This window comes from Grampus griseus, assembly GCF_964374135.1.
Source record: "Grampus griseus genome assembly, chromosome: 13".
Classification (NCBI taxonomy): Eukaryota; Metazoa; Chordata; class Mammalia; order Artiodactyla; family Delphinidae; genus Grampus; species Grampus griseus.
In genome coordinates, this window is record NC_139007.1 from 22,084,642 (window position 1) to 22,150,835 (window position 66,194).

General features: G+C 43.3%; 1 protein-coding gene and 2 pseudogenes across 3 annotated transcripts; 2 read left to right on the top strand and 1 right to left on the bottom strand.

The window, feature by feature from the left end:
* The first annotated feature begins 7,107 nt into the window (after positions 1 to 7,107).
* Positions 7,108 to 7,917, top strand: LOC309831554 (ferritin heavy chain-like; annotated as a pseudogene). Its single transcript has one exon. The product of its transcript is annotated as a ferritin heavy chain-like (transcript).
* Positions 7,918 to 10,092: 2,175 nt separating this feature from the next.
* LOC309831555 (ferritin light chain-like) lies at positions 10,093 to 10,757 on the top strand (annotated as a pseudogene). The gene is made up of 2 exons: positions 10,093 to 10,128; positions 10,235 to 10,757. The product of its transcript is annotated as a ferritin light chain-like (transcript).
* Positions 10,758 to 13,637: 2,880 nt separating this feature from the next.
* On the bottom strand, positions 13,638 to 51,989 carry RRAGD (Ras related GTP binding D). The gene is made up of 7 exons (XM_082668851.1): positions 51,617 to 51,989; positions 37,698 to 37,993; positions 32,085 to 32,284; positions 31,118 to 31,232; positions 30,178 to 30,320; positions 22,908 to 23,056; positions 13,638 to 16,564 (listed from the first exon to the last, which is right to left on the bottom strand). The coding sequence occupies exons 1-7, from the start codon at positions 51,750 to 51,752 to the stop codon at positions 16,413 to 16,415; spliced, it is 1,191 nt and encodes a 396-aa protein (XP_082524977.1). The 5' UTR covers positions 51,753 to 51,989; the 3' UTR covers positions 13,638 to 16,412.
* Between the last annotated feature and the right edge of the window lie 14,205 nt (positions 51,990 to 66,194).

Genomic DNA, 66,194 nt, shown 5'->3' on the forward strand with positions numbered 1-66,194 from the left:
TTAAAAGTGTTTTTATTTTTTTTTAATGATTTTTTTCTTGAGCATAAAAGTAATACATGATTGTTGTTTAATATTTAGAATATGAACAAAATACAAATCTCCTATAGTTCTACTGCTCAGAAATGGCCATGATTAACATTTTAGTGTATTTACCTTTAGCCTTTGTTTAGAAAGCATAGGTATGTTATTAGGGTTGAAATTCTATTGTTTATACTTTTTTTATACTAAAAATATCTGCCATAAGCTAACTGGATTACTTGTTTTGCAAGCCACAGAGCTATTAATGACTTGTTTCTTGTTTGTTTGTTTGTTTGTTTTGCCACACCACAAGACATGTGGGATCTTAGTTCCCTGACCAGGGATCAAACCCGTGCCGCCTGCAGTAGAAGCACAGAATCTTAACCACTGGACCACCGGGGAAGTCCCTGACTTATGTTGTTAAAAAGGAAATGACAGGCCCAAAATGGAGTCACTTGTGTTAAGCCCCATGTCAGCAAATCAAGACTCAATACCCAATCTAACTGTAGTTACGACCTCTTCCAGGAATGCATTCTGCACTGGTCAGTCGAATTTTCTGGTCAGCACCAATGAGGTAATCTTCCACATAGCCCCCTGCCATCCCAGTAGGTAGGTTATCTAAAACTGAAATAACCCACTCTTTTCCCCTTTCTGCCTATAAAAGCCTTCCATCTTGTACAACTCCTTGGAACTCCTTTTTATTTGTTAGATAGGATGCTGCCTGGTTCATGAATCCTTCAATAAAGTCAATTAGATCTTTAACTCAGTTGAATTCTGTTTTTTTAACAGTTTGAATTGATAAATTTTATATCAGTGTCTTCCTAGAGTAAAACACCTCGGAAAGCCATGTATTGACTTTATTGTAAACATTTTATTAATTACTTAGAATATTTCATGAGGTTTTGATTTTTCATTAAAAAAAAACAAAAATAATGCTGGCATAGTTTTTCCTACTATTTTTTTCCCCCCAAGATTTCCCCTTTGTAATGGTTAATAAGAAAAATGGTACTAATTTGCTGGCTGGTATTAACGTTAGGAAATGTTGGTTATTATCAGGGGCACAAGTTTAAACTCTCGTTACCTAAACAAAAATGTCCGCCAGGAAGGAGTTCTTTGTTTTTTTCATGCCTCGCCTTACTGCATTGCAGGTCTAATAGCTTTGCTTTTGTCTACCATCTGGTGGCCAGCTGAGAGATCCAGGAGAGAAACGCCTCTTCATTTTTTCTTTCTCAATTTCTGCTACAGTCGAGATAATGTCTTCCCTGCTCATTCTATCTGAACAATTTCTAATACTATATTCCAGAAGAAAATATTATGGGGAGACATCAAGTGAGTATACTTGAAACCAGTGGCGTGCTTACAATACTAGTGCAGTAGATTTCTTCCACCAGATGACCCCGTACCTCATTTTAAAAGATTTTCCCCATTAATAAGCAGAGAAGCATTTTCTAAACACAGTACTTAATAGTTGTTTGCAACATTATTAAAATGATTTTTATTGTGGCTTTCTTAAAAATGATGTCTTTTCTTGGAAACCTAATTTGCTACCATAGCTTTGAATTATCTGACATCTCCCAAATTACAGCTCTTGGTAGTAGGGATGAGGAAAAGGAAACCTGCTTAGTATTGTGCTTTTGCTTTATTTGCGTGGATTGCATTTCTTTGTTTTTTTTTTTCCAAAATAAAGGTGCTTTTAAAATTAGCAACAAAAATGACAATACTCATATTATATTCCTTAGTTCTGATGAACCAATGAGTTTGACACGAGATCTTTCATTTGCTAAACTTAGCTCTAAAGGAAACACCTGCAACTAAGATAAAACTGGTGTTCATGAGTGAAAGAAAGGTACTTCATGATGCGCCAGCAGAGAGTCCTACACAGCTGCGTCTTCTCTCTCGCACCGAGTCCTCTCCTAATAGCTCTTCAGGCACTGTCCCTCTGCCACTCTGTCTGTGCCTTTTTTTCTTGTGTCCCCATATCCTGACACCCCGATTTGTCACTCTCTGGACCCCTTTTAGCCACTTGCTGATGGATGACACTCGGTCAGCTACAAACCAGCCAGAATAGCTTAGAACTCTGCTCCCTACCTTCACAGAAGTTTTGGTTTCCATTTATTGGGAAATTGCAAAACAACAAAAAATACTATGAGTTCAATACTTTTAAACAAACTTGTATTTTATTTACCACTATAGCATCCACAAACTTTCAAAAAATAATAGTTCATAGATGTGCAAAACACACACGATGCTCAGGGTGCACAGGAATTATGGGACTCAGAGTAATTCTGCAGCCACAGAGCATTTAGACAATATTATTAACGTCTTTAGAACAAACAACCCTACCTGCTTCCCATTAAAATTCACGTTACGATTATAGGCAAATTTTGAAAAATAACTAAATCATCCACTTCTAAAAAGTGGTCCTGGACTTCCCCACAATGAATTCTTTTAGCACAAAATAACCAAAAAATTGCAGGTATGCCATACTCCGTCTGCCTTATAGCCTCTTGTGAAAAAAGAGCTGGGCCAGTCTGACTTCCCCAGAAGTTGAACTGGGTTTTAGGTGCAGATGTTCTTGAATGGAAGTATACACCATACATGCCAGGATAGAAAGCAAATTTTTCCCCAAAATATTGTTCTTCAGAAAAGAGAGTTGCCTTATATTTTTTTCTTTACTGTGTCCTTTTTGAGCAAAGTACTCTTCAGGAAGACACCATCTCTTGAAAGGACCTCAAGGGATGGCAGTTTTCTATCTTATGAAGGTCAGCTAGCAAAATCAGGGGGAAACGGTGAAAACATATGTATTAATTATTCCTGAGGTTATGACCACGGAGAACAAGCATTGGAGATCATAATTAGTAAGCTTCTTACAAAGGTATTAGAAAAAGGAATACAAGACCTATTCGCGGAGATGGTGAATACGCAAGGGAAAAAAAACACTTGTCCCAATGTTTAACAAATGGTTCCTGAGATGCAGTAAAATCTCCACTGTCAGCATCCTACTCAATTCAAAACCTGTTCTAGGGCTTCCCTGGTGGCGCAGTGGTTGAGAGTCCGCCTGCCGATGCAGGGGACACGGGTTCGTGCCCCGGTCCGGGAAGATCCCACATGCCGCGGAGCGGCTGGGCCCGTGAGCCATGGCCGCTGAGCCTGCGCGTCCGGAGCCTGTGCTCCGCAACGGGAGAGGCCACAACAGTGAGAGGGCCGCGTACCGCAAAAAAAAACACAAAAAAACAAAAAAACAAAAAACCTGTTCTATCTTAAATAACTAGAAGGGAACTGTTAGATGACTCAAAATGTTGTTCCAGTGATGAGAGAGACCCTGCTGTAGCAGATCCCTGTGAAGAATTTGACTAAAATTATTTGAGTGAAGAAAAAGTAACTTTTCTAAATTAATACCATTTTGTATAATTTTTGATATTAAATGCAAGTATTTAAATATCTAAATGAATAGATGGTTTAAATAAACTTTTAAATTGTTTCATTTACATCCATAAAAGTTCTACATTCAAGCTGCAGATTAACTAATGTAGACTTTGAAATAAATCAAGTTGGAAAAGGACACCAATGCTTGAGATATATGTGTGTGTGTACATATGTGTCCGTGTGTGTGTACGTTTATGGAGGAGTGACAAAAGCTCTTCTAGGTGATTCCAATCCTAGTGCTTCACCATTTCTCTTCCTATCCCTTTTTTTTTTTTTGACTTAAAATTTTTTTTAAATTTTGGAACTATTATAAATGCACAGGAAACAACAAAAGAATATACAGGGAGGTCCCAAACATCCTTCGTGAAGCCTCCCCCGTGTTAAGATCTTACATATATATAATACAATGTCAAAATCAGGAAACTGACATTGGTACAATGCACAGAACTTACTCAGACTTCACCAGTTATACAAGTACTGATTTGTGTTTGTGTGTTTGTAGTTCTATACAATTATAGCACATGTGTAGCTCCACATAACTATAACCACAATAAAGATTCATTGCCAACAACTACAGGCCAATGTCTCCCAAACTGTAAGAATTGCCTAGGTGCTTGTTTTAAAATACAGATTCCCAGACAGACCTCTGCCCAGAGATTCCCATTCCAGAACGCTGGGGTAGAGATGGGAATTTGCATCTTTAAGCACCCTAGATGATGCTTAAGATCAAGTAACTTTGAGAAACACTGGCCTGGAGCATTAAATGAAACAGTATAACGTGAATTGGTGGCAGTATTTCTTGCACATTATAAACCTGATTTCCTTCCTCTTCCACAAATATGGAAAGACATCCAGGCCTGGTCTCTCCCTGTCAGCACCTTTACTGTTTGCTTCCCACGTAGGGGCAGTGAAAGCCTGTTACCAAGACCGCCTTATAGGGGTCTGGGAGAGTCTGGAGTTAGTTCCCGGTTACTATCTAGCTGGTGAAGGTGGAACACTGCAGGGGTGAGCTATCCACCGGCCAGAGGCAGAGAATTGGCAGCAGACAAAGGGATTTAGGCAATCATGGAAACTGGAAGCAAACAGAAATAGCTTATAGGAATGGAATTCTCCGCAGAGATGGAGAGAGTTAGCATGGGAGAGCCTAGGTCTTAACTGCTCTACTGTACTTGGCCATTCAGGGAAAGGGCCTCAGTATTCTGACTCTCAGTTCTGGGGGACTAGAAAGATCCCCCTTGCCCCAGCAGCTTATTAGTACAGATTAAGAAAGCAGGGAGGTCAAGGCCTTAGGCAGCTGGACACTAGTTAATGTCCCCCTTCCCCCCACCCCCATCCTGAGTGGAGGGAGCTAGATCAGCCCCCTTTCATGGGAAAGGGCCTTGTCCACCTGGTTCTTGGGAGTGTCCAAAGAGCACAAAAGGGCAAAACTCATGGATTCTTGATGCTGGATAAGACCGATGTCATCTGAATCAAAAAAGGACCCCTTAGAAGTTAAATATGAACTCATGAATCACTAAACTCCAAGTTAATTATTTATTATAGTCAAGGATAGAGTCTATAGTAAAAGATGATCCTCTAGAGACTGCAGCCCCCGGACGACAACCCAACATACAAAAACATCCAAGGGATGGCAGTGAAAAGTGAAACTGCTCTGGTCAACACAGCAGAAAGCCCTGATCAAATGAAAGAAAAATTCAAGAACTTTCTCAGAATTTCCCTGTTTGGTAAGATCTTAAAATTAACACAGAGAGAAGGAAAATCTTCTAGGTTAGAAAAAAAATCCTCAGATATCTCTGAGCTGGCCAGTGGGTTCCCTCTAGCAGTGCTTACAAATTGCAGGTCATGACCCATTAGTGGATTGTGAGATCTTTTTTTATAAAGGAAATGAAAGAGAAAAATACTAGAATGCATTGCATGTAGAAAGAATAGTACTTCATGAGATTTTTTTTAAAGTAATATTTGTAAGCATGAGGGTATAATAGTTTGCATTGTGAATTGTGTTTATTGTGGCTCACAACAAAAAGTTAAAAATGGACTTCATAAAGGGTTGACTCCTGCAGTTCTGTCCCAGGGCAGTTTTAAGCATCCATTCAAACATTGCTTTGGGTATGAGTTCACATGGTCATTCTGTTTTGTTTTGTGTTTTTAATTTTTATTGGAGTATAGTTCCTTTATAATGTTGTATTAGTTTCTGCTGTACAGCAAAGTGAATCAGCAATACGTATACATTACCCCCTCGTTTTAGGATTTCCTTCCCATTTAGGTCACCACAGAGTATTGAGTAGAGTTCCCTGTGCTATACAGCAGGTTCTCATTAGTTATCTATTTTATACATAGTATCAGTAGTGTATATATGTCAATCCCCATATGTACACTAATATGTATAAAATAGATAACTAATAAGAACCTGCTGTATAGCACAGGGAACTCTACTTCGCTATACAGTAGAAACTAACACAACATTGTAAAACAACTATACCCGAATTTAAAACAAGACAAAACAAAACACTGACCATAAAAAGTGAATATTCTTGTCTATCTCTTTTTCCATAAGTGTTATCTAAAAATAAATTGAAATTTTTGAGAGAAAAAAAAAAAAGTGTATGTATGTCAATCCCAATCCCCCAAATTCATCCCACCGCCCCCCATTCTGCTTTTTAAGATTGTTTGCCTTTTCAATATTGAATACCGAGGACCAGACTCCATCTCACCTGTAAGTGTAAATCATTTATTGAAGCCAAAAAATGTAACATTCTATAAAGAAAGACTATTGACTGGTATTTACTGGATTAAAGATCTTGTTTCAGATTTTCTTTTTTATTTACTTGTTTTATTTGTTCACTTAATTTTAATCATTTTACTTATTTTATATATAATATAATTTAAATTTATTTATTTATTTATTTTGGCCACCCCCACATGGTTTGTGGGATCTTAGTTCCCAGACCAGGGATCAAACCTGGGCCCTCTGCAGTGAGAACTCGGAGTCCCAGCCACTGGACCGCCAGGGAATTCCCTAAATCTATTTGTTTTCATGAAATTGAATTGTTCCTTGGAATAACATGATACAATCTGAAGTATTTTTTAAAGGATAACAGGGACCATTAAAGCCTATATTTTCACTTTACCCTGACAATTATAAAAAACTGCAAAGATACTGACGGTACAACTGAAATATAATCCCTGCCTGAACTGAACTTGAATTTCTGATAAAGGTAGATCTTCTGGAGGGCCTGCCAAGCCAAATCTGACACCTTTAAAAATATCATCCGGGGCTTCCCTGGTGGCGCAGTGGTTGAGAATCCGCCTGCCAATGCAGGGGACACGGGTTCGAGCTCTGGTCCGGGAAGATCCCATATGCCGCGGAGCAACTAAGCCCACGCGCCACAACTACTGAGCCTATGCTTTAGAGCTCGCAAGCCACAACTACTGAGCCTGCATGCCACAAATACTGAAGCCCGCGTGCCTAGAGCCTGCGCACCACAAGAGAAGCCACTGCAACGAGAAGCCCGCGCACCACAACGAAGAGTAGCCCCCGCTCGCCGCAACTAGAGGAAGCCCACATGCAGCAATGAAGACCAAATGCAGCCATAAATAAATAAATAAACAAATTAAAAAAATATATATATATATATATATCACCTGGACAGTCCTCGCGGAGAGTCGCCGCGGTTTCTTGCTTCAACAGTGCTTGGACGGAACCCGGCGCTCTTCCCCAGCTCCGGCCTGCCGCTCAGAGCCAGCCCTCGCCACCACCTCACAGCGCCCTCCGACCGCCCCAAGGTCCCCGCCGCCGTTACAGCCTCGCAGCCACCGCCACCGTTTCACCTCAGCCGCCCGCCATGACGACCGCGTCCCCCTCGCAGGTGCGCCAGAACTACCACCAGGGCTCGGAGGCCGCCATCAGCCGCCAGATCAACCTGGAGCTCTATGCCTCCTACGTCTACCTGTCCATGTCGTACTATTTTGACCGCGATGATGTGGCTTTGAAGAACTTTGCCAAATACTTTCTTCACCAATCTTGTGAGGAGAGGGAACATGCTGAGAAACTGATGAAGCTGCAGAACCAACGGGGTGGCCGAATCTTCCTTCAGGATATCAAGAAACCAGACCGTGATGACTGGGAGAATGGGCTGAATGCAATGGGATGTGCGCTACACTTGGAAAAGTGTGAATCAGTCACTACTGGAACTGCACCAACTGGCCACGGAGAAAAATGACCCCCATTTGTGTGACTTCATTGAGACTCATTATCTGAATGAGCAGGTGAAATCCATTGAAGAATTGGGTGACCACGTAACCAACTTGCGCATGATGGGGGCCCCCGAATGTGGCATGGTACAGTATCCCTTTGACAAGCACACCCTGGGAAATAGTGATAATGAGAGCTAAGCCTTAGGCTGGCTTCCCGTAGCCACAGGGGTGACTTCCCTGGTCACCAAGGCAGTGCATGCATGTCTGGGTTACCTTTACCTTTTCTGTAAGTTGTACCAAAACATCTACAAGTCCTTTCCTTAGTACCATTCCTTCAAGTAAAGTAATTTGGTACCCCCCCCCAAAATATATATATATCATCTGGACTTCCCTGGTGGTCCAGTGGTTAGGACTCCACACTTTCACTGCAGGGGGCACAGGTTAAATCCCTGGTCAGGGAAGTTCCACATGCCACATGTTGAAGCCGGAAAAAAAACAAACAAAAAAAACACCTCACTAAAAAAAAATCATCCAACCTTTCAAAATTCTAAATGATTTCTTTAAAAGCTCTGCATTAGCCCTATTTCTTACCATCAGATTCTCTTCACATCTTCTTCATATCAATTTAGTAAGAGAATATAAACATCTACCTTGGACAGCACTCAGAGTTCCTGGTACAAACAGATGGAAAAGAGGAGTAACAGTAAAATAAACTTTTTTAAAAAGGTTCTGAAGAACCTAGGGGCAGGACAGGAATAAAGACGCAGATGTAGAGAATGGACTTGAGGACACGGGGAGGGGGAAGGGTAAGCTGGGATGACGTGAGACAGTGGCATGGACATACATACACTACCAAATGTAAAATAGATAGCTAGTGGGAAGCAGCCACATAGCACAGGGAGATCAGCTCGGTGTTTTGTGACCACCTAGAGGGGTGGGATAGGGAGGGTGGGAGGGAGATGCAAGAGGGAAGAGATATGGGGATATATGTATATATATAGCTGATTCACTTTATTATAAAGCAGAAATTAACACACCATTGTAGAGCAATTATACTCCAATAAAGATGTTAAAAAATTTTAATAAACTTTTTATTAAATCTAGTTTTGGAAATGATGTTGACTTCATATATGGATTAAGTTAGAAAAGTCTGAACATTAAAGTAACACTTAAAACACATTTTTAAGATAATTCACCTCTTCTCTTAATTACAGGGAAAGGCACTACTTCAATAAACATTTCTACTTTCACAGCCTACCTCTTGTATTTAGTCACAGTAAATTAATAATACATTAAATATAGCTATTGATCTTCTCTTGGTAGAACAACTCAACTTTTCAGATGCTTGTTATGACTCTCCATGGTCTTTGCTGGAGAGTGGTAAGATCCTATACAGCTGTGGTTACAAAAACTAACATCTACAGGACCTATCTAAAACTAGTTTATTTTCTATTATTTTTAGATGTTAAAATCTTCAGTGTCTGTCTTTGTGCTATTTTACTAGCACAAGGTCTGGCATATAATAGATACCCTATCAATAACTGTTGAATGAAAGAAAAGTATAACTTAACTCAGAAAATGGCTGATAAAGAAAGGACTGTGCTACTGGTCCAGCGCTGTTGAGGGAGAATGAACCAAGGCTGGAGAAGGGGGTCGGGACTGAGCAGGCAGGGTCTTGCAAACTTTTTTGAGGAGTATGACTGATACCTATAGTGGAAACCTACGAAGGTGTCAAGCAAGAAAGTGACGTGGTCAGAAGTGAAGTTTGATGGTCATTCTGGGTCTTGTGTGCAGAATGGAACGGATGGATGGCCGAGGCAGAGGGATACTAGTTAAGAGGCCACTGAGATTCAGATTCGAGGAGAAGGTGGCTTAGACCAGGAGAGTGGAGGGGAGGTGGAGAGAAGAGATTCAGTAGACCTTTGTAAAGCTGAGCTGAAGGAACTGGATGATTGCTTGGAGGAGGTGTGCAGGAAGGGAGAGTCAAGAATGAGATCCAGGGCTTCCCTGGTGGCACAGTGGTTAAGAATCATCCTGCCAGTGCAGGGGACACGGGTTCGAGCCCTGGTCCAGGAGGATCCCACGTGCCGCAGAGCGGCTGGGCCCGTGTGTCACAACTACTGAAGCCCGCGCGCCGTGCTCCGCAATAGGAGAAGTCACTACAATGAGAAGCCCGCGCACCGCAACGAAGACCCAACACAGCCAAAAATAAAAATTAAAAAAAAAAAAAAAAATGAGATCCAGGCAGTGCGCTCCGCTGTCCCACAGATCTGTCTCTTGCTTTGACAGTGTTTGGACGGAACAGACCCAGGGACGCCCCTTGCTCCAGCCTCCCACCAGCCTCCAACCTTTATTTTCCAGTCGCAGCCTTTGGAATCAGCCACTCAGCTATTATTGGCCTCCGGGACGAGCCAACACCATTTTCTGAGCTTAGCTCCTTATTACCAATTAACCATGAGCTCCCAGATTCGTCAGAATTGTTCTACCGACGTGCTGTAGAGCACAGGGAACTCCACTTCATTGTACAGTAGAAACTAACACAACATTGTAAAACAACTATACCCTAAAAAAAAAAAAAAAGAACTGTTCTACCAAGGTGGAGGCCGTCAGCAACTGCCCGGTCAACATGCATCTGTGGGACTCCCGCACCTACCTCTCCCTGGGCTTCTATTTCCATGGCGACAATGTGGCTCTGGAGGGCGTGGGCCACTGTTTCCACGAACTGGCCGAGGAGAAGCGCGAGGGTGCACAGCATCTCTTAAAAATGAAAAACCAGTGCGATGGTCGCGCCCTCTTCCAGGTCTTGTAGAATACTCACCAAGATGAGGGGGCTAAAACCCAGGACACTATGGAAGCCACCATTTTCATGGAAAAGAACCAGACCCAGGCACTTTTGGATCTGCATGCCCTGAGTTCTGCCCATGCAGACCCCCACCTCTGTGACTTCCTGGAGAACCACTTCCTGGATGAGCAGGTGAAACTCATCAAGAAGATGGGTGACCACCTGCCCGATCTCCGCAGGCTGGCTGGTCCCCAGGCTGGGCTGGGCGAGTCTCTCTTCGAAAGGCTCACCCTCCAGCATGACTAGGAGCCTCCGGAGCCCAGCAGCCTTTGAGGAACCCCTCTGGTGTCGGGGCTTCTGCCTGAAGTCCCTCTCTGCATCCACTAGGCAGCTTTTTTGTTTTTTTTTAATTTATTTAATTTATTTTTGGCTGCATTGGGTCTTCATCGCTGCTCGTGGGCTTTCTCTAGTTGCGGCGAGCGGGGGCTACTCTTCGTTGCGGTGCGCGGGCTTCTCATTGCAGTGGCTTCTCCTGTTGCGGAGCACGGGCTCTAGGCTCGCAGGCTCAGTAGTTGTGGCTCGCAGGGTCTAGAGCGCAGGCTCAGTTGTTGCGGTGCGTGGGCTTAGCTGCTCTGAGGCATGTGGGATCGTCCCAGACCAGGGCTCGAACCTGTGTCGTCTGCATTGGCAGGCGGATTCTTAACCACTGCGCCACCAGGGAAGCCCTAGGCAGCTTTTTCATCACCCTGGAGCCCTCTCTCAAGCCTTGGACCAAAATGGAAACAATAGCTTTCTGCAGAAAAGAAAAAAAAAAGAGACCCAAGTTTCTGGCAGGGACCCTAGGGAGGGTGGTCACGCCATCACAGGGAGAGAAGATTTAGCAAGAAAGAAGCCAGTTCCATGTGGGACATGTTAGATCTGAGGCCCCTCTTATAGGAGAGTCCAACAAAGGTATGCTAGCATCAATTTTAAATTTAGGTTTGAAGGATTAGGATTGAAATGTATCTTTTAGAATTTTAATCCAGATCAGTGTTTTAAGTTAGTTACATATACTAAAAAATCAAGGTAAAGGTTGACTATAGCTAAGATCAAAGGCCTATTCTCTCTTGATTTTCTTACAGTTTGATATACTATTGCTTCTCAGAAAATCAGATGGCTTGGGGTCCCTGGCGGTCCAGTGGTTAGGACTCGGTGCTTTCACTGCCAGGGCCCAGGTTCAATCCCTGGTTGGGGATCCCGCAAACCGCGCAGCGGAGCCAAAGAAGAAAAAAAAAAAAAAGAAAATCAAATGTCTATAAAAGGTATTTAAATTTTCTGATATTTAAATGCTGCTAATATTATTTTGGGCACTAGAGTTATTTAATGGATTAGGAAGAAAAATAGCATAATCTTTGTTGAGTTTCTGCTCCAAGTGAAGCACATTAGCAGACTGCTCCTACTGATTCTTATGTAAGAAAAGGTATCTTAAACACCTCAGCATGTCAGCCTTCATAAGCCCATGCGGCAGAAACTCTGAACTTCAAGTCTCCCTCTTCCTAGTCACGAAAGGAGGGAATTTTAAGGGACATTTGGTGAGGTTACTTAGAGCAGCAATTGACAGGGTGGACTCTTAGGTCCAACTCCAGGCCTCGTATCTTGCTAGTAATATGATCTCAAGTTATTTTCATTTTATCTTTTATAGCTGCCTCCTCTGTAAAATAGGATAACAGTACCTTCCTCGGGCTTCCCTGGTGGCGCAGTGGTTGATAGTCCGCTCGCCGATGCAGGGGCCGCGGGTTCGTGCCCCGGTTCAGGAAGATCCCACATGCCGCAGAGCGGCTGGGCCCGTAAACCATGGCCGCTGAGCCTGCGCGTCCGGAGCCTGTGCTCCGCAACGGGAGAGGCCACAACAGTGAGAGGCCCGCGTACCGCGAAAAAAAAAAAAAATAGTACCTACCTCTTGGGTTTTTGAGGATAATTATGTAAAGCATTTAAGAGCAGTGCATGGCATATCGTGTGCACTCAATATCTGTTAGTATTAAATAATGCTTTTAATGACATTTTCTTTCTCCTAAACTCAACATCACCACTGATTAAAAATCTTGGGGAATTCCCTGGCGGTCCAGTGGTTAGGACTCTGAACTTCCACTGCAGAAGGCATGGGTTCGATCTCTGGTCGGGGAACTAAGATCCCACATGCCATACAATGCAGCCAAAAAAAAACACAAACAAACTTGGAAATAATTTTTGTTTTTTGGTTGCACTGGACCCTCATTGCTGCGTGCGGGCTTTCTCTAGTTGCAGAGACCGGAGGGCTACTCTTCCTTGCAGTGCTCAGGTTTCTCACTGCAGTGGCTCCTCTTGTTGCGGAGCACGGGCTCTAGGCGTGCAGGCTTCAGTAGCTATGGCACGTGGACTCAGCAGTTGCGGCTCGCGGATTCTAGAGCACAGGCTCAGCAATTGTTAGTTGCTCCGTGGCATGTGGGATCTTCCCGGACCAGGGATTGAACCCGTGTCCCCTGAATTGGCAGGCGGGTTTTAACCACTGCACCACCAGGGAGGTCTGGAAATAATTATTTCAGTTCAGATTTTCCCATGAGAAACAGGATTTCATATATAACATTTAATGCTAGCCCTCTCTGAGAACTCTGAGGGGATCTATAAAAGTCATTATACGGTGGAATCTTACTAAGCAAGTAAAAATCAAAATGTGGACTGTTAGGAAAAGAATTTTCAGATGGCTAGGGATTAGGGCCAGAGCAGCAAGAACATCTGAAGTTTACTGAAATAAGTTCTACAGCCAAAATAGGCCCATCAAAAATATGGAGAGATACGAGTGTTTAAAAAAATAAATAAAAATGTAAATCCAACTTAAATAGATCAATTTATCCTTATTTTCATAAAGCGATAGCTGGTTAATTAGGACAAACACATTTATCTAAAGGAACCCAGCAGTGATATGCATGTATACAGTAAACAACCTCACAAACATGAAAGACCATGCTTTCTTTTCACCGAAGAGACCATTCCACTCCCAGAAAGATTAGTTACGAATGTGCCTGAAATAAAATGAGTGTTACCAAATCATGAGCGTATGACACACGCTTTTAAATGGGCAGCTAACGTTCTTGAAAGGAATGCTTTAACGATGGTTATAAATGATGTACTGCTTAAAGTAAAACATAATACTAAATACTATACTTGATTACAAATTACATCCAGTCCACATAAGTTGAATGCATACCATACTTTAATAATCAAGACAATCCCGCTGTTTTTCTCGAGTGTGTTTCATAGAACCCGTATATAACAATATTGCTGTGTTTTTAGGCATTTTTACATTTAAGGGCCCAAAATATATCATGTTCACAAAACATTACCGTCTGTGACTGTCAACCAGTTTTTGATATATATTCCTTCAGAAACACGCTACCCTGGTCATACACACTAATCTACATCACTGAAAATAACCAAAGAGGGTATTTCACAAGCAGAGTCTCATCCCTACATAGAAGTTCTAATTGCCCTGGAAACCTGTAGGTCAAGTTCTCAACCTTTGAAAACGAGCAAAAATGTTCCAGCGCAGTCACTGTAGCCATGTATTTGGGCTTTGTATTTATACATTATTTTGTATATTTATACATATTTATAGCATTACATTTGAGACCTAAAGGTGGCCACACACAAGTAAGCTAAGTCCCATATCAAAAATAAAATGAAAAAGGAATTGAAGAGATTTTGTAATTCCAATAGCACAGACTTCAGAAACTGAATGCTTAGATATAACTCCTACATTTCTCTTTAACTAAGAGGTCATTGCCATGCTTGCGGCTTTGAGGCAGTAGTCTATGTATCAGTGTGTCATTAATCAAAGAGTGCACTTACTACCATGAACTTGAGTCTGATGTCATAGCATTAACTTTGCCTTTCCCCCAAAGAATCATTTGCTCTTGAAGTAATAGGCTTTTAAGGCACATTTTAACAAAAACCCATCATATACCCAGCTTAAAAATGGAAGCTCCACCTGGTTATAATAACATATATACCTAAGTAATGTGTGATTTACCAGATAGGTAAATGTCTCTATCTTGAGGATAAAGTCACTTTAGAAAAGTGATTCTTTATTTGCTTATCCAAAAAGAAACGCTGTGTAAAAATATTAAAGAATAGATTTATAAGAATAACTTCCATGTACCATGTTGGCAAAGGTCTAACAGGTTATAGGTGTGAAAATTAGGAAAAAGACTTCCCTGGAACGCTGGCTTCCTACCCACCTGTGTTTTTGAGTAGGAATCACGAGGAAGGGAGTTAGGGCACCTTCATGATTTTTAGAAATTTCCTTCCAAAATGCACAGACCCTTGGGAGGGCTCAAACCTTAAACCCCAATCAGCTACCATCTTAAATTACAGTTACCAGCCTCAAAGGAATAGGACTTGGGAAAAGGACGGAAGGGGAGAGGATGGAAAGAAGCTGCAGATAGTAGTGGGATAGCTTCAAGATCAAGTTGCTTTAGGAACCTGATCCATTTTTGCTAGGATCAGCATTGCTATCCCTATGAGGCTCTGCTAAAAACATTTTCTAATACCTGCCAACATGCTTTATTTAGGGCACTGACCCTTGGGATGGATCTAGAATAATCTACTTGGAATGGTTTGGGATGGGGGTAGATTTAGAATCTATTAACTTGCTGTTGGCCTAAAGTAAACATAAGTGGAAGAATTTCATAGAAACAGACACAAAGCTAACTGTAATGCCTCCCCTGGCCATCCTTTTCCACTGACCTTTAGAGGTTATCAGGATGGCTATTTAGCCATGCAGAACACGCTGCCGGAGAGCCGAGCTCTAGTTCAATCATAAGGTGGGAACAGGCAGAGTCCACAAGGCACACTGTCACAGGTGAGAGGGAGACTCAGAGGGGACAAATGTGCCCATCAGGATTCAGCTCTGTGGCAGAGAACTGAGATATTACCTGTGGTCGTGGAGCAATGCAAAAAAAACAACAAAAAAAACTGGTCCTAAATAAACATTTGCAATGTTGCACAGTAAGAGGCTCATTCCACAGGGGCCAAACATTGTATAGAACATATTTTAAAATCTGCAGTTGCCAATCACCTACATTTGGGAAACCATGTGGCCTCTGATGTTATTACTTTAGCCTGAGTGGCAGGTACAGAAAAGCCTCCAGAAACCCTGCAATTTAGTGACATTCTGATTTCTCTCCATTGATCGGCACCATTTTGGAAATCTGGTCCCAAAGGTTCTAAAGAACAGTAATGCAGCAAAAGGAAATAACCTCTCTGTATAAAATGATTATAGAGATGTGTGTTGAGGTAAAGAGTTTTGTAAAAAGGGTCGACTAGGGAAGCACTGTCACGGCTATAGAAATTTTTAGGTAAGTTTGGTGCTAATATTATTCTATAAAACTTCTATTTATGTCAGTTATAAACAGGGGACAGTTCTTATTGCTCCTGAAGCTTGCTGCCCCAATCTGTTCCTCCACTGAAAAATGTTTTTTCTCAACAATTGGTAGCAAAGATTCCCAAATTTATAAAAAGTCATTGCCAACGCATCACTTTTTGATTACTTTCTGACTGCCCTATAGATATGGACTCGGTATGCATGTCCTAGACACCAAGGACAGAAAAGAGCCTAGAAAAGTTGTTTTATCAAAGTTTAGTTCAATGAGGAAAAAAAAATACACATGAAAAAGTGCAAAATATATACAGTTCCTGGCAGTTCTCACACAGGATTTTTTCTGACTACAGACCATAAAAGTTTACATTTGTGTAATGAAGTTACAGTAGATTTCACTTCATTGTTAATATACGTTTTTGCTTCAAAGTGCTTACTTTATTTAAAAAAAAGAGAAGATCAAGTGGGTGGCAGGAATTTTTTTTTTACAGCAAATATATGTCGTGTGTCCCCATCTCCTTCTTCCTCTTCCTTTAGTGCAACACAGAGCAGCAGCCTCATTGAAAGGTCTGATTTCAAAAGATGTTCCTGAAACCTCACCTACAGCAGCACCCTAGGCGTCCCGTTAGGGGTGGCTCCTTTTTTCTTCTGCAGCCTATTCTGAACCTTTCGTGATTTCACCACTTTCATTCTCACCTCAAAAACTTCATGGATGGCCTTCCGGAAGCAATGAAAATTATAGTCAATCAGCCCTGGAGAAGAAAACAAAAATATTTATAGAGGTGCCGCCTAGAAATAATCTCTTTTCATGGCAGCTATGGCGAAGACAAGCCAGTAGGGGGCGGTAGAGGAGCAGGCTTAACATAAGATTTATAGATTTCTCTAGGAGGTGTGCAGCTGGGCTTCAGGAATTGCAGGCAAAGTCTTGTGAATATATATATTTTTACTAACGAAAGGTTCCAGAGTATATACCACATTTTCAAAGGTGTCTATGACCCAAAAAGTTTGAAGAACCAATTGAACTGCCTTTTTAAAAAATCAGAATTAAAGATTGTAAGAACAATTAAGATATATCTTCAGTGAAATACTTATTAGTATTTTTTCCCCAAAAGGTATTATTAAACTGACTCTGAGTGGAGGCAGACCCTGACTTGGAATGTAGCTGAGATCTCAAGGTCACAGAGCCGTTGTCATAAGCCTTGGGGAAAACAAAGTCCCTGATTTTATTTTATTTATTTATTTATTTTTTTTTTGCGGTACGCGGGCCTCTCACCGTTGTGGCCTCTCCCGTTGCGGAGCACAGGCTCCGGACGCGCAGGCCCAGCGGCCATGGCTCACGGGCCCAGCCGCTCCGCGGCATGTAGGATCTTCCCGGACCGGGGCACGAACCCGTGTCCCCTGCATCGGCAGGCGGACTCTCAACCACTGCGCCACCAGGGAAGCCCAGTCCCTAATTTTAGAGTGGTTATCATCACCTCAGGTGAACTCTGAGCTCAGGAATTCAACAAGCAATGACACTCTCAGTTTTTCAATATTAAGTAAATTTTAAATGGAGAATAACAGTGGAGAATCTTCTTGTATTTTCAGAAATTAATAGAATTTTGTAGAATTGATACAAAATAGAATAAAATATAATCTAAGTCTTGAGCACATTTCTCATCACCACCACTAACTTGTAAAGTGTTGAGAGCAGCATTACGTTTATACCAGTTAGGATAAGGCAGTGGGTTCCATTTACTATCTTTAAATTTATTAAAATAACTAGACCCAAAATTATTTGCATCCACTCAGGTGATGCTTCCAGAGTACCCCCCCACCCCCCCAAAAAAAAGAATTGTTTTCCAGACACGAAGAGAAATGCTTCAAAGCAGTCATGTAACCAACCACAAGTATGCTGGAAGAAACACCATCTCAGCTTCCAGGAGCAGGAAACTCTCTGAGTGGCGCCCTCTGCTGCTTCTGCAGTGATAGTGACCACAGTGCAATAAAACTAGGAGACAATTTCCTCAAGAAAAGACCAGTGAGGCAAGAGGGAGAAAGTAATAAGAAATAAGCAAGCCCAGGTATGGGCATCTCTTCTCTGCCTGAAGCTTTCTTTGGTACACAGACAGGTACCAGGGCTATGGAAATAAACGTTTCTGAGGGTATCCCTCACACAAAGAGACATGGGAGTTGGTGGACAAATGTGGAAGTCTTGCATGCCCGATGGGGGTGATTCCAAATTTCTTGCACACAGTTTCTCCGAGATTCCCCCAGCATGAGTGAGCATACAGCTCCCACTGTGGATGGCTTTTCTACCTCCCTTGTCTATTTCCCCACTTCCTCACTTTTATTTCTTGGAACCATCTTCCAAACAAAGCATGAACTTCAAAAAAAGAAAGAAACATGGAGCATAGAAATGATTTTATTTAGTGGGAGTTTGGATAAGAGATGTGAGAACCACCTCAAAATTCTCTGCTTATGTGTGCAACCAACTGCCTTAGGCAGAAAGCTTAGCTAGAGGACTTTGGCTCAATTAGAATTCAACCTGGGAAATTTCAGATCCAGCCTACTGATGATTCCTGACAAATCTCAATTTATTCATGGTGCACATTTAAAATGTAACAGTAGGGGCTTCCCTGGTGGCGCAGTGGTTGGGAATCCACCTGCCAATGCAGGGGACACGGGTTCGAGCCCTGGTCCGGGAGGATCCCACATGCCGCGGAGCAGCTAAGCCCGCGAGCCACAACTACTGAAGCCCGTGCACCTAGAGCCCGCGCTCCACAACAAGAGAAGCCACTGCAATGAGAAGCCCACGCACCGCAACAAAGACCCAACACAGCCAAAAATAAATTAAATAAATAAATTTATAAAAAAATAAAAATAAATAAAATAAAATGTAACAGTAATCTTGCTGCATTTGGAGCTTTAAAAGTGAAAATTCATGACTGAGGTTTTTAAAGGAAGTGCCTACAAAGAGTTTGCTGTTTATTTCAACTCTTTCATAAAATACAGTTGAAAGTACAGGAACAGGGCTTCCCTGGAAGCACAGCGGTTAAGAATCCGTCTGCCAATGCAGGAGACACAGGTTCAAGCCCTGGTCCGGGAAGAACCCACATGCCGTGGAGCAACTAAGCCTGTGAGCCACAACTACTGAGCCCACGTGCCACAACAACTGAAGCCCGTGTGCCTAGAGCCCATGCTCTGCAACAAGAGAAGCCACCACAATGAGAAGCCCACGCACCGCAATGAAGAGTAGCCCCCGCTCGCCCCAACTAGAGAAAAGCCCGCATGCGGCAATGAAGACCCAACACAGCCCAAAATAAATAAATAAATTTATTAAAAAAAAGAAAATACAGGAACAGAGACATGAACAGAACAAGCACTATCTTCAGCACCATACGCAGTTATGGGATGGTCCTACATCCTTCTCTTGGTTCAGTGATTCTCAATCATAGCTGCATATTAAAAGCATCCAGAGAACTTTTTAAAAATTAACAAACCCCAGGTTCCTCTCCCAGGAATTCTGTTCTAATTGTTCTGTGGCAGGCCTCAATGGCCATATTTTTTAACCACCTCCCTTCCCAAGGTGCCTACGATGCGCAGCTAAGACCAAGAATCCCACTTCCGCTTTCTATCCTCCTCTTTCTGCCAAAGCAGTCAGAAATCATCCACGAAAACAGAGAGAGACCAACATCAGGACAAGTCAACCAACAAGGGTTGATTATCAGCACCAGCAGGACTCAACACTTGAGATTAAAGCAGCAAAAACAAATGGAACCACTCCATGCATATGTAAAGCGTCAAGCTCTTTCTAAAGCTAAGGTGATCAACTTAATGCATTTGCCTGGGACTTTCCCAGTTGCAGCCCTGAAGGTCCCCTGTTTCAGGAACCCTCACCTCTGTCCCAGGCAAATGGAGATGGGTTAGTCACCCTAAAAAGCAAACAAGTTTAACTTCATGGGGTTAAACCTTGTCTGCCTATTTATCTCTCTTATCACATTAAAACAAATACTCAGGTTTCTAATGAGTTTAATAAATTTTACAAAATCCGCCTATCTTCAGAGATGATCCTCCCTAGGTGGTTTAACAATAAGTTGCCCAAGATCCACATGAGAAATTCCTGCTTAAATTAACTCACACGACCATAGATGGACATTAAAATTAGTGGGCAAAGTGTGAGGAGAAAGAGGATTTGCATAGTTTGAAAGTATTTATTCACTACAAAGTGAAAAGTAGGAACTCTCCAGGGGAAAGACCTGGTAGACCCTATCTTAACTAAATCAAGGTCAGCATCGCCAGTAATAAGCCAAACTAACGTCATAAACATATGATACCCCAAGGACACAATATCATTTCTGTGTGGTATTCTGGCCAAATTGCATAATCTCATTCCACTTGTGCGAAAATATCAGACAAACCCAATTTGAGGAACGTTGTACAAAATAGTTGATGAGTACTCTTCAAAAGTGTCAGGGTCATGAAAGACCATCACAGATTGGAGGAGACTAGGAGAAATAATAACTAAATCAATTTGGGATCCTGGAACAGAAAAAAAAGGTATTTTTGGAAAAACTGGTGAAATTTGAATAAGGTCTGTAAGTTTTATTAATATTGATAGTATTATACTGATGTTAATTCCCTAGCTTTGATTACTGTACTACAGTATGTAACATGTTAACATTTCGGGAAGCTGGATGAGTATATATAAACTACGTACTATTTTTGCAACTTTTCTATTAAGTCTAAAATCAGGTCAAAATAAACAAGCTCTCAAGGTTGATGTTATTGTAACCTAAATTTTAGGACCTGTCATCACCCTAGATGGTTTGGGGTCTATAGTTGTACTATTTGCATTACTTTTACTTTCCTTAGTTTCCAAAATCAACACAAAATATTAATCACCAAATATAAATTCTGGAAATATCTTTAACCAAGGGAATATATGTATAATGGTTTAAAACACAATACACAGAACTGATTCCATACAGGGAGAAGCCTAGAAATCTTTAGCCCAGACTGCTATACACTGGTGGTATGACCATAGGAGAAAGTCACTTCTATTTCCTGGGTCTGGGTAAAATCATCAGTAACTGAGAGAGTGAAACACAGGATGGTCCTGTCTATCTTCAAAATTCCATGAATCCATTATATAATCTGTTCTTAGTTTCAGCAAGATGAAAATAAAAAGTAAAAGATTACCACCATTTAATTAAAAGTTTTGAGGGCCAAGGACATAACAGGCAATTTGGCTGGTAATAGTAAATACATGAAAAAATACACAACTTCACTAAGAAGCAGAAAAAATGTAAATTTGTTTTCAATTATCAGTGTTTAATGCTAATACCCAATATTAATGAGAATAAAGCAAATGGACACACTCATATTCTCTTAGTAGCATAAACCTGTAAAAACTTTCTGAAGGACATTTTGGTAATATGCATTAGAAGCTACCAAAATGTATTGATCTAAGTAATTCCATTTGTTGAAGTATTTCCTGAGGAAATAACCAAAGATGTACACAAATATTTAGTGGAAAGAAGGTCATTATGGATTATTTATAACATCAAAATCTAGAAACAACACACATTTCTAACAATAGAAGAAACTAATCATTAAAATGATGTGGTTAAAAAAAGATTTAATGAATTGGAAAGATGTCTGTAATAATTTAAGTGAAGGTTATAAAGTAGTATTTATTATATAATACCATATATAGAGATATCTATGAAAAAACTGGAAAGTTATACAGAAAATATCAAGAGTGATTATGTCAGTGAGAAGCTTATCAATAATTATTTTTTTTGCTTATTTATTATATCTAAATTTTCTAAATGAATCTATTACTCTGTAACAAAAAGAAGTAATAAAAATCTAAATCATGGGCTTCCCTGGTGGCGCAGTGGTTGAGAGTCCGCCTGCCGATGCAGGGGACACGGGTTCGTGCCCCGGTCCGGGAGGATCCCGCGTGCCGCGGAGCGGCTGGGCCCGTGAGCCATGGCCGCTGAACCTGCGCGTCCGGAGCCTGTGCTCCGCAACGGGAGAGGCCACAACGGTGAGAGGCCCGCGTACCGCAAATAAATAAATAAATAAATAAATAAATATCTAAATCATGTTTTCAGGCTCAATGAATTAAGATTTTAATGATATCAATAAGTGAAAACAACAGGATAGAAAATTATATAGGCAATATGGCATCACTTTTGTTGGAAGAAAGGAAGGAAAGAAGGGATGAAGGGAGGGAGGGAGGGAGAAAAGGAAGGAGAAAAAAAATCCCAGAAATTTAACACGGAGTTTAGCTCTAGATGGTGAAACTGACTTTTTTATACTTTCCTAAGTTTTCAAAGTATTTTTATAATGAACATGTATTGCATATAAGAAGAAAGGCTATTTCAGAAAATGTTACTATTGCCACTTTGTTGGGAATTTAGGGTAAATCATCCCCTAATCACTAGCAAGAATCCCTAGCTACATCAGTAAACTGATATTTCCCAGTTTACATAGTGGTGCCCGGCAGGGCGGGGGAATATGAGTATCTTTATGAGGGTTAATTGCTTTTGTTTCCAAATAAAACTAAATTTGGTCCTAAAAAGATATTTGGTGACGTTATTAAATATATTCATATCTCCCTGTTTTGAAATCACGATGCTGTCCCTGTGTTTTAGGACTAAAGAATGGACAAGGGCTGAACAGAAGTTAAATAACATCTAGCTTTAATGTTGTATGAGTTGCATCCTTTACACGGGGAGGACAAGTGGTCACAAGGTCCCTAATACCTTCTAGGGGTGTGGACCAAGAGGGAGGCCTTGGCACCCCCTGTAGGCTAGGGGACCTCCCCGGGGTAAGAGATCTACAGCCTGGCAACAACGCCCCAGCTGGCTCTGCTCCCAGAAAAGCTCAAGCCGCTCCCTGGGAGGATGGTGTGGTTCCACTACCACCTCACGGCAGCTGCATCACTAGAGGGCAGGCTGGTTCACGGATCCCAAAACCCCAGGATGTCGGGAGGAGCCAAAGGGCCCTGTGACTAAAGTCTGGAAGCTTCCCAAGGCACACTGCTGTCCACCTGCATTCAACGTCTGAATGGAAATGCTTCATTTAAATCACACAAAAAATTACCTTTTCTTTCAAAGCTTTCCTCTCTGACAAAGCAAACGAGAGCCAGGAACTTGGTCACCTCTTTTAAATAAAGAACTGTTGTGTTATTCAGCTTTATAATGGCTGTTGATTCCTTGTCATAAGGGGTTCCTGCTCCATCTTCTTTGAGCCTAAATGGGGACAGAAACCAAAACATATTTGACCATTGAGAAAGAACTTCAGTTTGTAACCCAGCGACGGAGACCAGCTTTCAAAAAGAGAACGATAATCATAATGACAGGGAGTTTACACTTACAGTGCCTTTCGGTTAAAGATCTCAGAAACCCCCGTTCACAAGAATGTACACAGCATATGACAGTCACTTTCCTACTGACACACTGAGTGTGGTGTGTCAGCTGGGCAACTCTCCAGGCACCTGAGGAACACAGGTGAGGGATGGAGGTCAGTTCTTCTCCCCTCCGTGGCCCACAAGGGCTTCCAGTTTTCTCTCGTGACAGAATAACCAGGCTGCCCAAAGCACAGCCTGATGAAAGACCAAGAAGGGGTGAAGAACTGATCCAAAATAAAGCAGCCTGAAGAGAAACGGCGGCAAAATGCTGGGCTAGATCCTGGATCCAGCAAAAAACTGCTATGAAAGATAGAATTGGGACCTTTGGTAAAATTTGAAAATGGACTCTATACTAGATAAGAGTAATGCAGATATGTTAAATAAGTTTAATTTGAAAGTTAAAACTGTGATCCTACAAGAAAACATCCTTGTTATAGGACATGATTCCTATAGAATCATGTTACAAATTCCTCCCAATTAGTTCAGCAAAAACAAACACGTTCAGTCATCCCTCACTATGGGGGCGGGGGGGGTGCTTGGTTCCAGGATTTCCCCCAGCAGATACCAAAATCTGCAGATGCTCAAGCCTCTTATATAAAACGACACAGTATGGGCTTCCCTGGTGGCGCAGTGGTTGAGAGTCCGCCTGCCGATGCAGGGGACACAGGTTTGTGCCCCGGTCCGGGAAGATCCCACATGCCGCGGAGCGGCTAGGCCCGTGAGCCATGGCCGGAGCCTGTGCTCCGCAACGGGAGAGGCCACAACAATGAGAGGCCCGCGTCCCGCAAAAAAAAAAAAAAAAAAGACACAGTATTCACATATAACCTACACACATCCTTCCATATATTTATTTTTTTTAACATCTTTATTGGAGTATAATTGCTCTACAATGGTGTGTTAGTTTCTGCTTTATAACAAAGTGAATCAGCTACACATATACACCCATATCTCCTCCCTCTTGCGTCTCCCTCCCACCCTCCCTATCCCACCCCTCTAGGTGGTCACAAAGCACAGAGCTAATCTCCCTGTGCTATGCGGCTGCTTCCCACTAGCTATCTATTTTACATTTGGTAGTGTATATATGTCCATGCCACTCTCTCACTTCGTCCCAGTTTACCTTCCCCCTCCCCGTGTCCTCAAGTCCATTTTCTACGTCTGCGTCTTTATTCCTGTCTTGCCCCTAGGTTCTTCAGAACCTTTTTTTTTTTTTTTTTAGATTCCATATATATGTGTTAGCATACGGTATTTATGTTTCTCTTTCTGACTTACTTCACTCTGTATGACAGTCTCTAGGTCCATCCACCTCACTACAAACAACTCAATTTCGTTTCTTTTTATAGCTGGCTAATATTCCATTGTATATATGTGCCACATCTTCTTTATCCATTCATCTGTCAATGCACACTTAGGTTGCTTCCATGTCCTGGCTATTCTAAGTAGAGCTGCAATGAACATTGTGGTACATGACTCTTTTTAAATTATGGTTTTCTCATGGTATATGCCCAGTAGTGGCATTGCTGGGTCGTATGATAGTTCTATCTTTAGTTTTTTAAGGAACCTCCATACTGTTGTCCATAGTGGCTGTATCAATTTACATTCCCACCAACAGTGCTAGAGGATTCCCTTTTCTCCACACCCTCTCCAGCATTTATTGTTCGTAGATTTTTTGATGATGGCCATTCTGACAGGTGTGAAGTGATACCTCATTGTAGTTTTGATTTGCATTTCTCTAGTGATGAGTGATGTTGAGCATCCTTTCATGTGTTTGTTGGCAATCTGTATATCTTCTTTGGAGAAATGTCTATTTAGGTCTTCTGCCCATTTTTGGATTGGGTTGTTTCTTTTTTTGATATTGAGCTGCATGAGCTGCTTGTAAATTTTGGAGATTAAGCCTTTGTCAGTTGCTTCATTTGCAAATATTTTCTCCCATTCTGAGGGTTGTCTTTTCGTCTTATTTATGGTTTCCTTTGCTGTGCAAAAGCTTTTAACTTTCATTAGGTCCCATTTGTTTATTCTTGTTTTTATTTCCATTTCTCTAGGAGGTGGGTCAAAAAGGATCCTGCTGTGATTTATGTCATAGAGTGTTCTGCCTATGTTTTCCCCTAAGAGTTTAATAGTGTCTGGTCTTACATTTAGGTCTTTTATCCATTTTGAGTTAATTTTTGTGTATGGTGTTAGGGAGCATTCTAATTTCATTCTTTTACATGTAGCTGTCCAGTTTCCCCAGCACCACTTATTGAAGAGGCTGTCTTTTCTCCATTGTATATTCTTGCATCCTTTATCAAAAATAAAATGACCATATGTGTGTGGGTTTATCTCTGGGCTTTCTATCCTGTCCCATTGATCTATATTTCTGTTTTTGTGCCAGTACCATACTGTCTTGGTTACTGTAGCTTTGTAGTATAGTCTGAAGTCTGGAAGCCTGATTCCTCCAGCTCCGTTTTTCTTTCTCAAGATTGCTTTGGCTATTCGGGGTCTTTTGGGTTTCCATACAAATTGTGAAATTTCTTGTTCTAGTTCTGTGAAAAATGCCATTGATAGTTTGATAGGGATTGCATGGAATCTGTAGATTGCTTTGGGTAGTAGAGTCATTTTCACAATGTTGATTCTTCCAATCCAAGAACATGGTATATCTCTCCATCTGTTTGTATCATCTTTAATTTCTTTCATCAGTGTCTTATAGTTTTCTGCATACAGGTCTTTTGTCTCCTTAGGTAGGTTTATTCCTAGATATTTTATTCTTTTTGTTGCAATGGTAAATGGGAGCGTTTCCTTAATTTCTCTTTCAGATTTTTCACCATTAGTGTATAGGAATGCCAGAGATTTCTGTGCATTAATTTTGTATTCTGAAACTTTACCAAATTCATTGATTAGCTCTAGTAGTTTTCCGGTAGCATCTTTAGGATTCTCTATGTATAGTATCATGTCATCTGCAAACAGTGACAGCTTTACTTCTTCTTTTCCAATTTGGATTCCTTTTATTTTTTTTTTTCTTCTCTGATTACTGTGGCTAAAACTTCCAAAACTATGTTGAATAATAGTGAGAGTGGGCAACCTTGTCTTGTTCCTGATCTTAGAGGAAATGGTTTCAGTTTTTCACCATTGAGAACGATGTTGGCTGTGGGTTTGTCATATATGGCCTTTATTATGTTGAGGAAAGTTCCCTCTATGCCTACTTTCTGGAGGGTTTTTATAATAAATGGGTGTTGAATTTTGTTGAAAGCTTTTTCTGTATCTATTGAGATGATCATATGTTTTTTCTCCTTCAGTTTGTTAATATGGTTTATCACATTGATTGATTTGCGTATATTGAAGAATCCTTGCTTTCCTGGGATAAACCCCACTTGATCATGATGTATGATCCTTTTAATGTGCTGTTGGATTCTGTTTGCTAGTATTTTGTTGAGTGTTTTTGCATCTATATTCATCAGTGATATTGGCCTGTAGTTTTCTTGCTTTGTGACATCTTTGTCTGGTTTTGGTATCAGGGTGATGGTGGCCTCGTAGAATGAGTTTGGGAGTGTTCCTCCTTGTGCTATATTTTGGAAGAGTTTGAGAAGGATAGGTGTTAGCTCTTCTCTAAATGTTTGATAGAGTTCGCCTGTGAAGCCATCTGGTCCTGGGCTTTTGTTTGTTGGAAGATTTTTAATCACAGTCTCAATTTCAGTGCTTGTGATTGGTCTGTTTATATTTTCTATTTCTTCTTGGTTCAGTCTCAGAAGATTGTGCTTTTCTAAGAATTTGTCCATTTCTTCCAGGTTGTCCATTTTATTGGCATATAGTTGCTTGTAGTAATCTCTCATGATCCTTTGTATTTCTGCAGTGTCAGTTGTTATTTCTCCTTTTTCATTTCTAATTCTATTGATTTGAGTCTTCTCCCTTTTTTTTCTTGATGAGTCTGGCTAATGGTTTATCAATTTTGTTTATCTTCTCAAAGAACCAGCTTTTAGTTTTATTGATCTTTGTTATCGTTTCCTTCATTTCTTTTTCATTTATTTCTTATCTGATCTTTGATTTCTTTCCTTCTGCTAACATTGGGGGCTTTTTTTCTCATTTTCTAATTGCTTTTGGTGTAAGGTTAGGTTGTTTATTTGAGATGTTCCGTGTTTCTTGAGGTAGGATTGTATTGCTATAAACCTCCCTCTTACAACTCCTTTTGCTGCATCCCATAGGTTTTGGGTTGTCGTGTTTTCATTGTCATTTGTTTCTAGGTATTTTTTGATTTCCTCTTTGATTTCTTCAGTGATCTCTTGGTTATTAAGTAGTGTATTGTTTAACCTCCATGTGTTTGTATTTTTTACAGATTTTTTCCTGTAATTGATATCTGTTCTCACAGCATTGTGGTTGGAAGAGATATGTGATACAATTTCAATTTTCTTAAATTTACCAAGACTTGATTTGTGACCCAAGATATGATCTATCCTGGAGAATGTTCCATAAGCACTTGAGAAGAAAGTGTATTCTGTTGTTCTTGGATGGAATGTCCTACAAATATCAATTAATTCCCTCCCATACACTTTTAAGTATCCTTAGATTACTTATAATGCCTAATACAATGTAAATGCTATGTAAATAGTTGCCAGCATGCAGCCCATTCAAGTTTTGCTTTTTGGCATTTTCTGGTATTTTTTTTTCTGAATATTTTCAATCTGCTGGTTGGTCGAATCTGCGGATATGGAACCCACATGGAGGGTCAACTGTATTAGAAAAAGAAAGAAAGAGCAAATATGGCAAACTGATAAAAATTGGTGAATCCCAGTGAAGGGTACATAGGAGTTCACTGTACTATTCTTGTACATTTTCTATAGATTTGGAATTTTTTCAAAATAAAAAGTTAAATAAATAAATTGGTCTATTTACGAAAAGGTGTGGCCTGCAAACACAAATGACTTGGGTTTGAATCCCAGCTCTCTTATTTATCGTATAAGTTTGGGCAAATTGAGTAACTTCTTTGAGCCTCAATTTCCTCAACTGTACATGAACAATAATTACCTCAAAGTTTCCTAATGCAATGAAATAATACATATACAGTGCTAAGCACAGTGCTGAGAGCATATAAAATGCACAATAAATGCTAACTGCTATTATCATTATTAATATGGCCTTAATGATCAAAACTGAGCCCTCTGAAGCCACTGATGTAATCAGTTATGTATCCTTCCTTTATAGGCAAAGGAGCACGTCTTGTACCTTTTCCCTTATCTGAAACTGTGTATACGTTTTCAGAATCCCAGCTGAGATTCTTGAGCAGACCAGGTCACCTGCTTCTAAGGTCTCCAATTACAGGGCTGCCTGCTTCCCGGGCTGGGACATGCATCCCCGGCCACCCCCTGCAGCCCACATGGGCTGGCTCATGGCTGCTCCAGCAAACAGTCTCAAGAAACCCCAGAACTCACGCCCCATTTGTGACCCATACCCAGACCGGTTCTTACTGAACCGGGCGGGCTCCCAGGAACACTGCACTTGGCAACAGAAAAGCAATCTACCAGCAAGGCCCTGCTCCCTCCTCCGCCCAACCCCTCCCTCCCCGTGTTTGTTTTAGCTGGATAAAAGTAACTGTGATTAACATCATTTATATGAACAACTTACCACTTATGTCTAATTACCATATAGCAAAATAATGATTATGCATATCATTAAACATGTGCCAGATTAATTGTGTTGTTCATTGTATTTGATTACGACAGCCATCTAGACTGTAATCAGGGTAGCTTCAGCTTCCATGACTATTTCAAGGTCATCCACTTAGAGTTTAAAAACAAGAGAATACTGCAGGGCAGCGATCGTCGAAAATAAGGTCTATTTCTAAAGCCGGTGGCAGTGTTTAGTAATAATAACAATAATTAATAATAATTATAATGGCAGCTACATTTATCCAGGGTCCACCAGGGGAAGCCTAATGATATTGCATCCTCACTACAGTCCTGTGAGGTAAGAATCACTTTCCCTGTTTCATAAGAGAAGGGACTGTGGGTGTTCATGTGTGTATAACAGTTAACAGAAAGAGTCTAAACTGAATGGAAGAGAGAAATGGTAAGACTGAGGCTCGCCCAGAAGCTGGCAGAGGAGGCTGTGTAAAGCGAGTCACAGCCAGTGAGGAAAGAGGAAGATGAAGGAAAGCTTTATCTCATCAATGGGTGTGTGAGGATGTGAGATTCAATATGAATACAAGGCAGCAACAACGCGATGCCTTAATAAGATAGACATACAAGGTCACACCCACTCACTCTAAAACACCCTGAATTCAGCAAATTCACAATTATGTGGAATTATTTCTATGTCTGGTAACAGAATCAATTTTCCCCACGCCTGTTTATTTTATATTATTTTAAATGTACAAGAAGTTCTGTTTTATAAGAATATAAGATAATAATAATAAGCAGGTAATGTTGTTTGCTTACTTTAATAATTCTCTGCTATCCACCAAAGAAGACAATCAAAACTATATTGGAAAAACAAACAACTCAGCAGTTATTTCATGTAATGAAGAAAATAATAAAACTGTGGTAAACATGAGATATTTATGTAGAATCCAAGGATCCTAGTGGTCTCCCTCAAGTAAATACATTATGATATGACAACAGATTTTTCAGTAGAGGAAGAACGTATCAGACTTGAGCTCAAATACAATACTAATTCTGTCCCTTATTGACAGTGTGAGCAGGGGTTAGAAACTTAACCACTCTGGACCGCAGTGCCCCATCTATAAGATGGTGATAGTAATTCCTGCCTCGAGGAATAGTGGAGAATTCAATGATAATAATGTGGGCAATGAAATTATTAGCATAATGCCAGGCATTTACTCAATAATGTTGTTATTATTATTACATACGAAATGGTGTATTTATAGATCTCAGTCATTTCAAACAAAAGTATTAAGATCAAATAAGTAAATGCAAAATTCTCAAAGGTTATGAAAGAAAAGTATGGCTCAATTGTAGCCTTTCAGAATGTTCTACTTACCCATAAATACAAGAAATGTCGATAACCACATCGATCATGTCACAGCAGAGCTCATAGGTTTGCATATCCACGGGGGTACTATCAGTTGCAATGTAAATCTTACTGACCACATCAAAGAGAAACGCCTTTTCAATTCCAGAATTCTGAAACAGAAAAGGAGATGCGGCCTTAAAGGGACAGCTGATTGCAGAGCATGTCATGGTTACATAAAATGATATGCCATCCTCAGTCTCAGATATGAACCAGCAAAAAGTTAGGTTGTTCCATTTTATTACAATTTAAACCTCATTGTCATAAACTTCTTTATAATGGATTTGCACAAGAAATGAAAACTGGAATTATCACGAATTATTTACTTTCGGTAAACAAATTAAGTAGTGTTTCCTGACTCTTAGAAATGTACCTGCAGTTAGGAAAAAGGCCAAGTAAAAAAAAAAGCATTTTAAAAACTTTAAATTTAAAAATAGATTTAAAAAATCTAGACAAACAAACTCAAAATTGTGCACTGAGAATCAATGCGAATGCACCAAAGGTCTGCCTTAATTCTATTTTGTGACGTTTGACTTGACGTGGTGGTGTTTAGGACTCAGCCGGACAGCACATCATTCACAGTGTTAAACATATTTTAAAAAATTCAACAGTATATATCTTATAGCCAAAACCAACTTTTATGCTCCCAAACTCTGGTAGGATTCCATTAACATTGAATGATTGCCTACAACTTGAATAAACATTCCGATTACACAAGTGAAGTACAGGAATCGTTTTGGCAGTTACATTTTAAAGGCCCTAAAACAGTACATAGGCGCAATCTTCAAAAATAATATTTCAGTGAACTTGAAGTGCTGTAAGAGCAAGTGGAAATAAGATCATTTCCACTCTTGCAATGTTATTCTTAAATTCCGCAAATGACTCTAACAGGACAGTATTATTTACTTACTGAGATAAAGATGTTTAGCAAATTCTCCAGGGTGGGGAGTTGTGGAATCAGCTTCTGAACCACTTTGCTAAAAGCTTCAAATATTGAATGATCATATATGCTTGTCAGATAAAAGCTGAAAGATGAAACAATATTTCATCACTTTTTACCTTTGACTGAGGAATAGACTGTTCAGGCTATGTCATAACACCAGAATCATGCCTTCTGTATTTACTACACACACATTCTAGCCCCCTTCAGAATTCAAAACAACCTCAGTAAAAAAATGAACATGTCTCAACAAGACATTCCTGCCCAACTCCCCAAAGCAAGAACTGTGCCCATTCTGATCTGCTGACTGGCTGGACTATATTAAAAATGCAGCCCACGTGCTTGCTTCGGCAGCATATATACTAAAAATGCAGCCGTATATGCCTGTATCAGCATCTTTACCTTCTGCAAGAGAATCCACACCAGATCATCTTTATACACACCTCTCATGTTAATAACAGTTATGTTCTTGATACTGAAGCACCTAATCTTTCCATTTTTCCAATTTGCAAAATGAATGATGCATATATATACTACCCCACAAAAATTAGAGCCATGGCTTTCCTCTGTGAATATTTCTATTTGAATTATTTTCAGAGGACTCCTTTACTTATGATTATAGATACTATCTATAACAGTAAACTTCAGCATCGATTAACTTCCTGGATGCAGTTCATGGGTTTTCTCCTATGTGTTTTTCATAGGGGGGAAAGAACCTTAGCTTTGACCTTTGGTCCAAAAAATTTTTTTAAAACCCCACCGCTTTTCCCAAAGATTAGAGTTGGCACATGCAAAGCTTGCTTTTCCCAAATACTACCCCAATGTCTACAGCACAAAACAGGGTACACAGGGCTCTGTGACTCTAAATGACAGTCCGGGCCAAACCACTCCTGATGGCTCTGGACCCCAATGATCCCTGATGGGTTTCTGTTCTCACCTGAGGTGAATTTTTTCTAATCCAGCATCTGCAAGGTCATCATTTGCCCTCTGGTGAATATCTCTCTGGGTTTCAATTTTGTGATCATCTGACAGACCATCCACTTTGTGAATAAACACCTCGAAGTTGATGTCGGTGTTCACTTTGTAGGCCCTGGTCACCGTGAGGTGGAGCCTGGCCAGGGCCTCCATGTAATCGTCCTGGGAACAAAGCACACTCCTGTCAGGGAGGCTGCTTTGCTTCCCTTCCACATACAGTCTTCCCTCCCAGCTTTACTGAGGTATGACCCACAAACATTGCATGTATTAAGGTGACGACGTAATGTTTTAGTACCATTGTGTACCCATCTGTACCCACTGTGAAAGGATCCCCCCAGTCAAGCTAATGAACCAATCCATCACCTTACGGGTACCATTTTTTCTCTTCCACGTACACTGTTAATCTTACAACCCCCTCCCAAAATATTTTGCAAATGCCCACATAAAAGCTGTTTCATAGAATTCAAGACTGAAAACTTAAGTTTTGTTAACAAAGAAATGAAAAAGAAAGGCCAGAAAAATACAGTTATGATTTAGCTTGATGACAGTCACAAAGGTCAGAGTTGCAGTTTTATGTATTGAAAATGACCACACACCATCCAGGACCTTCCCTGGAATACTGTCCCTCCAGGATTCTGCGTCTCTTGGTGAAATGTAATGAACAAGTAGGGATGAAAACATGATAGGGATCACTGGGAAGATGGGGAAGGAGCCAGGAGGAAAAAATTTAAGAACCACTGATCTAGAGCAGAGGTCAGCAAACCATGGCTCTCGGGCCAAACTGGGCCCACCTATTGTTTGTAAGTAAAGTTTTATTGGACCACAGTCACACTCATTTGTTTACACACTGTCTATGGCTGCTTTGAGGGTACAGTGGCAGAGCTGAATGGCTTTCCTCTGTGGAAACTCCTCAGAGACAGCACAGCCTGCAAAGCCTAAAATAATTACCATCTGGCCCTTTTCAGAAAAAGTCTGCTGACCCCTGGTCTAGAGTAATTGCCCCAAATAACACAACACTATTTTTTTCTCCTTCCTACAGATGATACCTATGTAATAATGTAATGAATGCCTGTGTATGCATCTCTCTGTTTAAGAAATCAAACATTAGACACTGAAGCCTTGTATGTTTCTCCCCATCCTTCCAGCCTATCCCATCACTCTACCCACACCCTCCAGAGGTAACCACTATCCTGACTTCTGCCTGTATCATCACTTATGTCTTTATACATTACTGCATACATATGGATCACTGAACAACATACAGAATTCATTTGCATTGCTTAAAACTTTACAGAAATATCAACTTGCATGTGGATTACAGTTTGCCTTCTCCACTCACATTATGTCAGTGAGAGTCACCTTTGTTGAAGCACATACTCTAGTGCATGATTCCTGTTAACTACTCTGTAAAATTCCATCGTATGGATGGTCTAAAATTTATCGCTCACTTGCCAGCTGATGAACATTCAGAATGTTTGCAGTTATGTGCTAGTTCAGATGATGATGACAATGTGCCCAATCTCACGCACACATCTCTGTGCCTGTCTGCAAGTTTCTTAGGGCTTACCCTGAAAGGAGGCTTGTTGGGTCATAGGAACGAGCACCTTGAACTTGACTAGATAATGTGTAAGAGCCCCTGATGCTGCAGACTCTCAACAACACCCAGCGTTGTCAGGTCTCTTCATTATTGCCAACTTGAAGGGTGTGAATAGGTCTTGTTTTTCCAGCAAAAAAAGGAAAGGGGGGAATCGCCTGGTGGTCCAGTGGTTAGGACCCTGGGGGCGCTTTCACTGCCATGGGCCCGGGTTCAATCCCTGGGGGGAACTAAGATCCTGAAGGAAGGGATCTTCAGGACAGAATTTAAAGGACTTTTCACCGCCCCCTGCCAATTCTGACTCCAAACCTGGACAAATACAGAAAAGTCAATAAAACAGGGGATGTTTTTAGGCATTCTTGTATTCCCCAAATTAAATTAATAAAAATGTATCCCTAGTTTTTAGATAAATCAAAATATTAAAGATACTAATAGGAAACTATGAAGAGAGACAAAGATCAAGCGGAGTCCTCATCCTTTGTACTCTAAAGAGTTGTTTAAAATGAAAAACAAATATTGGACACTGGGATAGCAGATTAAGCATTTTGGAAAAATTCCAGATTAATAATTTGTAGCACTTTTTTAATACCTTACAATATCTCAAATAAAAACTAAAGTCCACATACTGTACAATTCCACATACAGAAACTCTAGAAAAGGCGAACTAGTCTACAGAGAAAGGAAGCACATCTCATCAGCAGTTGCCTGGGGCTGGGGTCTTGGGGGCCATCTGAGAAAGGACACAAAGAAGATTTCAGGGTGGGGGAAACATTCTGTATCTTGATTGTGAGGTGGTTAGAGGTGTATCTGTCAAACTTGTTGAACTGTGTATTTAAAATGAGTGCAATGTATTGCATGTAAATTACACTTCAAAAAATGTTATTCCTTATGTCTTTAACAGAAGAGAGGAGTTCAGGGCACATGTCTGTGAGAACACTAGCCAAAGTCAAGAGTGTTATCACAGTCTCAAAAGATTAGAAATCACTCCTCTAACCTCCCTGCCAAGCATATAAAATAGTCTGATTACCAACAAACTGAGGAAGTGGTACAGATCTATAAGGGCTAAAAATGACATGAAAAGAAACAAAAGACTTGATTTATTAGAGCAGAGGGATTGTGAATGATTTTTCTTCTACTGTGTTTGTTATTATCTTCTACAACCAATTTAAACAAGGAAAAATACGCTGCCTGGTTTCTATTCCAAAATTAGATCTAGGAATTAGAGGCAGGTAACAATCACCAACGTGGGTCAAGCCGACACTCTAGTTTGGATCCCAGGCACATGTGAAATGGCTCCCGGGGGCCGAGGGTGGCCCTGGAGATGAGGTCCTTTCTGTGGGCCATGCCAGGGGGCTGGCAGTGTCACACGGGGAGCTCACGGGAAATTACTCTTGATGCTTTCATTCTCTTTTATTTTACAACATTCTGTGAGGACACACTTTCTCCTTGGTGATATATTTATCTGGCAATTCCGTGGTTGTGAGGAATTCGCAAGCAAAAAATAAAAAAGTGTGAGGTGTCAGACGAACATAGCACTGCTTAGAAATGAAGGTAGTGACATTCAAGAGTTGCCGAGACACTTCCCTCAAGTTTGGTTTTGTTTAGTGCTTGCAGTCGCATCAAGTAAAGATTCCCCAAATGTGATTGTTATCAGCTGCTTCCAGTAGAAAAGCCTATTAGGCAAATTCTGGAAACTGCTTATTTAACGATTCCTTATTTTTAGTAAATGACAACTCTCAACAATGTTTTTTTCTACCTTTTAAAAAGTGTCATTTAAAAAGATGTATTTCTCATTCTTATACCTTTGTCCGCCCTACGGCCAAAACAAGACCCAACAAACCGAGAAACAAACTAAAACAAAGAACACATTTACCAACCACAATCGAAGGTCCACTTTTCATGCTCAGGTAAAATTAAAACCAAATTACAGTTCCAATTTAAAAATAGGCTAAATAAATAAATAAAAAATAAAAATAGGCAAGTGGGAGGGGGAGGGATAAATTAGGAGTTTGGGATTAACATATACACACTACTATGTATAAAATAGATGACCAACGAGGACCTACTGTATAGCACAAGGAACTACACTCAATATTTGGTAATAACCTATAAGGGAAAGGAATCCGAAAAAGAATATAAATATATATATATATAAAATATATATATATATATATAACTGAATCACTGTGCTGTACACCTGAAACTAACATGATATTGTAAATCAACTATACTTCAATAAAACAAACCAACCATAAAAAGGGGATCACTCTGAAGCAATAAAGATACCACAAACAATAAAAAACAAACAGGCAAGTATGCCTATTTTAGCCATATTACAAACACCTGAGATAGAGGTGCACCGGAAGTTCAAATTCCATAAATGTAAATTGCTATGCATGCACAATATTGTACTGAAGGAAGTATTCCTAAGCCATTGTCTTGAAGTGATGAGTCAGGGTTGGAATCTACTTACCCATGGGTAGGGCGACTACAGCTCCACAAGTTCACCATGCAGTCCCTTGAAACTAAAAGGCTGAGTTGAAAATTTCATTTTTATATTAAACAGGCACCTCATTCCATGAATGAATTTATGATACTCTCAGGCATGAGTAGTCTTGTCTGAGAATGGTTTTCTAAGAGTGGGCTCAGAACCATTATTACTAAGGGTCTTCACAGCCCTTCCTCCCTAACACCACTGGGCTCCTGAAGGGCTGGGAGTGCTTGGCCCTACCTGTCTGACTGTAGGTCCACAGTTGCAGGGAAACGTTGAGACCTGAGCTTAGAGTTGGCTTAGGGCATTCCTGCAGGACTTGTTGCCTTTTATTCCCCCACAGCTACAAAAGAGAGCCCTCAGGAGGGCCTTCGGGCTGGGCCACCCATTGGGGACACTTTCTAAGAGTCCCTGCACATGGAGAGTTTGAAGAACGTAAATGTCAATGTCCCAGTCCGGCTACCTGTGCTCTTTGCTAAGACTGACCTGCCGGAGATGCATCTGTGGTCCTGCTGCTCCTCCCCTTAAACCACCAGCTCTGCCCATACTTCACAGGAGAAAGGCCCAGGGTCTTAAAAACCCAGAGTGCCAAAGAGACCATTCAGAAGGCTGGTCTGAATACCAATAAAGTGAGCAATGCCTGGGTGATAATACGGTTCTTCACCAGTCAAGGGGCTCCCAATTCTTTGCTTTCAGCAAAGTTAAAGGAGGACACAATCAGGATGTCTACTGATAAACTATGAAAAAATAATTTTTTTGTGATAGAAAATTGGGTAAATTAGGGGATATAACTTAGAAGGAGTTAAACAATTGAGTGGATGCTAGAACAAAACTCACCCCATATTCACCTTATGTGAACAAGTTTTCTCAGTACTTAACAGCTATACAAACAAAAAAGAATTGATGCCAAATCCTGTCTTAGTCAAGCATAGATACATGAATTAAGTGGAAAAAAAATATATGTATCTCAAATTTTACATTTTGTATTTAGTTACCTATAAAATACATACTAGTCATGCTGCTGTAATTGTGTACTAGTAGTAATTACAATAATGATTCAGAAGAAAAATGTTCACCCTTAGAACTTTATCTTCAAAGGAAATAGTAAACATTTTGAAATGTAGATATATATGTATTTTTGTTATAGAGAACTTGTGATCTTTTATAGATGTCTGCCAAGAGTACCAGAGGGGGGGACATATCGTTGGTGTCACTGACCTGCACGGTGGTCCCTCCTGCCCCCCGTCTGTGAGGTTTCCTCTAGGGTTTGCTGAGAGCACAACATCGCATGTTGGTCAGGGCTGCGTGAAGGGAGCCTTTTCCCCTTTGCAAAGCCTGAGAGCCCCAACTGAGAAATGCTAGTCAGGTAAAAAGTCCTATTCCTGACTCTAAAAACCAAACCAAAGTGATTGCAAAGGAACTTGTTTGCAAGAAGGGGCTGCCTGGGGCAGGGGGCTACAGTCCCACCGTACCCCGAGACTGAGCCTTACCTGGGAGTCTATGACAAATATCAGTGCTCCTGTCCCCCGGAAGATCATCTCATAGTCAAAGGTAGGGTCAAAAAAGTCAATCTGCCCTGGGAAGTCCCAAATCTGAAAATTAACAAAGGAGCTGTTGGAAACGTCTTCCCGGCAGATCTTGTTCGTACTTTCCAAGAACAGGGTTTCGTTGGGAGACATTTTATGAAAGACAACTTTCTGGATGGATGACTTGCCACTCCTTCTCAGGCCCATGAGCAGGATCCTCGGCTTCACCTCCGTGCTGAAGGGGTCGCTAAAGTCCAGAACTGGAGAAACCACAAAACAAGAACGAGGGTGAGATGCTGTCACAGCGGTTAATGAGATGAGTTTCACTTCCGCCTCAGATGAGATTTATGATCCACAGACAATGCTACATTTCCAGATACAGAGAGCGCTAACTCCATCACCCTGCTCATGGAGGGGCCAGCTCTTAGAAAGTGCAAAACCCTGAAAAATGCTGCATCACCACCTCTCACACAATTTCAGAGGGTCAGAAAACCTGGGATATTCCCCATCACGTGCAGGGACTCTGGAGTCTGAAGCGCAGAGGTTTCCTGGAGCAGACTATGGGGGGAGAGAATCCAGTCTTAGCATTCCAGAGCAAGGTCCTTCTTTGCCCAGATCATCAGTCTCTGCACTAAAGAGATGTTTGTTTGAGTTACACCTCAAAGAAACAATTTTGGACTTCATCAAAATTTAAAACTTTTGTGCTTCAAAGGACACTTATCAAAAAAGTGAAGACAACCCAAAGAATGGGAGAAAACATTTGCAAATAATATATGTGATAAGGGTCTAGTATCCAGAATACATAAAGAACTCTTACAATTCAACAATAAAAAGATAAGCCAATAAAAAATGTGTAAAGGATTTAAATAGACATTTCTCCAAAGATACACAAATGGCCAATAACCACATGAAAAGATGCTCGACATCATTAGTCCATAAGGAAATGCATATGAAAACCACAATGAGATGCCACTTCATACTCACTAGGATGGCTAAAATAAAAAAGACAGACAATAACAAGTGTCGGTGAGGATGTAGAGAAATGGGAACCCTCTTAAACTGTTGGTGATAATGTAAAATGGTGTGCTTTGAAAAACAGTTTGGCAGGTCCTCAAAAGGTTAAACATTGAGTCACCACATGACCCAGCAATTCTATTCCTAGGAATAAAGAAATAACATATGTCCAAGCAAAAACCTGTACATGAATGTTCACAGCAGCACAATTCATAATAGCCAAAAAGTAGATAGAGTCCAATGGCCATCAACTGATAAATGGATTAACAAAATGTTGTATATTCATATAACGGAATATTATTCAGCCATTGAAAAGGAATGAAGTACTGATTCATGCCACAACATGGATGAACATCAAAAATGTTATGCTAAATGAAAGAAGACAGACACAAAAGGTCACATATTGTTTGATTCCATTTACATGAAATGTTCACAATAGACAAGTGCATAAAGACAGAAAGTACTTAGTGGCTGCCAGGGGCTAGAGGGAGGGGGAAATTGGAAGTGACTCTTAATGGGTATGTGTTTTCTTTGGGGTGATAAAATGTTCTGGAATTAAGGCTTCATGACTGATCCAAAAAAATAAGTAAAGAAAAATAAAAGACCCAGTATGAAACTTGGAAAAGATCAAGAAAAGAAACCAACATTTTAAGAAAAAAGGCAGAATATAGGAAAATAAATATACATATATTTTTCTACATTTCTTTTTTGTTTCCTTCTGAGCTACACCTCGTTATGTCTTTCTCAGACCCTGGTCCTGATCTAAGCATAATCCAGTACAGACTGGATTTATTTCCCTATTGCAACTAAGAATTTTTCCTGAAGTTCTACAATTATCTAAAACACAGGTTACTACCTGATAGAATCTTAGGAAAGTTCATTTACTATATATAATATTTTGATGTTTCACTTTGCAATAGGTGCAGGGAAATACATAAATTTCAGGTAAAACAGTAAATGAATAAAGAAAAAGTAAGTAGCTGTGCACAGACACTATTCCACTATAAGCAACATTTTACTCCCATCCTACCCACACACACTTTCCCCATTCAACTTAACCCAATTCAACAAATTGCAGATGATATGCCCTAGACAGAGTGATGTGGAATTAAACCACCCAAAAGATCACCAGCTTTCTTCTTCTTCATCAGGGATTATACGCTATACTTGCAGTACTATCATTACAAGTCAATCTTAGCAAAAGCAGGACATGAACTGAAAAAGAAAACAGGACTTCCAGTTGCAAAAATATCAGACTAAGAACATGTCAGTCTCCCCTTCCCATACTGAATCCCTAAGCACAATAGAAAAGGTATGAACAATAAATAAATAGATGAACAAATAAACACGGATAGCTGAGCTTGAGACCAAAGAGAGAACTCAAAATTGACAAATTACTGAGAAATCCCTAAGAAACACAAAGATCAGATGGAAGGGGGAACCTGCAGCCCTTGATTATGAATGGTAGGGTTCTGCTGGAAAAGGTAGAACTGGAAGCTCAAACAGCAAAGGACATGAAAACAACCAACAGGGTTGTTATTTGGAGAATCATAGTGAGAAGAGCCAAGCAGATAAACTCTGCACCTACATACACACTAGACTACACACTAGACTATCCTCCAAGTGTAAGCGCTGAATGTAGGAGTGTAGGTATGAGAGGCAGGGCAGTGTCCTAGAGGCACTGATGCCCAGAAGGAACAGGAAGCACCCACAGTACCCCCTCCAAGTACTCTGACCTTCCTCACTGCAATGTGTGTGGAGTTCAAGAGGTGGAAGCAGCACCACCATCCTCCCTCTAGACATTTCCTCAAATGCCAAATATTTGAGGAAAGACAAGATTATAGAAGAGAATACAGACTCAACAAATGGAAGAATGTATACCTGAAGAAGCAGAGTTATACAGGAGTCAGAGTAAACTTTCAGGTATAATTAAAATACTCAGAGATCAGAGAAAACATGGCATTCATGAAACAAGAATAGACAGTTTCAGAATAAGAGCAGTTATGAAAAAGGGCCTTATGGATCTTAGAAATAAAAACACAACTGTTGGGCGGGGAGGATATATGGATTGAAAAGCAGAATAAACACAGATGATAAAATAAATTTTACCATCAATATGAAAATAAATAAATAAATAAATTTATTTTTTAAAAAAAGGATGCACTCCTGGAAGAAAATACACTCAAATATAGTGGAATGCAACAAGCCATAGAAGACAAATTTTACTGAAACCTATTGAATTGAAATAAGTATTGATTTTAATTTTTTTTTTTTTTGGCTGCATTGGGTCTTCGTTGCTGCACGCAGGCTTTCTCTAGTTGCAGCGAGCAGGGGCTACTCTTCGTTGTGGTGTGTGGACTTCTCATTGCAGTGGCTTCTCTTGTTGTGAAGCACAGGCTCTAGGCATGTGGGCTTCAGCAGTTGTGGCACACGGGCTCAGTAGCTGTGGCTCGCGGGCTCTAGAGCACAGGCTCAGTAGTTGTGGTGCACGGGCTTAGCTGCTCCGCAGCATGCGGAATCTTCCCAGACCAGGGATCGAACCCATGTCCCCTGTATTGGCAGGTGGATTCTTAACCACTGAGCCACCCAGCAAGTCCCTGATTTTAAATTTTTGAATAAAAATCAGAAACTAAAATTCCAGACAATGTAGACATGGGAGATTGGTGAGGGAGAGGTAGGCAAAAGGTAAGTAAGAGAATGCTACGGTCCTTGTTAGAAAAGCCCAGTTATGTATCAATTTTTTTAAATATAAGGATAAGTATCTCAAACTAGTAGAAGATATAAAATAGGGGTACCACATTTAATTATGTACAACTACAAAAATATTTAAGTACATAAAAATGTCTTTATTTCTTCCCAATTTATACTGTTGGATGTGGATGCAGACTGTAACTTCTCTTCAGCAGGGTCTGCAAGTCTCTGTGTGGCATGATCATTGACACTGGTGCCCTGGCGGTTGGATCTCCTCCTCCTGGGAGAGTGGGGAGGTGATGGAGACCACTGTGGAAAGGGGAGGGAGTGTGTATATGTGTTTGCATACATAGAGTGGCCGGGAAGTGAAATACACATACAGCTATAATATATACACACAGCTGGAGGCATGAGCCACCAAATGTAAACAGCTGGGAAATAGTGAGTCAGATCAGCAAGAGTACCATCAACTCTGTAGAGATCCCTTACACCCATGCAGATGTATTTTGTCATATTTAACTAGCATGTACAGAAATATACTGTGCGCCAGGGACCTCGCTAGACATAGACATCTCTACAAACTTTACCCACGCAATGAGGAGGTACAAGTCTGCTTTACACCTGAGGAACTTGGGAGAAGGAACCTGCCCAAGGATGCAGGACAGGTATGTGCTAGAGCCCTTACCCAGGGCCTTAGCCACCAATCGGCTGGCACTGTACTAAAACTGCAACAAAGACAAAAGGAGAGACCAGAAAATATCAGAGTGCCTTTTGCATAAGAAGAGTAAATACTGCTAGTGAAACTCTTTTACATTAACTTATATGTAGGTGGGTGCTGGTTCCCAATATAAACGTATTTTTTATTGTGGACTCACAGCCAAAAATGTTTGTAGGCCACTGCTGTTGAAGAGGGGAGGTTTCTTACATCAGAAAAGCCTACTGGCAAAAATCTTCCTTCTAATTCTCTCTCACTCTCTCAAGTATCTCTACTTCTGAAACCCTGTGGGGTTTCTCAGAGGATCTCCTTCCACCGGAGGAGTGGTAGCAAGGAGCTTCCATCAGAAAAGGAAACACCCCAGCCTCCAAACTTCCTGCAGAGGGCTGCCTCATCCCACCCCGCCATGACATTTCCCTGAGTATCACGCGCTTGCTCAAGCTTGATAAGAACCACCTGAGAAAAATGAAAGCGTTAAAGAGGATGAAGGATGAGAGGGGCTTTGAAACGGGCAATAAAAGGGCTAGTACTTTTTTTTAAAGGCAAATCAGAAAGGAACTACAGGAGAATCTGGGACTAGACATGGGACCCCAAAGAGGGCTCTTTAAAAGTGTCCTTGGGGGTTTGGAGGAAGTTGCCAGAGAGAGGTGAAATTTACAAGAGGGCAGTTTGTTCCTGTTTCATAAAGGTTCCCTGAACGTCTGCCAAGTGTTCATTCTGTTCGACAGGGCTGCGCCAGAGGCTGCAGACACAAAGAAAAGCTTCATTCCTTAGCGATTAGGGGGGAAAACAGACAAGAGGAACTGACAACTACAATGCACTGCTATCTAGGTGTTATGGGTTCAGCGAGAAGGTTCCCTGGAGAAATAGCATCTGCGTCTTAAAGGAGAGGAGGCATAAAAGAGATGAATGAGGGAAAGGTCGTGCCAGGAAGAGATGTGGCCTTCCTGGAGTTTAGGGAACATACTTTAAAGACAAGAAAAGCCTGCACACTCTCCAGCGGCTTCCCACAGCATTTTGAATAAAATCCAAATAACTTCTTAGCCCAAAAGGCCCTAAGTGGGCTACCCTCTCATCCCATGCCTGGTTCATCCTCCCCACCACTTCCCTACCCTGCAGCCACACGGGCCTTCTGCTTCCTCACCTTAGGGCCTCAACTCGCTCCTCCCTCCTCCCTCCTCCTTCCGACTCGCTCCTTCCTCCTCCCTCTGACTCGCTCCTCCCTCTGTCCAGCAAGCTTTCCCCAGGCCTCCCCCGGCTCCTCGTCCCACTCAGCCCGGGGGTAATTTTACCTCCTCTCACCTCAATGGGGTCCCGTCACTTTCTAATATCCCTGTGTCTTCTTCATAGTACTTCACTATACAAAATTATCTTTTTACTTTATATTGTTTATCTTGTTTGTTTACTTGTTTATTGTCTCTCACATATACACAGGCAAAATACATTGTAGCGGGCTTCCCTGGCGGCGCAGTGGTTGAGGGTCCGCCTGCCGATGCAGGGGACACGGGTTCGTGCCCTGGACCGGGGAGACCCCACATGCCGCGGAGCGGCTGGGCCCGTGAGCCACGGGCGCTGAGCCTGCGCGACCGGAGCCTGTGCTCTGCAACGGGAGAGGCCACAACAGTGAGAGGCCCGCGTACCGCAAAAAAAACAAAAACAAAATACATTGTAGCATGTGGTGTGAACCCAATAAATATCATTGAATAAGTTAATTTATAGAGAGATAACAGGCCAGCTCATGAATGAGATGCAAGTTTGGATTTTACTCTGCAAGCCATGAGGAAATCACTAAGGATTTTAAGGGGAGACTAACATGATCAGGAAGCTCACTCCAGAAACAGACTTCCTTAGAGGGGGTCAGTGTACAGACACCAATAAGCCACTATGGAATAAAAATTTTTTTGAGCTAAAGGCACTGGAGTTCCTGAAGTCCCTTATTTGCCTAGAGCAGACCCTCCCAAAAGAACTCAGTTGTCAAAAATGTCCTCCCCAGGAGCAACTCTCATCTTCTCTTCTTGGAGACAGAGAAGTCAGCCCTACACCCAGACACTGTCACCAAACTATCGTTATCTCCCACCTTTTCTCCTATGGGCCCATTTATCTTTCCAGTGATTTGTTTTTCCATAAGTGCCCCTTCCCGCATTCCCTTTGAAGTCATTTTTTTCTCCCAGAAGTGCCCTTCTACCCCTCCTCATCCTCTGTTAAAATGGTATATAAGCCCCAAATTCTAACCGCCTCCTTAAGTCGAATTTTTTGTGAACTCTCATGCATTAGTACTGAATTAAACCTACTTTTCCCTTGTTCATGTCATTTGTCTGTTTAATTTGCAGGACTTCAACCCTGAACCTAAGAGTTTTTCCTCCCTGACAATAATTAGGTTGTTCTAGAAACACAAAGGAGAAGCATGTGGAAATGGGCAGATGGAACGGATTCATGAGAAGCTCAAATCCACTCAGTAGTACTTGGTGATCCTCTGAACATAGGGGACAAAGGAGAAAGAAACCCCAAGTTCCTAACCTGGAAGATCAAGTGAATAAGGACCTGTTCGTGAAGTTCATAAAGGTAAAAAGGCTGAACACAGATTTGAAGCTGTTGAGTCTGGGGTGCCTGTCGGCCTTGGCTCAGGTGAGGAAGAGATCTGGGGCCTCAGAAGGTAATATGAATACAAAGCGGCAATGCAGTTTGCTGAGGCAGTCCGTGCCCCATTGGTCCTTTTTTCCCCTGATCTTGTTGGCTGAGGGTGAGGGCACACTGGAGAGGTTTTGGCCTTGGCCACCAAGAAATGGCTCAAACCAACCCGCTCCAACCGCTTATCACCAGCCGTTACCATTTACTAAGCACCTGCATAGCACACAGTGTCATCTCTAATCCCCAAATTGATAACATTTATCCTTCACAGATGTGAAAACTGAGGCCTCGGTGTTTACCACGATAAACACGCAATAGATGTTCGCTGGTTGGGATGATTAAATGAAAGTGATTGAGCAGAATGTGAAGCTACATTAGCTGAAGTTTTAAAAAAGAAACTCCACACCTGACTTTGGCCCAGCCCAGCATTTAGGTATCAAGAGGATAAGCTTTATGCCCAGGTGAAGCTTATCCACTGTGGTCAGGGCACCGAACACACCTTACCTATATCTTCCACTGGATCCTGTTCATACCCAAATTTCCCAGATAGCTCAGTTTTGTAACTAGACCGCCAGGAAGCCCAGGGAAACTCAGTCACCCAAGGAGCAGGATCATGGCGAGGGGTTACTTAACTGAGCCCCTGTCAGCCTTTAACACCTGCAGGCTAATGACTTAACCCAGAAACGGCAGAGCCCTGTCAAAAACGACAGAAGGAAGGAAGGGAGATGGATCCGTGACTTGGGGACAGGGCTGCCTGGGGGCCACACCTGACTGATCTGTGGGCTGGGAATGTGCACAACAAAGAAGGAAACAGAAATCAGGAAAAGGAATTGCAGTTCTGACAGGCTTGGCCCTGGCTTCCTGGGGAGAACAAGGTATTGTATGAAATGCATTTCATCAATTCTGATGTATCAGACAATTGAGAGCTATTATAATTTAGGAAAGTTCTCCAAGAGATGAGACGCCTTTGAACAGATCCCAAACTGGAAAATAAAACAAAGATTTAACAAAAGAATTAGGATAATGTGGTAGCAAATGGAATGGTTGAAAAAGTACTGTGATAGTGCCAGACTGGGGTTCAAATCCCAGCTTGGCCACTTACCAGCTGTGTAAATGCTCACACACGTCCCAGAGCCCATGAGCCTTTATCTCCTCATCTATCAGGCTGTCAGCGTGTACACACACACACCCACACACACCCACACACACCCACACCCACACCCACACACACACACACCCGGCTTCTTTTTTTCTTTTTTTCCCCAGCCCAAGCCTAGGTAACGAGAAGGTCTTTTTTGGAATGTGACCACAGCGAGAGGCTCACTCAGCCTTAAGGGAAAGTTAGAATGTCTTTGCTATTAGTATTCTGTGGGGTCCACAAAGGCTTAAGGTTCTACATACTAACGGTTTTAGGAAGAGGCCCCTGGTTTGGTTCTATTTGCATCATTATCTGTAGCCCTTTACATTTCTGATCAATGGAACTACTTACACATTCAAGAGCCAGGAGTCCAGTAAGAAATTCCAACCCAAGTGGCAATTAAATATATGAATACTAATACTGTTAATAAGAGAATATGCAAAAATCATGAAGATTCACTGTCCGTTTGATTAACGAACTACTTAGAAAGGAAAATTTAATGCAATCAGAACGTGTATTTTCAAAGGCACAAAGGTTTTTGTGTGTGTGTGTGTGTGGTACGCGGGCCTCTCACTGTTGTGGCCTCTCCCGTTGCGGAGCACAGGCTCCGGACGTGCAGGCTCAGCGGCCATGGCTCATGGGCCCAGCTGCTCCACGGCATGTGGGATCTTCTCAGACCGGGGCACGAACCCACGTCGCCTGCATCGGCAGGCAGACTCTCAACCACTGCGCCACCAGGGAAGCCCGGCACAAAGGTTTTTGAAGATGATTTTTATTTATATGTGAAGACCTAATCTTTTTCTATGAAATCCTCTCACATCACACTGGCAGGTAACTAAAAAACATGATTCTATATGTGAATATTTCCTTTACATAAGCATCCAATAACACTTCTGGGAATTCCCCGGCAGTCCAGTGGTTAGGACCCAGCACTGTCACTGCTGTGGCCCAGGTTCAATCCCTGGTCTGGGAACTAAGATCCCATAAGACGTGTGGCACAGCCAAAAAAAACAAAAAACAAAAAAACACATTTCTAATGTGTTCTGATTTGTTTCTGCAAGAAGGGAAAAGTGTTCTTGTGAGCTTTTTTTTTTTTCCTCCAAACGATCACTCTGAGTGTGATCAAGGTTGGTTCTATGTCGCCCTCGATTTTACACACTGAGAAACAGAGCTGGAGTCTTCCCCAGAGATCCTCAAGAGGAGAAAGTTCACCAGCTCTCCGGGCGCGTTAGGCCAGGAGTGAAAAACCCATCTGTCTTGCACGTTACAGCAGAACCAGGGAAAGCCACTGTCGCAGGACAGCTTTAAAGCCCTCTTTAAAAGAGAATTGAAAAGTTGCCTTTAAAAAAAGGTAAGGAATACAAGAATAAAGGAAGTAGAGAAGTGAGAAAAATGAGCAGGACAGAAGTGATTGTGATAGGAAGTAAAATCATACCACCAACAGTGATGCGAGCTGGGGGGACTGAACAAAGCAGGTGAACTCTCAGGCACAGCACCTTATCCAGAACTCCAGAACTTGCTGATTCTGCCTCTTTGTTCCATTAGACTACCCCAGGTCTGTTCTAATATTAAAATGGGAGATATTTCTTATAAAAGTAGAGAATCAAGATTCTATGATACCAGGAATCACTGAAACATGTTCACACACATCTGATATAAAAATATGCTCTCTAACCATATGTATCTGAATAAGCTTTGGGCCTCAGGCGTGACCTTGGTCACATCATTTTTAACTATTCTGTGTTTCCATCTATTCCAACACATATATCTCTGTATTTTCAGGACCAGAAGGAAACCCAAGAGATTGGCAATAGCCAGGGTTGCAGTCAACCCAACTCTTTTTGGACAAGGCACAGTTACAAGGGAAGGGGCTTACATTTCCATGTACTTGACCCTCTCCTAAACCTTGCTCAGTTCTAGCCCATGTTGTGGCTGCAGGAAAGTCCCCTGGCATCTCTGAGCCACAGATTCGATATCAGAAGAACAATTCTCTCTACTTACCCTCAAGAAACAATGAGAAGGTAACTTCACTAATAATTTAAAAAATTATTTTAAGAAAAAAAAGCTGACACTAATGATGAGAAATGAATCACCAGATTCACTGCCTTTACAGCCACCAGGGAAGGATCACCTGCTGACCCTGGATTTTCTGTGCCTCCAGGGACCACCTAACTGTCACTTCCTCAGACCCTGAGAGCGTGCACAGGCTGCTACGAAAACAAGACCGCACTTAGCTGGACCCTGGCAGAGCAGCTGTCTTAGCCAAATTTCCCTTAAAAACTGGCAGGGAGTCGGGGCGGCGGGGGGGGCTTCCCTGGTGGCGCAGTGCTTAAGCATCTGCCTGCCAATGCAGGGGACACGGGTTTGAGCCCTGGTCCAGGAAGATCCCACATGCCGCGGAGCAACTAAGCCCGTGCGCCACAACTACAGAGTCTGCTCTCTGGAGCCCACGTGCCACAACTACTGAAGCCCGCGCGCCTAGAGCTCGTGCTCCGCAACAGGAGAAGCCACCACAATGAGAAGCCCGTGCACCACAAGGAAGAGTAGCCCCCGCTCGTGGCAACTAGAGAAAGTCCGCGTGCAGCAACAAAGACCCAATGCAGCCCAAAATTAATTAATTAATTAAAAAAAAACTTTTAAAAAATTGGGAGGGACTTCAGGAAAAAATAATTTCACTTTCTGACTAAATATGATCTTTTAATTGGTTTCCTTGTTATTACAGTTTTTAAAGAACTGTAATTTAATAAAGACTTAAAAGTCCATGTGTCTAAAAATAATATTTTCGGGGCAATTGTTTTTAATGGTTTAATTATTGTCTCCTGTCTCTGGAGTTTTATCTGGAGCATGGGGGTTGAAGATGAGATTCATCTTATCTCTGATTAACGACCCTGAAAGGGGGGGTTGAGAAGTGCCCAAACCTGTCCTTAACAGAACTAAAGTGCTCAAGAACACGCCTGCTATTCATGAATAAAATTTGGAACGTAAGCCAAAAAAGTGCAGTTTAAGGCTCACCTTAGCTGCACTACATTTTCAACCTTAACACAATGTGGTAAAAGGTACAAGGCACTCGGTTTAAAAATAAGATCAGAGGTTCCTTGTAAGACTACGGGAAGTAAAAATCACACTACCCACCTTCAATTGCAGTCTTTTGCACAGCAATGCTGGTCAGGCCTGCATCCCACCCACCAGGGTAGATTTCTGAACCTCATGGAAAAAGCCCCAGGTCTCCGAGAAGCTCAGGCACTAAACCAAGTCCATTAGGATGGTTTGGAATTCATTAGAGAAATGCTTTGCTCATGGTTCAAAGTGCACCATATACATCTCTTCTCAGAGGAAATAAGTCCTCCCCACCCGCTACTTTCCACATCTTGAGTTTGAGAGTAAGTAAATGTAAAATTTACCCCAAATAACACAGGGTTATAAGGCAACACGTGCCCGGGGCCCATCAGAAATCGGGATGACCATTTGGCGGCACCTTGCTGTCTCAGGAACACAAGAAGTCACAACTCCCAGCCTCCACCCCCATCCTGACTCCCCAGGACCATATCAGCTGGCATGACAGGTGTCAGGGACAGTCCTTGCTAGAACTGCTGACTGAGGGGCCTATCTGCTACTCTAGAAAGTGAATGTTCTGATAGAGATTCTACATTCAGGCCTAAACCCCAAAATCAAAGCCAGCAACACATGGAAAGAAAAGCAGCCCAAGATAATGGAGGAAATCTTCAGAGAATAGACGGTATCCACAGCAGGCCCAGGTGGAGAAAGGCCAGGCTTCAGTAATGTTTGCTCTTCTTACCACACAAATATACTCAGGGCTTTTATAGCAAGATTTCAGTTTGATACCAAGAACTCACGAGGGAGGATTTTATTACTAAAGTAATCATAAGCATCAGTTACAGGCGGGTTTGCCCCGGGTTAGGAGCACTGGGGAGCATCCTACACCCAGATCTGGGGAAGCCCTTTGTTCAGGAAATCCCCGCCCCTCAGCCAAAGCGTTAATTTCACTTCAAGGCCCCAAATCAAAATTTTAAAGTGCCCCCTTAAAGAACTGCAGAATAAACAAACAGGTCCCGTGCTTTTCCTGGAACCCAGTCTCTGGCCCCCAGGACAATATCAAATTACAGGGTTTTTCTTCCCATATACGGTCTCTTATTTCTTTTCCTTTTTTTCAAAGAGGATCACAATTGCACCCTGTTGTGTGTCTTCGGTTTCAAATACCTTGCAAATACATCCCCATTCTGAATCTCTCCGGAGCCTCCGAAGAATCTGGGAGGGGCTAACAAACGCAATTTGAATAATAATGAAGCGACTGAACAATTTAACCACCAAAGGTAGCCCTAGAGACTCCAACAAAAGGGTTGAAAGCCTTCATCTACAAAAATGTGGCCACCTGCTCGACTGTGGGACCAGTTATGGGGAGTGCGGAAAAGAGAGGCGCACAGGTGCACACACGAGTTTAAGCAAATAGGGAATTAGTACAAATGCTCCCTGGGGACCAGACACTATGAAAAAGGGCGACTTGGAAAGCTCCTTTCTCATCTATCAGGCTCAAGGTTTAGTTAACAACCTTCCCCTTCAGATTAATTGAAAGTAGCACTCACCATACGTAAAATAATGAAAACTCACCCCCTCCCCGAGAAAGGCTTTGTTTGTATGGAGAATTTAAAACAAGTCCAGTGAATTTTCAATAAAAGTTCTTCAAAATCAACAGTCACGAAAGTACTTTTTATCCCTCATGCAATTTCTGCCAAGTGAACATTTTAAAAGTTAGTTCCTTCTTCAGGATGCTGACAGTTCCACCTAGATGTTATGTTTACCAGCGTCACTCTACTTGACCTTTCCAAAAGACCTTACGATAAAGGACTTTTTCCTCGATTTGGAGGGAAACAAAAAAGATGAACCTTTCTGGAATCCTAAAAAGCTCTCAACTCCCTTAGTCCTTAAGAATTAAACGCAGCAAGCCCCCGCTGGCTGAACAATTGCTAAATCCTGCTTCTTGAACAGGAAACAGAGTTTGCTTCTGAGTGGCTCCGTATTCCCCCGCCCCGCGCTCACTCCAGGGCAGGCGCTGCCATGCCCAGGTGGTGACGCTGAGCAGAGATAAGGTGTCCTAACAACCTTATTTGCCTGGATCTCTGGATACCCGCGGCCACACGGCGACTCCTTTATCACCTGGGTGCATCCCTCCGCCGACCTGGGCGGCCCCGGGACCCCTCCCGCGGCGACACGGGGCAAGACTGACACCCGCAGCTGCCGACGACCCTGCCAGTCACGCTGCCGCCGGCTGCCTTTTTTAGCCACGACATCTGACCCCGGCTCCGACAGCAGCAAGCAGGGAGAGATCCCAGGGCACGCCGGGCGGTCCCCTCCCCTCCCAAACCCCCGGACCCTGCGGAGAGCTCGGGGTGAGGCGTGGGGGAGGTACTGGCCCTGGAACTGGCAGAGAGCGCGCGTTCCTCCTGCCCAGACGCTTCCTCTCCGTCCTCTCCACCGATCCCGGCCCCCGCTCCGCTGCCTGCACCCGGGCGCCCCCATTTTGCATCTCGCCGCGGCTCCTCTGGCGCCCCTCCCCACTCCCACCCCCCAACTCCGCTTGCCTGGATCCCCTCCAAGTCAGCTGCCCGCGCGCCGGGCCCGGCCGGGGTGCGGGCCGAGGACGCTCGGGGCGCGGGGCCGAGCGGGGGAGCCAGTGCTCACCTCCCTCCTCCGTCCCGCTGTCCGGCTCGGCGTCCGAGGAGTCGGGCCCGTCCCCGTAGCCCGCTAGCCCCACCAGCTCATCCTCCTCGTCGTCGTCCTCCTCCTCCGGCTGAGGCTTCCCCAGCACCTGGCTCATCGCGCCCACGGCCGGCCGTCCCCGGGGCGACGGGGGTCTCTGGTGGGGGGGCGCCAAACCTCCCGGCCTGCCGCTCGCAACCTATTTCTGAATTGGGGTTTTGTCCCGAGGTTCGCGGGCTGAGGCGGGGGCCGCGCGTCCCTCGCAGCGGTCGGCGTCCAGGTCTGGGTCCCGCCGTTCGCAGCGCGCCCGGAGCCCCCCCTGCCCCGCCCGCCCGCCGGCGGAGGAGTCAGCCAGAGCGCGGCAGTTCCTCCCCAGAGGAGGGAGAGACTGCGTGACCCAAGTCACCTGACACACACTGTCATACACTCTCTCTCTCTCACACACACACATACACACACCGCACGGGCGCGCGCGCGCTTTCCCGGGAGCACCGCTCGCTGGGGCGCTGGGGCGCTGGGCCGTGGCCGCGCACACACACTCAACCGGGAGCAGGCCGGCGCGGGCCCCTCCACCCACCCAGAAGCGCACACAGACACTCGCCCGGTACCCGGGGACCCGGGACGCGGCGCAGTCACCCACCGCGGCTGCTCGCCCTGGGCCCCCAAGCACCTCTCCTGCACGTGGTCCCCGCACAGGCGGGCGAGCTGGGGTACCGCGCACCCGGAGAACCTCTCCCCGCCCTCCCACGACACACACACACTACCTAGGGCGGCCTTCTCCAGCTTTCGGTCCCGGCCGAGGGTTCCAGTCCCAAGTGGGCTGCCCCCGCCCCGGACACTGCTGCGCCCAGGCCCCCTCTCCGAGCGGCGTGCCTAGAACACCCCGTGGCTGCTGAAGCGCCCCGAGAAGAAAACTCTAGAGATATGCGCCGCACAGGCGGCGCAGTCTCCATAGCAATTGCCTTTTAGTGTGCGTCTGCGGTTCAAAGTGCTTCCCAGCAAGAAAACAGACGCATTCGCTAATCAGGCCTACCCAGCTGTAAATGTTCCTGAAAAAATAACATGCCTCGTGGCTGCCTAGCCTGAATAATAATTCCTCTGCGGCGTTTGGGCAAAGGTCTCAGGTGTGTAACACACCAAGGGGCTATTCATAGCCACCTCCGCCTGTCTCACTGTTGAACAGACTGTAATCCCAAATCCCACATCTCAAAATAAAACGTTTCAAGGCTCTTGGGGGGGAGAGAGGGGCGGTGGACGGGGAGACAGGACTAGCGGCAGGGTGAGGGTGAGATTAAAACCGGCATTCCTCCACAAGCTTTTCACCACAGGACATACCGTACCCGCCCTTTCTGGATAGTGCAAAAAATCACGTGGATGAACTTCCTTCTGTCAAGCACAATGAGAAATAAACCAGCTGGCCAGCAGGATAATCCAGATTCTACAGGTGCCAGCAGCTCCGCAGGTGGTATGGGGGAGGAGAAGGGGAGGAAAGCAGCTCAGGCTGGAGGCTCTTGGGGCCCCAGGGTGCTGCCTAGGTAGGGAATTTGGATGGAGAACCTACCCTATGCCAGGGGGCTGGGCTACGGGGTGAGGGTGCGGGCCTCCACGTAGGCTCAGAACAGTGTTCATGCCCTGGAAGAAATCCCAGTCTAGCAAATCATGACTCCGGTCCTGGATTTTGTAGTAGCTGTAGGTGTTGAAGGTGGATGCGGACACCTCCTAGGAGGTTTTGGGATTTTCCAGGTGGAGGCAGTACAACATGTAAGGCTGTATCAGTCAAGGTCCTTCCCAGGAGAAAAATAGATGGCACATGCAAAGATTTTAATTCAAAAGGCTTTATAAAGTAAAAGGGACAATTTACTAGGATGTGGGCAGAGTTTAGGGATCGACACAGGGATTAACAACAGTGGGAAGAGGTTATCTCCCCTAAACTAGTTGGTGTAAAGGAAGGGAAATAGAGTCCTGGACAGGGGACTCAAAACAGGAGCTGTAGCTGGTGACAGCCACTGCCAGGGCCACCTCCTGTCCAGGAGACAGCAGTGGGAAGGAACACACTGACCTCTCTTGCCTCCCACCCTCCATTCTTCTCTTTTTGGCCGTGCTTCCTGGCTTCCAGGATCTTAGTTCCCCCACCAGGGATTGAACCCAGGCCCCCTGCAGTGGAAGCACAGAGTCCTAACCACTAGACCGCCAGGGAAGTCCCTTCATTCTCCTGAAAGAGGTTCCCATTGACCAAATCCAACTGGACGCCAAAGGGCTAGAGAGACTGCAACCTAGTCCAGGACTCAGATATTGGGTAGGGAGGGCAGTGGGTTCCAGGGGCAGGGGTAGGGGCAAATAGTATATCCAGCACAAGCAAGCTCTACTCGCTCTTATCAGAGGAAATTATTCGAGGAGTAATTTTCCTAGTCCATCTTCATCCATTCTGTTTAAGGAAAGAAGTACCTGGGAGGTAGGCTCTTTTAGAGTGGTTTTCAGACTTTCAGTTATCCCAGAACAAACCACCAGCCTGGGGAAGTGTTGAGCTGGCCTGATTCAAAGTGCAGAGGGCCCTAGAAGCCAGTCCCAAGGTCAGCCCAGACCATCAGGACATCCTTTGGGCTGTCTGCTGACTGTGTATGCCTTGGGGATCCAGGGGTTCAGGCAGTACAGTCGCTAAGCCAAAGGCCCCTCTGTGCCTGAGATCAAGAAAAAACGGAGATACCTAATGGTTCTCTGCCTTCCCCCCGCAAAAGAGAGATCCTGAGGCGGGGAACACCAGCAGGAGATTGGAGCATACCCTAGGATATTTGAGAATTTGACCATTCTTGAGAAAAAAAGGAACAAATCCACACACACACAAAATCAATAAAACCCAAATCCTCAATTATGCTCCACCCGAAGGTAGATAAGAGTCATGTACAGGTTTAAGAGATTCAAATTCACTGTCATTTCAGAAATGTACAGTATTGATAAAGTTTGATTGAACAGAACAGGAAAAATCTTTATTGCTTCTCTTTTTTTCTGTTATCATTTCAATACTGTCAGCTTTCAAATAAAGAATATGTTGAAAAATATCTTAGAAATTTTTAAATTTTAAAAGTCGTGGGCTTCCCTGGTGGCGCAGTGGTTGAGAGTCCACCTGCCGATGCAGGGGACACGGGTTCGTGCCCCGGTCCGGGAGGATCCCACATGCCACAGAGCGGCTGGGCCCGTGAGCCATGGCCGCTGAGCCTGCACATCCAGAGCCTGTGCTCCACAACGGGAGGGACCACAACAGTGAGAGGCCTGTGTACCGCAAAAAAAAAAAAAAAAAAAAAAAATTGAAAGTCGTGTGTGTGGATCCTTTCAGAAATTAAATAAAAATAGAAAGACACTAAACACTGAAAGCCTTTGAGACACTCGGTATAGGATCTACTCAGTGAATTAGCTACCGCCTTGATCACTCTGGCCTGGAACTCAGGCTCTGTGACTTCTCCCCAGGAGGGCGTTCTCAAGAATGTGAGGATTTGTCTCTGGGCTACTCTTGGTTTTTGCTGTTGTATGTAACCATGGCAGGTTGCCACATACATGATAGGTGCTGAAGTTTATGAAATGAATGAAAGAAAAGAAGGGAGGAAGTTATACAGTACATGGCCAGACATATTTTTGAGAGAAACTTCAGGAAAAAACAGAAGCCAGGGGCTTCCCTGGTGGCGCAGTGGTTGAGAGTCCGCCTGCCGATCCAGGGACGCGGGTTCGTGCCCCGGTCTGGGAGAATCCCGCGTGCCGCGGAGCGGCTGGGCCCGTGAGCCATGGCCGCTGAGCCTGCGCGTCCGGATACTGTGCTCCGCAACGGGAGAGGCCACAGCAGTGAGAGGCCCGCGTACCGCAAAAAAAAAAAAAAAAAAAAAAAAACGGAAGCCAAATTTTCTACTTACTCTAAACCCTGGGAAATGCCACAGTGACGTAAATATGAACTATGCTGTACAAGAGTGCAACCAGAATGAGTTGACGTGCAAGAGATGATGACTCTCAGGCCTTCCTCCCTTCAGGACTGCATGAAGACTGGAAGGAATTACAGTATAATGACTATGGAATGCTTATTCTATTTTTGCTAACCCTTCCTTTCTAAAAAGACTCAACGTTCAGAGATATTTTGTAGCATCATGAAATATGAGATTTGTCTTTTGCCAAAATTTTCCAACTAATATTGGGAAAAAAAGACATGAATAAGGAAGGAGCTCTTCCCAAATAATATGACCTTCAAAATATTCCCATTAAGTAATATTATTGTCCTTAATTTACAGATAAGAAATATTCACCCAAGGTACCACATGGAAGGTACCAGATGGTGAAACTACTTTGGAACTCAGCTGGACACTAGACCTATTCCTATTTAATGGCATTAAAGCTAAAGTCAATTACATTATGGCCTGAAACTGAAAAGGGAGAAGGGGAAGGGAAAAGCTGGCTCCCAATCTCCTAGGTAAAGAACCAAAACATACATAGACGCTAAAAAATGGGTCTGTTGTCTCAGGCCACTAATTTACAGGATTCACTGAAAGGAGGGAAAAGAAGAAAAATTGAAAAGCTTCCTAATGAACAGAAGTTAGAAAACTACTTGTCATAATAAAATTGTTGATCACCACCACTCCTTTTATTAGGAACAAAAATAGCAAGTGAGGGACTTCCCTGATGGCACAGTGGTTAAGAATTCACCTGCCAATGCAGGGGACACGGGTTTGAGCCCTGGTCCAGGAAGATCCCACATGGCACGGAGCAACTAAGCCCATGCACCACAGCTACTGAGCCCACACACCGCAACTACTGAGCCCACATGCTGTAACTACTGAAGCCAGCGTGCCTAGAGACCGCGCTCTGCAACAAGAGAAGCCTCCGCAATGAGAAGCCCGCACTCCACAACGGAGAGTAGCCCCCGCTCGCCACAACTAGAGAAAGCCCGCGCAGCAACAAAGACCCAACGCAGCCAAAAAAATTTTTTAAAAAGTAAACCTGATCATTAAAAAAAACATGTGATTTAGTTCCCTTTCTGACTAATATGGCTCTATTGTACTACATGCTTAGCTAAACTATAACATCTAAGTGTATTTTTGTTTAAAATTTGAATTTTAAAGGCCAAAAGTTTGTGCCCTTATTTTAGTGAATTATTTTGCTGTTACCAATTAGATGCTTTGTGACAAGGAACATGAGAGCTGTTTAAAAGAGACCTGTAGGGCTTCCCTGGTGGTGCAGTGGTTGACAGTCTGCCTGCCAGTGCAGGGGACACAGGTTCGTGCCCTGGTCCGGGAAGATCCCACATGCTGTGGAGCAGCTGGGCCCGTGAGCCATGGCCACTGAGCCTGCGCGTCCGGAGCCTGTGCTCCGCAACAGGAGAGGCCACAACGGTGAGAGGCCCGTGTACCACAAAAAAAAAAAAGAGAGAGAGAGACCTGTACCGGCAGAATAATTGCAGTCCTGAATAGGGCAGGCAATTAAATACAGACTGCAGCCCTGCATCTTGGGGTATTTTGAGGCATCTGATGGCATTGCACCTGGTTCCTGGGATTCGCATGTTGAAAGCCTTTAAGACTTTCTTTTTAAATATGTATTTAAAGCCATTGATTCTCTCTTGATGAAGCAAACAAAAGAAAGAGCCTTCTACAGAATCTTGCCGCACTCCTGCTAATCCAGGAAAGCCAACTTTTTCAAGAGGGCAGCTCAGAGTCTCCGGTTCTCCTAAGACAGTTGATGCCCTGATGAAATCATTAAATCATTTCCACTGAGACAAACCATCATTAAATATATTTTATTAAAATAATGTTTTGATATTTTAAGAACATGCATGTGGTAAATAGTCAAACAGCATAAAAGAATATCCAGTGAAATGTTAGTGTCTTCCCCCAACCTGCCCCCCTCACCGGCCCTACAGTCTCCTGGTTTCCCTCCACAGAGGGAAATATTCTGCTTTAAATGTGCAAACATATTTGTAGCCTTTATATATATATATATATATATATATATATATATATGTATATATATATATGTAGCCTTTATAGATATATAGATATATTTGATAACTTTATCTCTTTAATAGTCTACAAATTTTTTTTTTAATGAACGTGAAGACAATTAGATTTTTAGGGCTGTACTTTGAAGGAAATAAATAGAGAGAGATGAGAGAGAAACCGGGGATGAGAGAAGGAGCCTGATTTAGATGGGGTCGCCAGAGAAGACCTTTCAAAGAAGGTGACATTTGAGTTGACCGTGAGACAGAGACAGACAGCAAAGTGAGTCAAGGTGGAGCGTGTTCCCCTGGAAGGTATCTCCGCAGTTAGAAAAATCAAGGAGAAGTGAAAGGACTTGGTGTTGGAGGAACAATATATCAGTGTGATGGGAGAGGGGGACAGTGGTAGTCATGAGAAACAGGTAGTCTTCTCCACCAGTATAAAGAGTTTGGATTTTATTCCAAGTGCCACTGAGGCACTGAAGAGTTTTAAAAAGGGAGGTGAAATGTGTGGTTTACATTTCTAAAAGCTTACGCTGCTAGATTGTTTCCAAAGATGGCCTCAACAATCATGCCATCCCACGTGCCCTTCTGCAAATGTGACTTTGCCACTCCCTCCTCCTATTTTTCCTCCTCTTAAATGTGGGCAGGCTCTGTGACTTGCTTTAACTAACAAAATGCAGCAGAAGTGACAGTGACACTGTGCAAAGTCTGAGATAGGGTCATAAAAGACCTTGCTACTTCCTTTTTCACTTTCTTGGTGTCTTTAGCCACCATGAAAAGAAGTCTGGGCTAGCTTACTGGAGAGGCCCCATGGCTACAGAGGCCCTGAGATGTTCCAGAGCACAGGAATACAGAGGCCCCAGAATTCCAGCCATCCATCTGAGGGGCCAGGCATGAGAGGGACAACAACTTGGATTCTCCAGCCCAAATTGCAACCACATGAGCAAGTCCAGCCCACTCTGCATGAAACACAGACTTGCTGTTACAGCTGAGCCCTGCCAGCCAACCCACAGAATCATGAACAAATAAAATAGCTGTTTTTTTTAAACCATTAAGATATGGGGTGGTTTGTTACATAGCAGCTGGTAGCTGATGAACATATTCTGGCTGATGTGGGGAAAATGGATTGTAGATTTCAGGTTGGAAGAACAGGAGATCACTTTAGTAGTCCATAAGTGAAATGAATGGAGGCAGTGGAAACTGAGAGAAGTGGATAGATGTGATATAAATTTTGGAGGTAGACTAGATCAGATTTATTGATAGCTAAATTAACATGGATGGTCAGGGAAAGGACTCGTACCAGACATTTGATTTGAGCAACTAGACGTATGGTAATGCCATTTATTAAAGTAAGTTAAGACCCAGATAGGAACAGGATTGGGGGATGGGAGGTGAATCAAGGTCCTTGATTTCTAACATTCTAGTTACTGTATATGGCCACAAGGCAAACTACTTTAATCCTGTGATTTTGGCTGTTTCTTAGATATCTATCATGTTGTCTTTGGTATAAATAATGAATTTTTCCAACTACAAGTCATGAATGAACTGAAGATGACACTTGTAAAAGTTCCAAACTAGTGAGATGGAATTGTTACATATGGACCTCCATAAAAAGTTAACTTTTTATTCATATGGATTTTTAAAGACAAGCTTCTGACATAAATGGTGCCGTAACATGAGAGCAGAAATGTCTTGACTGTAGAGTCGGCCAAACAGAGGTACTAACAGCTCCACATCTGTAGATCAGTTTGGACTTGGCAACCCCTGCCTTGGCTGGGAGGGTTACACTAACTTCAGTGATACAAAAAAGCAGATTCTCCAAGACAAATGACCTTATTAAAAATCCATAAGGGCTTCCCTGGTGGCGCAGTGGTTGAGAGTCCGCCTGCCGATGCAGGGGACACGGGTTCGTGCCCCGGTCCGGGAAGATCCCACATGCCGCAGAGCGGCTGGGCCCGTGAGCCATGGCCGCTGAGCCTGCGCGTCCGGATACTGTGCTCCGCAACGGAAGAGGCCACAGCAGTAAGAGGCCCGCGTACCGCAAAAAAAAAAAAAAATCCACAAGAATGAGAGAGTTCCCAAGATGGTAGAGTAGGAAGGCCCTGAGCTCACCTGCTCTCACGGGCACACCAAAATTACAACTATTCACAGAGATACGGTTGCTGAGAAAGACCAGAACCTACCAGAAAAGACCTTCTATAACTAAAGATATAAAGAAGGAACCACAACAAGACAGGGGGAGAGGAGTTGCGGCACAGTCAGGACCCATATCCCTGGGTGGGCAACCCGCAAACGGAAGAATCATTACAATTGCAGAGGCTCTCCTCAAGGAGTGAGGGGTATGAACCCCACATCAGGCTCCCCAGCCCGAGAGTCCTGCACGGGGAAGTTGAGCCCCCAGAAAGTCTGGCTTTGAAGGCCAGGGGTGCTTACTTTAAAAAAAAATTTTTTGGGGGTGCACCACATGCTATGTGGGATCTTAGTTCCCCGACCAGGGATTGAACCCACGCCCCCTGCATTGGAAGTGCAGAGTCTTAACCACTGAACTGCCAGGGAAGTCCCCAGTGGTGCTTACTTTCGGGAGACCCAGAGGGCTGTGGGAAATAGAGACTCCACTCTCAAAGGGCGCACATAAAATCTCACCTGCTCTGGGACCCAGGGCAGAAGCAGTAATCGGAAAGGAGCTTGGGTCAGACCCACCTGCTGATCTTGGAGAGTCTCCCAGAGAGGCAGGAGGCAATTGGAGCTCACCCTTGAAACACAGACACTGGCGGCAGCCATTTTTAGGAGCTCATTCTACCACATGGATGCTGGTGCTAGCAAAAAATTTTGGAATCCTCCCTCTAGTTTATTAGCCTTGGGACCCAGCCCTACCCCCATCCACTAGACTGTAGGCACCAGTATTGGGATGCCTTAGGCCCAGCAACTACCTGGGTAGGGATACAGCCCCACCTACCAGCAGGCAGGCTTCCTTAAGAGCCCCTGAGCCCACAGCTGCCCTTGGACATGGCCGTGTCCAACAGAGGACCCAGGACTTGGCCCTACCCACCAGGGCACAGGCACTAGGCCTGGGACTCTCAGGGCCCTGCAGCCAGAGATTCCGAGACCCAGCTTCCCCCACTGGTGGACAGACACAAGCCCCAGGACCACCAGAGCCCTGTAACTTGCCATGGCAGGACCCAGCCAACCCACCAGCAGGACAGCACCAGCCCTAGGACCTGTTAGGCCCCAGCTCAGCCTACCAGCAGTCCGACACCAGCTCTGGGACCCCTGAACCCTGCAGGTAGAGACCCCAGGACCTGCCTCTGCCCACCAGTGGGCTGGCACTAGTCCCAGGACCCAGCTTCACCTACCAGTAGGTGAGAACCAGCCCTGGGATCTCCTGGACCCAAACCCATCCACCAATGTGTGGACATCAGCCCCAGTTCCACAGTCCCACAGCCTGCCTTATCAGGACTCAACCAACACACCAGCAGGCCAGCACCAGCTCCAGGATACCAAGGCTCAAGCCTTGCACACCACCAGGCCAACTCCAACTCTCGCTCACCTTGGGGCCCTCAGCCAGTGGCCCTGGGATCTAGCACCACCCACCAGTGGGCTGACACCAGCTTTGGGACCCCCAGGGCCCTGCAGCCAGAATACCTGGGAACTGGTTCCGCCCAACAGTGAGCTTGCACTAGCCCTGGGGTCCCCAGGGCCCTGGGCTCACCCACCATCAGGCCAATACCAGCTCTGAGATACCTTGGACTCCTTAGCCAGCCACTCCAGGATCCAGGCCCACTTACTGGTGGGCCAGTACCAACTTTGGGAAAGCCCAGCACCTGCAGCCAGCCGTGTCAGGAACTGGCCCTACCCACCAGAAGGCCAACACCAAATCCAGAAATTTCAGCCCCACAAGCACCCACCCCAGAACCCACCAATGAGCCAGCACTAGACCCAAGACCCACCAGCCACCTCATGACCCAGCCCCACCAACCAGTGGCCGGCAGCCTCTGCACAAGGCAGGGCCTGGCAACCAAGCAGACTGAGGCCCAGCCACGCCTACCAGACTGCCCATAGTAATCAGCTCGCCACAACAGAAGGACGCATGTTGCCCACATGGGGGCATCCCTAGAGCATATAGCTCTGGTGGCCAGAGGGGAGTGCACTGCCAGGGCGCCTAGGACATCTCCTCAAAAGGCCAATTCTCCAAGGTCAGGAAACAAAATCAACCTAGCAGATACATAGAAATAAAAAGAGCAAACTAGGAAAAATGAGATAACAGAGGAACGTGTTCCAAATGAAGGAATAGGCTAAAACCCCAGGAGGAGAACTAAGTGAAGTGGAGATGGGCAATCTACCTGAGAAAGAGTTCAAGGTAATGATGATAAAGATGATCAAAGAACTTGGGAGGAGAATGGATGAACGGAGTGAGAAGTTAGAAATTTCTTAACAAAGAGTTAGAAAATATAAAGAAGAACCAAACAGAGACAAAATATACAATAACTGAAATGAAAAATACATTAGAAGGAATCAACAGTAGTTTAGATGACACAGAGGAACAGATCAGTGAGCTGGAAGATAGAGTAATGGAAATCATTGAAGCCGAACAGAAAAAAGAAAAAAGAATAAAAAGAAATGAGGACAATTTAAGAGACTTCTGGGACAATATCAAGTGTACTAACATTTGCATTACAGGGGTCCCAGAAGGAGGAGAGAGAGAGAAAGGAGGGAGAACATATTTGAATACAAAGAGCTAAAAACTTCCCTAACCTGGGAAGGGAGATAGACATCCAAGTCCAGGAATAACAGAGAGTCCCAAACAGGATCAACCCAGAGACAAATACTATATAGCACTTATATGTGGAATCTGAAAAAACAAAACAAGCAAACAAATAAATGAAACAAGCAAACAAATAAAACAAATGAATATAACAAAACAGAAAAAGACTCACAGATATAGAGAACAAACTAGTGGTTACCGGTGGGGAAAGGAAAGGGGAGAGGGGCAAGTAGAGGTAGGGGATTAAGAGGTACAAACTACTATGTATAAAATAAATAAGCTACAAGGATATACTGTATGGCACAGGGAACACAGCCAATATTTTATAATAACTTTAAATGGAGTATGATCTATAAAAATTTTGCATCACTATGTTGTATGCCTGAAACTAATATAATATTATTAATCAGCTATACCTCAATAAAGAATACTTAAAACCATAAGAAAAATCTACAAGAATGAAATCTAGGAACTGTCACTTATATATACCACTTAATGTTACCTAAAAACATGGCAGATGCTCTCAGTCAGCTACTTACCATCCATCCCCAAACCTCTTCTCTTCTCCTGTTTCCCAAACTAGCAATGGGGAAAGTCAGATAGTACTCAAACTCTGAGACTCCTTCACGTCTTGTCAGTAAGAAGATAGGGGGAATCCTGCTGGGGAACTTCTAGGAAAGGGTTTGCTTCCTAATAAAAGATGTCAGGGTATCAGAAGAGCCCCCTGACCCCCCGCCCTCACCCTTTCCTGCTCTGAACACAGTTGTGTGAGAACATGGTACTTGGAGTTAGGAAAGCCATCTTGCAGCCTTGAGGTAACAGGCCTTAAGACTAAAAGCCTGTCCTGGAAATGGCAGAATAGAAAGAAGGAAGACGCTGGATGACCTTGCTGAACTACTGTGCTCAAACCTGTAAAAGCCTACCCCCAAACTTCTTATTTCATGAGAAAATTAAAAGTCCATTTCTTAAGCCAGTGCTGCCCTACCTTGACCAGTCATGGCACACATATTTATACGGCACACTGACCTAAACGGACAGGCTGCTTGCAGCCAGAGGTGACTGGCCCAGAGACTTTGGCCGCCTCAGGCCCTGCCCAGCTGTCCCAGAGGCTGAGGGGATCAATAACTTGGCCATATCAGTAACCCATTTATGGCACACAAGTAGTGGTGGCAAACCAGTTGGGAAGTTCTACTTAAACCACTGAAGGTGGGGTTTTCTGAACTTTGCAGTAAAACGTATCCTAACTGATACAACATATAACCTTTATAAGTGGACAGAGGGAAGGAGGGATGGATGGATGAAACGTGATCATATAGCTATCGGTGAATTCAGAAGTTATGTCATATTCAAAGGATCCTAGGAAAGGTGTCTCAGGATATATCAGGAGATAATCACAGCTTCATTAGAAAGGGAACTTGGTTTTGCTTCTCTCTGTACTTCTCACTTCCTTCTTCTCTCTGCATGAAAACTGGCTTTCTGTGCTTCCCCCACCAGATGGCAGGAGATGGCTGCTCCACCTTTCCAGGCCCAGTGATAGTGGGCTCAGTTTCCGGAACTAGGCTACCTGGGTAGCCTAACTAGCTGTGTGACCTAGACCAAGAAACTTAACCTCTCTGTGTCTTGATTTCCTCATCTCTCAACTGTTTATAATGTTATATACCTCAATAGGGTTGTAGAAAGAATTAAATCCATTAAACTATGTAAAATCATTTTTCAAGGTGAGCACAATATAAGTTTTAGCTATTATTATTTTTGATTCCTAGGCAAGAAAATCTGATTAGTTGAGTTTAGGCCAGTAATCCATTCCTAATGCCCCAATCATATTTTACATAAGACCATATACTGCTACTCCTTTAGCACATGTACCTCAGCTATTATTTAACATTTGATTGAGGACTGTATTCACCACTAGACTCTAGGACCATTGCTTGCGCTCATTGTTTTGTTCTCAGTGCCTAACACGGTGGTCAGAGCCTCTATGAAGCACAATCCTAGGGCACACCATTTACGTTGTATTTTATGTGCAATATGGCAGCTTGACGGTGGTCCAGTGCCAATAAGTATGCTGAATTAATGGCCCAGTCCACTACGGCTGGGGGTGCAGCTTGTGGCTGCAAAGGTCTATCCTCATGAGTGGGGAGACAGCTCTGAACAAAAGGGGGAAAAGCTGAATAGAAACTTCCAAATATATCTACCACGTGCCTCATGTGGCCAGGCACAGGGAATACAAAGTCAAACAAAGTCAGGCAGAGATTGCTGGTGTCATAATCCCCCCACCACTTCGTCCTTAGTTTGATATCCTTAACTGTTCTTGAGTATCAACATACTCGAGGAAGGAAGCCCAGGCTCAGTGGGGTTGAATCATGATTGGTTTACACTGGGTATGATAACCAGCCCCTCACCTTTGTGACCCAGTTGTGATCAATGACATGAAAGAAAAAATAGATTTAAGGGGCAGCTGTGAAGAATTTGTTCTTAAATTAAAATAAACACAGTGAGAAGGCCTGCCCCTTTCTCCTGCCTAGATGTCAAGCCAAAGACAAAAGCCAGTACTGAGGTGGTACGGTAGAATAATAGAGCCTAGACCCAGATATTTTTATTATATAGTTTTTTATGTGTTTAAACCACTCTAGTCAAGCACACTCTTTCCAGCAGCCAAACACATTTGAACTGATAAACATGGCCCCTTTATCTTTATAACTGAAAGTGAGTGAGGGAGACAGATCAGATAATCAGTAGCTCAAGATCAGGAACTGAGAAGGTGGCCCACTACCATCACTCCTATTCCACAGTGTACTGTAAGTCTTTGATTGCATAATAAGATAGGAAAAAAGACAGGGTTTCCCTGGTGGTGCAGTGGTTGAGAGTCTGCCTGCCGATGCAGGGGACACGGGTTCGTGCCCCGGTCCGGGAAGATCCCACATGCCGCGGAGCGGCTGGGCCCGTGAGCCATGGCCGCTGAGCCTGTGTGTCAGAAGCCTATGCTCCGCAACGGGAGAGGCCACAACAGTGAGAGGCCCGCATACCGCAAAAAAAAAAAGATGAACAATCATACCTATAATTGGAGAAATACAGGGCTTCCCTGGTGGCGCAGTGGTTGAGAGTCCGCCTGCCAATGCAGGGGACATGGGTTCGTGCCCCGGTCCAGGAAGATCCCACATGCCGCGGAGCGGCTGGGCCTGTGAGCCATGGCCGCTGAGCCTGTGCGTCAGAAGCCTGTGCTCCGCAACGGGAGAGGCCACAACAGTGAGAGGCCCGCATACCGCAAAAAAAAAAAAAAAGACAGAGGAACTGAATAGTCGAATCTCAGAAACAGAATGCTAAGTGAAAAAAGCAAGTTGCATAGGAATCATGCAGAATGATTCCACTTACAGAAAAGTTCAACACCAGGCAAAACTGAACAATACAGTATTTAGGGCTACATATGTTTGTGATGAGAATTATTATTTTTTAATTATTTTATTTTATTTATTTATTTTATTTTTGGCTGCGTTGGGTCTTCATTGCTGCGTGCGGGCTTTTTCTCTGGTTGTGGCGAGCAGGGGCTACTCTTCCTTATGGTGCACGGGCTTCTCATTGTGGTGGCTTCTCTTGTTGCGGAGCACGGCCTCTAGGCATGCGGACTTCAGTAGTTGTGGCTCGTGGGCTCTAGAGTGCAGGCTCAGTAGTTGTGGTGCACGGGCTTAGTTGCTCCACAGCATGTGGGATCTTCTCGGACCAGGGCTCGAACCCGTGTCTCCTGCACTGGCAGGCGGATTCTTCACCACTGCACCACCAGGGAAGCCCTCGATAGGAGAATTATTAACATAAAATTACGGACTGTGGTTTCC

Coding starts and splice junctions, on each gene's coding strand:
- RRAGD (XM_082668851.1), bottom strand. CDS start 51,752: ATGAGCCAGGTGCTGGGGAAGCCTCAGCCGGAGGAGGAGGACGACGAC. Junction 37,994..51,616: donor CAGCGGGACGGAGGAGGGAG/GTGAGCACTGGC, acceptor TGGTTTCTCCAG/TTCTGGACTTTAGCGACCCC. Junction 16,565..22,907: donor GGAAAGCTTTGAAAGAAAAG/GTAATTTTTTGT, acceptor TTTCTTCTCCAG/GGCTGATTGACTATAATTTT.